This window comes from Anthonomus grandis, chromosome 9 (assembly GCF_022605725.1).
Source record: "Anthonomus grandis grandis chromosome 9, icAntGran1.3, whole genome shotgun sequence".
Classification (NCBI taxonomy): Eukaryota; Metazoa; Arthropoda; class Insecta; order Coleoptera; family Curculionidae; genus Anthonomus; species Anthonomus grandis.
This window is the reverse complement of record NC_065554.1, coordinates 9,675,240-9,732,156: the sequence shown is the minus strand read 5'-3', so window position 1 is coordinate 9,732,156 and position 56,917 is coordinate 9,675,240. Positions and strand designations below refer to the sequence as shown.

Genomic DNA, 56,917 nt, shown 5'->3' with positions numbered 1-56,917 from the left:
TATTGAAAGATCTTCTCCATTTTGCTTAACACGTTTCGCTTAAAGAATTAAGCATCACACACACACACACGCGCGTTATCATTGTGTAGCTAGTAGATAGTATGTGTGTGTGATGATCTTTGACCATTTAGGTCTGATGATGCTTAAGTCTTTAAGCAAAACATGTTACCTATAATTTATTAATTAGTATATAGTTTCTTAGACGGAGGCGTTTCTCCATCTTGTCGTAAAAACATACTGTTTATGGTTGAAACATTTTCATGGGTTATACCACAGATATAAGAATTTTTTTTTTCAATATACCTGTTATACTCACCTGCTTCTATGACTCTAAGCTCGGTACTTAATCGTACTTAAAACTGGAAATTAATCAATATATAATCAGTCAACTCAATATGCTCGATTTTTTGTCTCTAAAGCTATTTTTGTAAAAACCGAGAATCACAATAATGTTTATCCAATATGTCCAATATTTTCTTCAGATACTGATACCTAGAGGCTATTGACCTCCATAGCTTAACTTGGACTTGGTTACCCTATTTGGTCTGCTATTTTCTTTTTTAATAGGAAGTGCCCTGTATATCAAAAACAAAATAGTTTTGGACATAAGTTTATCGAAAATTTTATTTAAAATTTTTTTTTTTAATCATACTTTTTTTTGTCTACTAGAATGCCTCTCTTGGATATTTACGTAATAAATAATAAATCAATAATAAGTACTTATAAACACGTGATATAATTCGTCTAAGAATGATGTACTTTGGTTTCATTAAAGTACCTTAAAAACAACATGCTATCTTATTGTTTCTTTATTATTTAACTTATCTTACTACTTAAGATAATGAAAATTTTAAAAATTAAAGTAAGTAATAATTGATAATTTTACGTTAGAAAAAACATACAATATGAAGCTGTTCTATCTAGTGCCTTTCTGGCTTTTTCCATTTTGTTTTACTGTGAGTAGATTTTTTGTACCTTTACATACGCTAAACTCTGATCTCACTAAATGGTATTCCGAGTTAAAATAGTCAATTTTCAGCTTAATGCAGACTTACAGGTAAAAATCAGTCAAGGTACTTTAGAAGGGAGATTACTATTTAATGCTGATAACAAAAGTTTTCGCGCTTTTCAAGGAATTCCATACGCCCAACCGCCTCTTGGATTATTGAGATTTCAGGTAAGACAAAAATAAGAAAGAATTAGGACAATATAAATCATGTTCAACAATCCACAGTGTATATAAATAGTTGCCTTATTAGAGACACATATATGGTATTGCAGCATGTTGTAGAGTCGGTGGAAGAGCAAATAACCACTATCTTCTCTGGGAAAGAAACCAAAAGTGGGTTCTCTACTGAAGGAAACTCTCGTTTCAAGCTTGAGGCGCCATAGGTAGAGAGTAGATTTAATAGCCATTGATCATCAATATAATATAAGAACGAAGCATCTCTCCTACATTGGTACCAAGTCAGAGAAAATAATTACAGCAAGAAGGTTTTATTACTTAGGTCCTCGCATCTATGTTCCAAAACAGCACTCAAATCCATGAACGTTTATAGACTTTGCCAGAGAAAATTAAAAAAAAAGATGTTTACTAAAAATCTTTCTGAAACTCAGGCCGCTATTAATACTAAAAATCGTAATTTCTAAACAGCTAGTTAAGGGAGTGCTATCCAAAATGGGATAGTTAAGAGCTTTGCCCCGAAACTCACTAACTATGCTATTGATTTTTCGGGTTTACACCGTTTTTTACCTGCAACTGAAACCATTTACTCCTCTTTATGTTTAATTACAGTTACTCGTCAATGGTTTTATGATTAATATAGAAAAATTAATATTTAAATAAAAAAAAATTTAGGTATAGGTTACTATACAAGTATCTATAAGTAACTATCTAGTTTTGCCTACCTGTGTAAAGAAAATTTTATTTTAAGGTAAATTTTTGTACTAAACTTAAAAAGAGAACAAATTAAGTCCTAAATTAATAGTGAAAATAAATTAACATTTTAATTTCGAGAAAAATCGTCCGAGTACGATTCATCATTATTTGGCGCAAGCTTGACAAGCCCAATTTCGATATTCCTGGTACATATCCCAATGGTCTCCGTAATTTTTCTCCCCTTCTGAACTGCTGTCTCTTTTTTTTTGGGTAGTACCACTTATTATTTTTTATTCCTTACTACTCTTGGATTTTCTTCCAAGTTTATTTTAATTCTTTTAAGTTGGGTTTCTTAATAGGTTTCTTTTCTATAGATGTTTCGAGTTCTTCTTTATAAGGTGTTTCACCTATTTTTCCGCTTCTTTTATCATTAGTAATGCCAATGATAAAAAAATTTCCTTTCTGCGTGAGAAGAAGCTATTATTTGTTCAGGTGAAATTTCGTGATAGGGAGATTAGAGACAGAGGGCTCGTATTATTTTCTTCGACCGCATTAAATAAAAAATTGTTTACTGGAATAGCTTCGGTTTCTGCTAGTTCACACATCCAGTTGTCAAAGATTTCTGAATTAAAACGTTGAATGCCTGTTTTTCTAAACCTATTTAGAGCTATTTGAATGCTAGCAGCTCTCATTTAATACATTCTTCCTTCGAGAACCTCTTCTAGAGCTTTATTTTTAGCGTAAATTTTTCATTTTAAGATGCCATTTAGTTTTTCATTTATAGTAAACCTAAAACAAGACAACAAACTTTGTAATTAAAAAAACTCACCTAACTGTTAAAGACAGAATATACCCTTTGTTTCTTTTTAGCAGTCAGTGACTTTTGTAAAAGGCATCTGGAAATAGGTACAGGCCAATAAAAGAAGAATAATTAAATTAGGTCTTATTTAAATCCTATAAGTGTAACAAAAATCGCCACTAACCTTGTCCATATAAAATTTAATATAATAAAGCATAGCCTTAAGCATTCCTATGATTAACTCCTATCCACTGATAGCACGTTTGTTAAAATTGGTCCAGCCTTCTGGTCTCTAGCGAAGAATATACATTATACAGGATGAGTAAGTAAAATAGGTAAGACACTGTATTTTTCTTAAGAATGCAAGGGGGCTGCGTATCGGATAGTATCACGAGGTAGTAACCAGCATTGGACATCTCTTTACTCCTCAATCCCCAATCGTTGGATAACCAACTACAAACTTTATAAATAATCTAGATAATCAACAGAACGTTTAACAAATTGTAAGCGCCAGTAGTGCCATTGCAATATAAGCAATATACAGGAGCCAGCAAACGTCGACCAATTGCAAAAAAAATGCAGCCTCAAATTATATTTATTAAAACAAAGTACAAAAAGGATTCTAAGCAGGGTTAATGTAAGTGTTCAAATTGATGCTCATTTTCATCAATGTATGTACAACAACGTTTCTCAATGGAGAGACAGGTCCGTCGAAACATGTCAAGCTGTGCGCAAAGAATTTAAAATTCTACTTTAATTACATTTCGGAGGTCGGAAAGCTAGACCAAAAAAAATCATAAGGGATCAAGTCACATGACCGTCTGGGCCACTCACCAAATCCTCATCTGTCTATCTGTCATTCTCCAAAATGAACATTAAGGTACTTTCGCACACATAACGCGTAGTGTGGCGAACATCCTGCATGAAATGTCAGATATTCGCGAGTGTTGGAGCGTTGTCCGTTTGTCCACGTAAATCTTCGAGCAATTCCAGATAACTTTGGCCTGTCAAGTGACTCTCAAAGAAGTACGGACCCACGAGACCTCCAGCATGGATACCTGCTCACACACACACACTCCAGGAAGTCTTAATTTTGTTGCATGAAGACGTGAGTATTTTGGTCGTCATTGACCGTACTGTTCAGCTTGAAGGTTACTTCATTCGAATACAAAATGTATCCTGTATGACTGTATCCAAGGTGCCGCTCGCAAAATTCCAGTCTTCGATCGAAATCATGCTCGTGAAGTGCGTGGAGGAAAAGCAGACGGCAAACTGGATTGTGCATGCGTTACAGCATTTGTCATAAAGAATGATCGGATATTTTAAGTTTTCCCGATAGCCACATTGCAGATTAGTTCGACTGCTCAACTAATGCCAGCGCTACTGTTTCACTATTTTCGTTAGTTGTTACAAATACCGTTCGTCCCTAACGCGGCGCTTCGGAAATAGAGCCGGTTTTTAAACATTTCTGGTACGTCTTCCATGCTATTGTACGATGTAGTAACGGCGATTTCGGAATTTGTTGTTTAAATTCGGTAAATATAGTTTCGTAATCCGCGTTCGTATGCAGATACGAGGTAACAAAAAAAACTATTTTTTGAAGCGTGAACTTGTATCGGTTCATTCATTCTGAAAACGGGTCTACTCGACGAGCACGTATTGTCATATTGATGACACAGACACAACCACAGAACACAAATATATAAAGAAGTGGTGGTTGCATACAAACTGATCGAAAATCTTGACAAATCTGCGAGCGTCCTCTCGCTTGGCAACGGAAACTATTGTAACTAACTTGAGAGTTTGACGTACCTAATTGGACCAATCAAAATGGTAGAAAGACGTGGCCATATTAGGGCGGAAAAATTCAAATTTAATAAAAAACTCATAATTTTATTATTTAGTCGCAATATCCAAAGCAAACAGCTAATCAAAAAGGTTACATTTTGATTTGGTGTCGGCATCAGATATTGATCTGGATAAAATAAAGCTCTTCAACTTTATTTTAGATATTTAAATTAGTAAATGTACTGCAATAATCAGTTAACAATAGTGTTCAACAAATCCCCAATTTCAAGACGGAAATAAAACAATGTTTTTCTTTAATATTTTTATTTGATTTTCCTGAAAAATAATTACCTATATATATATATATATATATATATATATTATTAGCACATAATATTGTTAGCACTGAACTATGCCAACCCAAATAGATTAGAAAATATTGTAAAGATTTTTGTGTTATTTTCCTACCATACATGCAAAAACATTACCATTAGGTTCACAATATCCTGACTTCTGCAGTGCAGACTCTAGTCTTTAACATTGTGACATGAAAAAAAGTAACATTTTATAAAGTATATAGTTCAGCTAGCAGACAATTAAGGTAATGTTTTTGGATAATACTTAAGACTAACGACATCACTACTAACATCCATGTACTAAACCTACACCAGTTAAAAGAATACATAATTTATAGTACTGAAAATAATTTAAAAACAAAACATGCCAGACCCAGACATAAAAAGCAAAAAAATATATACATAAAATATAACTACACCTGAATTAAATATTCGATAAAAATTTATAATAACGTTCTTTGTAAGAAAAAATCTAAATTTTACTGCTGAATGGATTATCTTTGTCTAATATTTATTTATTTCTGTTTCCTAAAGAAAAATTAAATATATTTTAAAAACTAATTAAAAATTCTATAAGAGAGTATTATCTAAAAAAAACAATATACTATCTGCAATACAAAACAAACTCGTTGAAAATAAAACCAATTTATAGTATAGCATATATCACATAGATCATATATATTGGTTGGTCTCTCATAATACTAGCAACATAACTTGGAACTATAATATTAAAAAAAATTAATTTAAAGACAAATGACTACAGAAAATAAAAAAAAACAAGCTATAACAAAAATATTCACTCTGATCCATTCTGGGTGCTCAGTTCTCTTAGTCTATATACCTCTGTCTCGTCTCACAGAACGTGAACACAGGAAGTGGTATGATACGAGCATGAAATAAAATAAAAAAATAGGCAGTTCAAAACTTATATAGCTCCAAATCTAAATAAAATTTAAGAATGTTATTGATTTAAAATAGCATCCTTAAAATAATTCCAACCCACGCTTCCAGCATACATTGAAATTGAAAACAAACTCAAATGATTTGACAAATGAAATCAGTCAATGTCAACAACGTCACTTCTGTTATCTCCTGTCAATTTTGCCAAGAAAGATGGCCGACCTACGATTCCGATTTTCACAATACAAGCTTCATCATGTTTTTCAATAATTTTCGACATAATTCGTAAAATACTGATTGGTCTGAGATCCTTTAGTTCTAGGGGATTTGACACTTTTGAAATTGGTTTGATTATGGCTCTTTTCCAAATTGTAGGATATCTGTCATTAACAATACATTAATTTAAAATATTTAACAGCGGATTTAAGCAAAAAGGCAAACACAACTTTACATCTTTCATTGATATACCATCCGTACCGGTTGCGTTAGACTTTAAGTTAAAAATAATTTTTCTTAAGATATCAGATTGTAAGTTAGGAATGCTAAAGATCTCATTAGTAAATCTACTATTTTTGTAAAAATTTAGTAGCTCTAATGATGTAGAGTCAGCCATATTGGAGTGGCTCAACAAGAAATCATGAATGAGGGAAGCATTATTTATATTTTCTGGCAGTTCAAATAGATGGTTTTTATCACGTGTAAGTTTTAGCTTGCCAGCAGTTACCCAAAATTCTTTTCCTCTTTGATGCGCTACTTGCTTAAAGAATGCTATTTTTTCTCTGTTTCTTAGTTGCCTGTAATACTGTAAGTGTATTTTACGCTTTAATTTAAGGTATTTTTGTAAGTTTGTTTATTTTGTTTACATTATGTTTTTAAGTCTGATGATGAATCTTAGGAGCGAAATGCGTGTCACTACTTTGATTTTTAAAATATTATGTTGGAGACTGGGACTTTGTGTCTTTTGATTTATTTACGTCAAGGTCTCTTTGAGAATATGGACGACCTCTTTCAATTAATATGAGAGACAAAATCAAAATGATTGAGTAAAGAAAGATATGGGTTTATAGTATTATTTTTTTAAAGAATGTTTGATTAAAACCTAATAAAACAACGGATTGTGCTTCCAATTTATTATCCGTTAAAAAATTTTCTAAATTTTCTAGAAAAAGTTGCTTGTTTGAGTCAGGCGGTCTATATAGGCACATAATATTAGAAAATTTATTATTCGTTTTTAAAATAATAATGGTAATGGCGAATTTTGATTCTTTAAGTAGATAATGTTTAATGTCATATATGAGGTTTGACTTTATAAATATTACTACACCTTCTATTTTGTTATATTTAGCATTGTTACAAAACATTAAGTATCCGTCAATATGATATACATTGTTATGCTTTCTTAATGATTCTCCCAACGTAATATATTTGTAATCTGCCAATGTAATATATTTATTTTAGCTAAAAAAAAAGAATCCTAAAAAGGAGCAAAATATTAGCAAAAAATAGTTTGATTGATGAGTAAAATGCAAAACTGATATATTTTGTAGGTGAGGTGTCATTTTAAATGGGATCATTTAAAAACAAAGTTGAGCCATCTTCAAGAAACCAAATACTCCGCATATACCATACTATATTAAAAAAGCTTAAAGCCTTTGCACTTACATTTTTTTAACAGCCTCTAATAAAACGTCCACCCAACATATTTGCTCATCTTCTCTCAAGATGAATGAACGATAATCCGCTTCTTTTTTAGCCACCACAAGCCTATAAACAATGGAGCGGAATTCTAAATGCAACTAAGGACTCCAATCTATGTTACTCTATAACTGGTGATGATCCAAATGAGAGCGAAGACTGTTTGTATCTTAACGTTTATACTCCCGTCTTATATAACGTAAGTCGAATTATTTATTTTCTCACATTTTGGGTAAACATGATTTTTGATTTTCTCCGCTTCTGTTAGGATGACAATTCAAAGCTGCCTGTATTATTATGGATTCATGGAGGTGGCTATACTGATGGAAATTCTTTATATAGCAATTTTGGCCCAGATTTTTTAATTAACAAGGATATAGTTATTGTTACAATAAATTACAGGTACTATAGTTTTTATCCTAGAAAAGCACTCTAAAGTTGTTTTAGGTTGGGACCTTTTGGCTTCCTATCTACAGGAGATACCATAATATCAGGAAATGCAGGACATAAGGATCAGGCTGCCGCAATCAAGTGGACCTTTGAAAACATCCAGGCGTTTGGAGGAAACCCCCAAGCAATAACGATTTCTGGACAAAGTGCCGGTGGGTCTTCTGTGGGATATCAATTGCTTTATAAGAAAAACGAAGGTAAATAGTACTTTTAAAGTCATTTTAAGTTAATTCAGAGATATTCTTTCGTAATTTAGGTTTGTTTAGAGGAGCTATCTTAGAAAGCGGAAGTCCTCTAAGCCCGTGGAGTTATCAAGATTCAACAATTGCTAGAAGTTATGCTTTTGATCTAGCAAAACAAATTAATGAGAGCATTGACTTGTCCAATAGCTCTAGTCTTTTGAAAGAATTTTTGTTATCCGTTGATGGAAAGGCCATTAATAGTGCTTCCGCCCAGATCCAACAAGTAGAAAGTTTCTTTCTTAAATATTAAAAGCTCATTGACAATAAATTTTTAGCGTCCTCTGCCTGTTATAGAACCCAATACTGAAGATGCTTTTTTGACCCAGAGCCAATATAGTTTATTAGAGAATGGAGATTTTATAAAGGTACCCCTAATTATGGGTACTACTTCCGAAGAAGACCTTAGCCAGGGTAAAGGTTAGTGTTATACTCTATAATTTGTAAACGTTAATCCTCTTTTGAAATTATTTTATTTTGAAAATTGACAAATGATGGTCATATTATATCTTCTATAAAGACCCTTTATTCGGGTACTTAAATACTTAAAAAACACGTTTAGGTGATAAAGTTAATATTAATTATATTACACAACCAATATTATAAAATCCCTTGGTTTAGATGGGCAATAATTGAAGTAGGTGGAAAATTTCTTTATACCCATCAGCATATTTAGGTATACCGAGAATTATTTTCATTTCATGTGAAGGAAACTAGGGATACATATTCTGTGAAATACATACAGATTGGCGAATGGGCCTTATGCACATATAAAGTTCATAACAGGCGAGATGTCGCAACGCCGCCGTCACGAGAGTAGGCTGGTGTTCGAGGTTCGAGCTCGATTATTTTAAATTTTATTTTAGTAAACGTTGGTGGTGACTGTTTTTTTTTGCGGCAAAATTTTGAAAAATATTCCGCAGCTTTGATATAATATTTTTCTAATGCAGGAGATGCATGTGTGAAACCCGCATAGATTCGTAATTACAATTTTTTTATGTGGTGCATTGAGTATTGAAAATTAAAGCGTTATTCTTAATAAAATAGAAAGTACTACACCTTAAAAAAAACAGAAAATAAAACTCTAAATAATAAACCCAACGAATAATTCATTAAATAAAAGCCTCAAAAAAATCTCCTTCTTTAGCTAAACAAAAGATTAGCCTATCATAAAAGCTGTTTCTTACTTCCAAAATAGTTTGAGGTTAAATGAAATTGGCAGATTTGCAGAAATTCGTTGGCCTACTACTATGATGTTTATAAATAGTCTCCTTAAATAAACCCACAAATAATTCATTTAGTAACAAATCGGGAGACCTTGCATGCCATTTAATATTACCAGTCCCACTAATAAGGCGGTTGGAAAAAGTATTTGTTAAAAATTCTTTTACTCTAACCGCATTATGAGCAGGACAATCATCTTGTTAAAAACAAACTGATTCCAGGTCTATATCAGGGAGGAGTTGAACGGCAGGAAAAACTTGGTTTTGTAGCAATTCAAGGTATTTTTCGGCGTTCAAATTACCATAAATGAAAAATGGCCCAATAATGTGGCCGCCCAAAATACCAGCCCAAACATTGGTACTGAGTTCTAAACTAAAAACTTCTGTGCTCGTTTTCCTGAAACCAGTAACGAACAATGAAAGGATTGTGTTTACCATATAATGGAAAAAAGGACTCCATACTTTGAATAAATCCCTTTACTGAGATTTTTGAATTGCCTCCATAAAACCATTTAATCGACTGAACTTTTTCTTATGCAATCACACAGCAAAATAAGATCTGATGATTGTGCCATGCCGAAAATAGCTAATCGAATGATCCGCGGCGCCACTTATCAACCAGAAAGAATGTATAGTCTTCTATTCGCCAATCTGTATACATATCAAATATTTGAACTCTTAATTTCTACCCTTCATTTCTATGTATCATGTAGTTGGCTCTTTTTGCTTTTTTTTATTAGTTCATAGACAAGTAGATCTGATGATTCCTAGTACAGGCAAAACACGTGTAATCGCTTGACCTTATATTGCAATATATTTGAGACCTGTGACTTGGAGTCTAAATTATTACTATTTAACATACAAATTTGTTTGGAAAATTAAATGTTCCATCAGATACATTACAAATGTTTGACCAACATCTTGTACTAATTATTTTAGGGCAATTATAAGTAGAATTACTCCATATTGTCTTTTTTGTTAATTCTCCCAGAGGGAATGAACCAACTGTTAGTTAACCAGGGTATAGTTCAATTAGCTCATCCTCAAAAATGATTGGAATATTGTTTAGATCAGTAAAAGCTTGTTTTAACTTGAAATTCAAACTAGGTAATCGGCATCATTATATGACATATCCAGCTCAGCAACGCAGCTTTCTTAGCAAAAAAACTGTAATCGTGATATATGCCTACTTGAACGGTTTCAGAGCGAAACTATATTTTTATACAAGCAAGAATACCTGGTTTTTCTTATTGATGATGAATCTGACAGTCCATTAAAGCTGCTTTCCTCGTGAGATTCAGAAAGCCTAGATCTATTTAGACTGGCTAAGTTTCCGCAAATATATTGAGATTTTCAGGAAACTACAATACGATGTGTTTAAAACAGTTTTTTTACATAAATAAATGTAAATAAATTAATAAAGATTTTTTTTGAATAACTACCATTAGTTAAACGTACACTAACCTAAATTTATCATTAAATCGTTATAGTGCCCTAAAGAAGTCAATATATTTGGGGCGATACGTTGGCCAAATGGATCTAGCCTTTTATTTATTGATCCCTAAGCCCGGTGAAGTAAAAAATATCGGATCATTAAAACAAAACACTAGAATAATTATAATTTTAGATTTACACAACTTAAAGAGAAAACTTCAAAGCTATGAAGATAACCCTGAAAAGTTTATTCCTAATGATTTCACCGTGATCGAAGGAGTATCAAAATCATTTATTGGGGAACAGGTGAAAGATTTGTACTTTAAAAATGTAACGGATGAGGATATTAAAATGGGTCATCTGATAAAGGTTGAGTATATTATAAATAATTAGATGATTTTAATACATCTTATAGATAAACTGTTTTTATTACAGTTTCTAAGCCATACAACTTATGCATCCCCAGTAGTTAAACATGCAGACTTGGCATCTAACTATACCAAGGTGTACTTTTACATATTTTCCTATGATGGACTCATGGGAAACGTAAATATTACGGTTAAAGGTGAGTCATTAGGTTATGTTAAAGTATAAGTTTAATCAATCAGATTCATTAAACTATTTTTAGGTTTGTGTAAAATATGTGTGTTAATTTATGAATATTAATTAAATATCATATAATGCTTTCATTTATAACAAACCACCCTTAATAACTTCTTAAAAAAAGATTCGATCGGTTGACGTACCAGCGAATAGTCAGCTAAAATGTCCGGTATCAAATGGCTATCATATAGTGTGATACATCATTTTAAAGGGCGTACAATTTACCATCAAACGGTGTATAAAAAATGTAAGTTTATAGACTTATAAATAGTAAGGGTATAAAAACTTGTTTAAAAAATAAACAGTTTAATTAGTTCACAGAATTTAGTTTATTAAGGGCTCAAAATGTGCTTCGTTATTCCTGAGATAATAATAAATTCTGTTTTGAGATTCCTCACGAACATTGGCAACTGTTGGTTCGCTACATTCGCGAGTAATTAGATTCCTTAAATCATTAAGACATCGAGTGAGGTTTTCTAAACTTTGCTTTTAAAATAGGTACCTCCAAAAGAAAAAATCTAATGGTGTTAAGTCTTCTACCAAGCCTGCTAATCCATATACCTAGAAACTGTTCATTAAGCTACTCTCGAACTGTCAAAGCGTAGTGCGGAGAAGCTCCATCTTGATGGAAATACAAAATATTTTCGTTTAGTTCTTAACACCATTTTCATCCACTTATTTTTTGATTTAAGATTGAATGATTAAAGGATATTATGTATTTTGTAAGGGAAATATTTTGCAGTTAAATTTTCTCAAAAAAAAAATGGCCCGATGATTTCGTTACCATTAATTCCTGCCCGTACAATAATTTTTTTCAGAATACTGAGTTTGATCCTTTTGAAATAGGTGTGGATTTTCATTATCCCAGTATCCACAGTTACGCCGGTTTACCAGTCCATTTAAAAAGAAAGTTGACTCGTCACTGAAGCAGGTGTTCTAAAAAATTCGTAGTATATTGTAGCATTGGTTATTTTCTGGCAAATAATATATACATATTTAAAAAAAAGTATTTGAACTCAATGAATTGTTTATCACCATACATTTTTACTGGTAAATCGCTTCAACTTGCATCAATTTTTTTGGCGAAGTGAGATTGAAAATGGTTTGCGATTTAAAATAATGTGTGACACTATGAGGCAACCATTTGACCTACCAAAGTTTAAGATGATAAAATGTCATTTATTGCCACACATTTTTGCGTACTTTTCAAGACAATTTACAAGACATTTTAATGCTGCTTACAGTGATGTGCCACACGATGGGGGTTTCCTAACTTAACGTGTTTTTTTTAAGTGGTTCGTTTTAAAATGAAAGCACTATGTATGTTTGGTATACAATTAGAGTAAATCATATTTTCTTATAGTTTAACTCTCTTAGGCGAATTGCTGATAATACAGTTTTTATACTGATTTGTATGGAAATTATGTAACTGCGAACAGCATGATAGAGTGCATTTATAGATTACAATAGTAAGATATATTTTATGCTAGAATATAACATTAAAAGAGACATTCTAATTTGCAATCTTTTAAAAGATTCAAAAACAACATCTGATTGGTGGGATATATTTTTCACATTCAAAAAATAAGTGATTAAGGTTGCATATAATATTGGAAGTTAACCATCAATTTAGTGGTAATACTTTTATCTTATTAAGATGAGGTGGATAACCGTCACTTCCAAATTTTATTCTAATTATAGTAGTCATAAATCCCTTGGCTACATTTAGGTATTTATGCCAGTAATATGAAGGTATCTTAGGTTCCAACAGATAATATTTTACAAACAATATTCCAAATATCATTCTATTTAGTAAATAATACATGTTTTATTATTGCCGTCACATCACTAAATCTAAGTGTGTCTAGTATAGGAGTTCCATTGCTAATTCTATCTTATGAGCCTTAATTTAAAAAAAATGTTTTTTTCTATCAGATTTATTTGACGAATAAGTTTTTTAATTTCTTATATGAATGAATCAACTTTATACGACCATAAGCAATATATTTTCTCAATAGATTGCGGCACAGATATGATATGATGAATATGCACTGGAGTCTGACAAAATAACTAAACTCTTGTCATTGCCTTCTGCAGTTTTTAAAGCATCCGTATAAATATGCAAGCATTTATAAGTAATTACTTCTGACTTAAGAATGTTTCTATTATGTTAAATTATCTGTAAGGTCAGGATATTTTGTCAATTTTTTTTGTAGATATGCAAAACAGTCAAAAGATGAAAAATCAAATTGAGTTAGAGTATCTAATATGGGATCAAATTTAGGCCTCTTTCACATTTGGAAATAATATGATTAATGTGTTCCTTCCAATTAAGCTTTTTATCTAAGGCTATTTCCAAGTTTTTCACTTGGTTGCAATAAAGTATTCGAAAATCATTGTTGGGTTAAATATATGCAATATCTGGTGTATTAGGATATACATATGCGATTTTTCGACTAATATCTCAGAACCATTAGGAATTGACCAGTCAGTTACTTTCAAAGTAATGCTTATGCTATGTGGACACTGTTCATATTATTTATTGACACTGTAGATACAAATATCATAAGCACACTGGACAATGCTATACGTAAATCAGCAGTTTATAAATTAAATAGAATATAATAAACGAATATTTTTCAGTGAGGATTCAAAATTAAAACTCAAACTTAGTTTTAATCTTCTCCCGAAGATGCTAAAATCGTTAGCGAAATACGTGTCGAGAATAAAATAAAGAATTTTGGTTGGTGGTAAAATTGTTTTGTGATTTGAGTGTCACAACAAAGATTCCAACCATAGAACCTTTAATTAATGAGCATTTTTTCAGATTTATTTTGCCGACTTATTGTAAATTGTACAGAGTTTTGTCACAGACTACAGCATGCTTTGTAAAATTTTAAATTTCTTTTTATAAAAAGTTTAACATTAGACGTGATTTACGGTGAATTTTCATTCTTGATTTTTTGCTTATGAGGGAGCATGTTTAATAATTAGAGCATTATTTATTAATGAAATTTGATGCAACTATTTGAGATATTTAATTTATCATTGACATTGACAATCATCCTGCTCAAACGTCTCTCCTATAACGTTGTAAACTAAATCTCTGAAAAATATAAGATTTTTAGGCGGTTTATCTGAAGCGAGCTTTATCTGTGTAAATGAAACAATGATCAAAAACCGTGTGAATTAGAACTAGTATCACAACTTTGAGGAGTTTTGATACTAGTTCCAGTTCTAGTTAAGGAGTGTCTATGATTTTATTTTTTTTTAATTTATTTTATTTATAATGCCATCAACAGGGAAAAGGTACAAATACAATTCTAATAGTAAGTATCAAAAATTTAAGTAGAAGTAATTATTATTGAAAGCAAGTCATATAACACAGCCAAAACGACCCAATCATAGCAAAAAAAATATAAATAATTAATGCAAAGTATGCCTCAAAAGCCTGTCATTAACAAGTTTGGTGAATCCATCCGACCTAGTTAAATTCAGTTGTAAGTCACTTGCATAAGTATTAAAAAAGTTGCACATTTTATAGATTGATGAAGCCCTAAAAATGTTTGTCCTGGGAAAGTCCAAGTTAAAAGTCTTTCTTTGTCTAGTACAAACAAAGAATGAAAGCATTGAAATTATTTCTGGAGAATTAATTTTATTGGTTAAAATATTGTACATAAACATATACAAGACAAATCTTGGTGTGACGATTTTCCAAAGAAAGCCTATTAAACTCCTGCAATAATAATAAGTAATTATAGCCTTGATTCGGATAAGAACCATGAAAAGCATAATTAACCATTAAAACATTTTTGAAAAACATTGAGACAAATGCTCTGACACGTTTATTTTCTATCAGAAAAATTTACAAAAATTTATAGTTTTTCTAGGTACTTTTTCTCACTAGTTACACATTTTTTTTACCTTTTTAAAAGTTTTTTAATGCTGGTATCGAAGAATTTCTTGGGCAACTCGAATAGCCATGTGCGTACAAACTCCTCTACCTCGTCATCGATGTTGAATTTTTGACCTCTGAGGGTTTCTTTCTGTGATCCAAATATATGGTAGTCGCTACTCACTAGGTCTGTAAAGGGCGTGTTTCAGTACCTCTCACCAAACTCGGGCTGTATGAGGGCGCGTAATCCTGGAGAAGAATCGGACTTCGTGCTGGAAAGCTCCTTCGTTTTGAGCAATAAGTGAATTTCACGTGTGTTTTCAGATGGTTAGTATGCAGAGGAGTAGAATAGTATGCAACATTAGGTTTGTTCCAAGCGACCAGATATGCACCTTTCATTGAATCATCCTGAAATCGCCTGGATCAGTTTTATACACATGCGGGGCGAAGTTTGTACGGTTTCGTATCGATATGAGAAATTAACATGCTTGGAACGCATTTGTAAAGTTAGTGTAACCTCACCCTAGTTTTGCCGGTCTCTTTGTTATCTTGGATTGTTTAGTTGATTATATTTCCCACCGTGATTTTATCTTAACATTAAATTTAATTAACTTAGTACACACACACAGTAACACTTAAAAGTAAAGGATTTAAATTTTACAAACAAATGTTTTCATAAATAACCTTTTTAAACAGAACAGCTGGTCGATTGATACCTGTCAAGCACCTACTGCGGCAAGTCAGTCATACAAGTTACAAACGGTTCCTTCGCTCCGAGATGTATCAAAATGTCCGCTCAGAAATTGGTTTCTGCTTGATTCGCATTCGCTTTGATCGCATTCAGGATCGTTCAGTAAACGGTCATAAGTCTCTTGGAACGCATTATAACTATTGCGCAAACGCGTGACAGTACGATGACCGGTTTTGTGGTCGCTTGGAACGAACCTATTAATGAAGTTGTGCGCAGCGAATATTGTCTGGTGGGTTTGATGGTTTGCGGTCGACGGTCACGAGGCTCATTCTCGACGGTTTCGCGGCCATCCTGAAATGTTTTGGCCCAGTTAAACACATCAGCCTTACTCAGGCACGTTCTACCGAACTGATTTTGCAAAAATAAGATAAATTTCGGTATTTTAAACGCCTTCCCACATTGAAAAACGAATGACAATACGTTGCGTAACAGCGGTCGGCAGTTGACGTTCACTCATGGTCTATACCATGATTTATGAAAACTATGCCACAGGTTCCCAAGAAACCCAGCTATCACATACTCGAGCCACTAACTTCAAAACATACATGCGCGCCATCTACAGCATTTGTCTTCATCATATTTGAACTGCCCTCGTATTTTAGGAATTTACGTTGCACACGTTCAATAGTTTTAGTCCATATTTCATCTTGTGGAGACCATATCATGCCACCATACTCCCGCACTGGCAACACCAGACTGTCAGACAATTCTAGACAACACTGAACGCTAAAATCCTTAGTGGATCTGACAATAAATCCCATTTTTTATATGCCTTATTAACCAATTTAATGATGTTATCTGTAAATGCCAGTTTACAGTCTACTATAACACCGAAGTCTTTTTCATGCTTACAGTCCTCTAATTGTGCACCATTAATACTGCAAGTATATTTGATTACATTCATATTAAGAGTAAAAGACACAGCAACACTTGTTTCCATTTAAACTAAAATGACACAATTACACCAACTCTTTCTAAATCTATGATAATCCTCCATTGAACTTATTTCCATGTACATTTTAAAGGCATCAGCAAAATATAAGGTCTTTCAATTATCTACAGAACTTAACATGGCATTTATAGCAATTAAAAAAGAGGACCCAAATTGGAGGCTTGAGGCACCCAAGTGGTGCTAGTATAAACATTATATTATTATATTATTTAAATATTTGTCATACTACTTTTATAAAGAGAATTTACTATCTGGCTATGCCTTACTTTATCAAAAGCCTGAATCTCAGCTAATATAAAAGCTACGATCTCGCGGATGGTCTCGTTGAATTCAGAATGGCGAAACTAAGACAAAACCGTTGGAATTTTCCCGATAGTGGCCACAGAAGCCGAGGTATCGACCTTCAAAGTTTGGGATTGTTCATTTTTCGGGTAAACCCCCCCGTATCAAATTTTTTCACCAAAAATTGATTTGAATTGAAAACATTGTGTACATACTGGAAAAAATGTTGTTAAGTTAGTTAATGTTAATTTTTTTAGTAAAAACCCATGTTTACATTAAAATAGTCGATAAAATAATATAATTTCAAAAACTAAACACGGAGTTTAAAATAGGTCGATAGTTTATCACTTCATTCCTGTCTCCTTTCTTTAATATTGGAATCATCTTACTTGTACGCCAAGCCTTAAGATAGATTGAAATTTGTAAGCCGAGTTTAATAATGTGCAAAAAAGGCTTTACTAAGAAATAACCTGTTTTCTTTCAACTTTTTAATTGCATTTTAAATCTCCATTTCAATGAAAGCTCTATAACAAAAGTAGTTCTTGGAGCATACCTCATTCTAAGTCAGAGGTATGTCAATTGAGAACACAGGACAAAAATACTGAGTAAACAAATCTGGAATATTTTTAGCGCCATTCCTAAGGATTGTTATACGATTGTTTAAGTCCGGATGTAAGACTAGAAAAACTTGGGGTAAACTGAGAACATACTTCGTTCAGCTTCAGTTTTATATTCTATGTATAAAAAACTGAAGATTATCATTTTATATCAAACTCTTCATTAAGAGTTTAGTGAAAATTACTTACAGATTAATTGATATCAAAACATTGGCAGATGCTATTCCAATTTCTTCTTTGAAATAACATATACATTTTTCCAAAATTATCTTTTTTAAAACTAAATTTTACATTATTTATTATTTTACATTCCTGTAACTTTTTATTCATATTTACCTCAATTATAATATAATCGATAATATGGGATGGAACTGATCCACAGGCAACAATAGGTCATCATCAGATATCACCAAAGAGGATTTAAATGCAAATGGGGACTTATTATAACTAGATCTAACAGAACATTAAAAACATTATACACTTCATTAATCTGCAAAAAAATTAAGTAAGTTCCAAGAAATGTTTAAAATCGCATATAGGCCCATTACGACATTTAGCAGGAAGTTTCTAAAATTAAAATCTCCTAAACGTAAACATGCACCATGTAAATGGTTGGTTTCAACACAATTATAAAATCTGTGATAAACCTCAACACCACATTCAGGTATAAAGTAGATAACGTACAAGAGTTCTCTTTGGTCAAGCCACAGTATAAAGAACAAGACAGTAGGTTCACTCTCTTGCGGCCGTTTGAAGTAGGGACTTCTAAACAGTGCCGACTTTTTTTACGCGGTCGTAAATCATTATTTAGTTTCGACGGCAATCCTTGACGATACGGGGGGTGTTTGAAACATTTTTAATAAGGAATATTTTCGTACATCGCGGCGAGCAGCGTGTAATATATGGAATTTTTTGAAATTAAAGGCACTTTGTATTATTGTTAAAATGAAATTGAAAGAATATTATTAAGTATCTCTTTTGAACAAATAACTGTAAGAAAAACACTTGGTGGATAGCTTTAAAATTAAGTTTATTAGAATGTACACAATTAAATCTTAGCTTTACGTTTCTTTCATGCTCTTTTCTTAACTGACCAAGAAACTATCTACCTAATATTACATACACTTAATTAATAATAACTTCGTTAATATACCCATTTTTTAAATATTTAATAAAATTTACATAATAATGTGATAACAACACTCAGCATATGGAACTCGGTAACAGTGAAATATAAAAAGGCAGTTAAATAAAAAAAAACTTATTAAATGCCTAATTATTTGCTTTTTAAATAGGGGATGAAAGAACAAACCACTAAAATTCAAATAAAACGAAAATAGGTGTTTTACAACCAAGAATTCATACAAATATGCAAAATAAATATAGTTTTACATTGGGGATTATAGTACACATCAATATTTTGAAACTTAAACCCTTAAAAACCACCCTTAATGACGAAAAAAATGCATATAAGTGGCTAAAATTTATATCATTCAAATGATTGCAATGCAACTAATAATAAATCGGATAGCTTTCACTATTAAAAACCACCACTAATAACAGAATATTACCAAAAATTTTGCATTTTTTTAGATTAAAATCACGATTTAAAAAAAATATGTACTCTAAATCGCACTCGACACTTTTTGAATTTTTTTGTAGGATCTCAATTTTCCGAGATATTTAAGAAATACTGAAGAAAAGCGTGTATTTTTTGCTGTAAACTAATCCATTTTTATTAGAAAAAAATGTATATCCCCTTTTACTCCTGCAGCCATCTACGCAACATATCGCCGGCATTTTTAAAGTACAAAATTTCCGCACAACGCTATTATAGTTCTAATATTGAAGACGCCCCTGTATAACGAGTCGCCACCGGGCAGCAAAAAAGAGTAGCATCAGAAAGCGAGTGAGAAAGGCAACATTTTGGGCGGCGCTTAGAGTGATCCTTCTATTCTAGTTTATGTTCGGTGGTCAAGCCTAATTTTTACACGCAAAGCCTCAAGATCTTTATCAAGTATATCACATTGCACTGTAGTATAATAACTGTAATACTTGTTTCGATCTCTGTCCTTTTCCTATATATTATTTTTTTTACAATAAATTTCTGGGTATAGACAGAACAGTTTAACCACGCCTCAGTGATGCAAATACATTACGAACTAAATGCAATTTTAGTACTTCTAACTTTCTTTTTAAACCCCTGTAATTCTGATAGTAAACTTGTAATTTGAAAAGTTAGTACGGAAAGTCTTTTCTCCACAAATAAAACGCTAATCCTCTAATTTCAGGAGTTATGCATTTCGGCAAGTGTTCCTGCAAACAATTGATTGTTTGTTATTGTTTAGAATTTGTGTATGTGTTAAGTAACCTAAGTCTGATGATGAACGGCAAGAACACTTGCCGAAATGGATAACTCCTGAAATTAGAGGATTAGCGTTTTATTTGTGGAGAAAAGTCTTCCCCTACTAACTTTTCAATTTTATATTGACTTCACTTCAGAATGGACTTCTTCCTTAAACTTGTAATTGTTTAAGTTTCATCTGTTATGCCGTTTAGGTTCTGAAAATTTAGAGATTTACTTATTGACTTTACAATGTTTTAATGATTATCGGCAGATATGTACATCTTTATTGCAAATTACGATATTCTCTGCCAATTTAATAACGTTATATTCTGCGGTTTGATACTATTTGCATTAATAGGTAGATTATTACTTGTGTTTTTACATATTTTCAAAAGTACCACTGTTTTACGCTTTCTATTATTAAGGAGTTCTCGTCTAATAATATCATATAGGGTCTTAGAGGTATAATTATTTCCTCTCTTTATACCTTTCCTATCACAGATGTTAACATTTAGTAAAAATTCTCAGCAAACCTATTTACATGATCTAAAAAATTATATAACTTTTCGTTGTATTTTATTATTGGTTGACTTGCTCCAGTAGCAGATAAAACCATAATGTTTGTATGAAGACATTCTTTAGTTTTTTGATTAATATATTTCAGTTTTGGATAATTACCACTAAAAAAGTCACTACCACAACATCCTTAGCTGTTAAGTCCTTGGTTAGTGCAGTAAGGTTCTCCAGTACCTGCTCCTGCTTAGCATTTGGTTTTACAAATGACATTACATTGAATTGTTCACTAATAGCTCTCCTGGGCAATGATTTATTCAAACCCAAGACTGTCTGATCCTCCAGTACAAGAATTTTCTGCTTATTTACTTTGTGAGGTATAGCTTCATATGTGACAAAAAAGCAAAATGGTATTAGAGAATTCCCGTCAAAGGCATTTTCAATTTTGTTAAGGGAGTTATTCTTACTTTGTTGTTCTAAAACTTTAACTGATATAATCATCTGATTGATCATACCTTTTCCTGCAATTTAATGTTTTTCTCGGCGTATTTCACATTTTCTTTTTTCCAGAATATTTTCTGTGTTAACTAAACTATTATTTAGAAGAGACAATTCAATAATTTTATTATATAATTCTTGTATAGTAGTATTACACAGATTACAATTATATTAACATCACAACTAAACCACACATATATTAAATGTAAAATTAATTTTAACTTTATATACAGAAAATGCACGATTATTAGTTGGACTATATTCAATACGTATCCATCCAACTCCGTTCGCGACTATTTGTGCTTGATATGATAAAATCTAATAAACCAACTCTCTATCTTATTATCAACTCTCTATTATTAGCAGAATTAGGCATAAGAACGTACTGTTCCAAATTATAAGCTTCAAGTAATTTCACAAGATAATTTTTTTCTGTGCTTCGATTAAGAACGTTTATATTATAGACACCAAAGAAGTAAAATTAGGCCACTATACATCCCATCTAAAATAACACGTATACTAATATCTTTAAGAAAAACTTTAAAATTGTTTATTTTAGGCGCTGACAAAGTTGAGCATGCAGAAGATCCTAAATATCTATTTTTGAAATATGACGATAGTTATTCCAACACCGATTTATCTCGTTTTCCGAAAGAAGATATCTTAACACATTATAGATTAATAGAGCTGTGGACTAATTTCGTTAAATATTTGTAAGTTAAATTTCGTATTGATTAAGGTTGAAATTCATAACTGATTCATATTCGTAGAGAGCCAACTCCTATTAAGTCAGAATTGCTGCAAAATATTACTTGGCCTGTATATACAAGTGAGATATGCCAGTATCTAGATATTGGAGAGAATTTAGAAGTAAACAAGAATCCGCATAATCCATACTATAAGACATGGGTGCAATTTTATGATAAGTGGGCAAAAAAACCTTTAATTACATTTTAGCAAGTCATTTTATTATCTTAGTTGTATTATCAGCTTATTTACATACCTACATGACATCAGGAAACAGAGTAGAGAATCAAAATAAACTGATCTTAATAAATGTAGGCTATTCTTATTAAACTTTGAAATATATTTTTTCCAGCAAATTATAACTCTATACCCTTCATTTTGTGCTAGACAGGTAAAACTGAAATAAAAATTATAAAAACAATATTTTTTATTTCTTTTTATTTTTGCAAAAACAAATTAAATTCTGTACATCACAAACCTTACCTACGAAAACCTTCACTAATATATACCATAGCACTATTATGTCTCACTTGTGGTATTTTTATCAGTTCGTGATGCCTTTAAGGCATTAAATGTATTTGCATTCCTTAGAATACATAAATTCATGAAAGTGATGCCTAGCATTAAGGATTTTGCAAGAATTTCCTTCTGCACTGGACTCTGCTGTTGAAAAAAATCGGCCATTCCGGGAACAAACTCTACGGGTACACAAGGTAATTTATGTGGGTCTACGTTTTTTTGTACTATTGATTTTACAAGTGGAATTGCAGATACTCTCTCAGAACCAATCAAAGTTCCAAATAATCTTTAAAAAAAATTGAAAATTAATTAAATATTTGAAAAAAATATTTTGGTAAGAGTACCTGGCAGTCATTTTGTTTTTTAAGTAAAAGACCTTATTTTCAATAGTAGGTGGATTGTTTATCAAATTGCTTTCTGGATTATGAATACTGCTAGAATTTAACAAAGCCATAAGCATGGACAAAAGTTCTAGATGTTGACTATGGGATGATACCATCAATGGCTTTGTTTTACTCTGAGGGCTCAAAGAGTTAGATTTCTCAAATATATATACGTCACTAGGAGGAGTTTTTTTTAATAGACTTACAGCCTAGAAAAGGTTTGTCAAAAGACATCATCACTAAAAAATCAAATATCTTACCAAATTAAAAGTATCTACAGGCCACATTTTATCAGGCAATGAGCTAAATTGTTCACAATTCCAGTGTGTTACCTTACTGGATCTGTCTAGCCTAACCCACCCAATACCAATAGACTCAAGATGTATCGCTACAGCTGACTGTAATGACTAAAATTTTTAATTTTTTAATGAGTTGATAGTCTGTAAATTAAAAATACTTACACTGATTAGATTTGGCTTCAATTCTGGCCTAATTAAATGTTTTTCATTCCCGGATCCATGTGACTTTCGTTTCGATTGGGTTACTTTAATAGATCCCATGCTTTTATAAAACTCTAACAACAATTGCACATCAAACCCATCAACTTCTAAAGGATCACTCAATGTTTTAAAAGGACCTCTTTCTTTTTTCCAATCAATTAGGTTTTTTATATTAACATTTGATATTTTGTATCTAAAAAATAATACGCCTTATTTGGTCTTTAGGCAAAAGAAAATGTTTACAAGGTCAATTTCAGGACTTTTAAGACAGCTATCTTACGAAATAGATTAGATGCAGAAATCTAGTTTTACCTTAAATTTAGGATTAGTATTTTTCAAGTATAAAAATTACAAATTTCTAGTTATGTGAGACAGATTTTAGGTACCGTCAACAATAATATGATATTGTAACGATATTGGTAACCTCGTCGATGCCACCTGTCCTACGTCATTCAGGAACGACACAATCGGGTACACCGCACGACATCTCTGGAGAGGCATCGAAGGTTAGCGAATCTTCCGGACAGTTTTTGCCGAGTATACAAGGAGCCGCGTCGCTACTGGGAAGTCAGTTGTCAGTTCAGTGTAGTATAGTTCTGAATATTGGTGCGATGTTAATTAACAGGCATACATAGCAGTAAATATATACGGTGAAAATAAATATTTCTAGTAGTCGTACATGATCGTGTTTAATACACTTAATACTACAAGTGTGTAAATAAATTAGTTGACTACGTTTATGTATTGATTGTTTTAATTCACACCTAACGAACAATAAAAATGCTAAAATACTTTACTAGAAGGATTCAAATATTTTTTAATTCTGATTAATTTATATTTTAAATTAGAACTACACTGAAACGAAATTTCAACTATGATAAAGGCCTATGTTTAAAGAGATGGCACCATGGTACAATTGACCCAAACATTATCTTTACAAAGCCTCAAATTATTAGTATATTCAGTATGCAATTCAGTAATGCACTGTGTATTTGAATGATGAGGATTATAATTAAATGAGATTAACTTTCCCAGTATTTTTTTTAATCTAAGAAGGATTTGATATTTTTTCTGTCCTGACTTATTATGATGTCAAGTAGTTTGTAAGTTCATAAAAATTGTGATTATCTGAAAAAGGCAGGTTTTGTTTTGGAAAAGTTACATCAGAGTAAAGAAGTGTCAATAGCGTAGAAAAGTAAATTCTCTCTAGTTTATGATCCTGATTATCCAGGTCATAACATAGCTTTAACAAATTCGTATTATAAAATTTGTTATAATAATTTTTTTTTTTTAATTTAATAATAAGATGGCCAATTAAATTTCCTTTTTAACTTAATTCGTGACCATTATAACCATTTTCCAACCCTAATTCCTTAATCTTATACTTCTTAATAGTCCTATGGTTGAAACATAGGACTATAACAACCATAGCATTATCAAGATGGCTTCACAGTCGGCGAAACAGAACTTATATTTTAAAGTCAGTACTTACTAAAATTAGATTAATGCAGATGTTTGGTTTCTAAAATCTTGCAAACGCCTTTCAGTCTTTCGAAAGTTTATTGATGTATCTTTTAAAAGTAAATCTCATTTTGCCAAAAAGACTGTTTTTGCTAAGCAAAAATGGTTAGATTTGAATGGTTAGAAATACTAATATAGTAAAGGTATCATTTTAGAGTTAGAAGCATACACACTTTTTAAAAAACTTACTTTTAGACAAACTGATTTAGAGTATCAAGCATGGAGTGATTTTCAAAAAACATGTTTGAGGTTATTAACGACAAATAAGCAAATTTTCTTTATTAAACAAAAAACGTTGGTGACTAAACTAAACTAAAAAAGTTGGCGAGTTAAAAGAATAAACTACAAAAAGAAAAACAAATTAATATCGTTGAAAATCAGTCCTCTGTCTTTTAACGAGAAAGAACTTGCAAGCCCTTAACTTTGCACCAGTTTGAAACTGCAAAAGAAACCTGGAGGAGATTATAGTGCTGAATCAACAATTTAGTACTGCAGAGTCTTCAAAAGGTTTTTGCTAGAAAAACGATTTGCAACCAAATTGCAAGAAATCTTACCAAATCAAAAACACATCAAGTTCTAACATTGTTAAACCAATAAGAGAAAAAGATTGTTTCTATTTAAAAGCTGACAGGGAAAACAAGGCTGTTATTTCAGACAAAGCAGAATATTTTAAATGACTTGATGATCTTATTAAAAATGGCCCATATAAAAATATTTCTAAAAATCCTTTAACAAAAATTATTTCGCAAGTTAAGACAGCATTAAATGATTGCAAAAACCTTGTTTCCTCCTCAGATAAATGTATATTACAATTTTCGAACCGAACAATTCCAAAATTATATTGTTTACTAACATTCATAAACCTGTCAATAAAATGAGACCATTATAGTCTTAGTTTTACCTTAAATTTAGAATTAGTATTTTTCAAGTATAAAAATTAGCAGAGCTCTTCACCGTTTTGAGTTAAATGCAAAAAATACGTTCCAATACTTTCCAAGAGTTAAATAATAATAATAATAATAATAATAATAATAATAGATCAGTTTATTTACAATATTAAAAAAATATTACAAAATGATTAATTTCAATTTATCAGTAAATAAACAATAATCACAGAAGTAGTAGTATACTACTTGTACGTGATAACTTATATTAAACCTATACTATATAACAATAATATATAATAATAATAATAAAACGTAGATAAAAATAACAATTTGTTCCCGGACTTAGATCGTAGCTACAGGTAATTTAGACTTTGACGAGTTCAGTATTAAATGTCTTTTTTTTAGGATTTGAGTCATATCTGTATATGTCTTGTTCAGTGTTTTTTGTAATAATTCAATTTCCGAGATCTCCAATTTCTTAGTTTAGTAATCCTATGTATTATTTATTAAATCTTTCTCTGCTCATCTGATGTATCCAATCTCTAACATACATTTAAAATTTTTATTATTTAATTTATCTCTAATATTTTGGGGAACAAAATTGAAGATTTGTAAAATGTAAGGCTTACTGTATCGCTGACCAATAGTTTTTCTACTTCGGGGTACTAATGCATTCTGATTCTGAGCTCGAGTTGCATAGGAATGAACTACATTTTCAACAGAGATATCTCCTTTATGTAGGTTCATTAGCAATTTCTGCACATATAATTGCCGCAAATCAAATATGTCAGTTGATAGGATGGTAATCAGAGTACTTAGATTCTACAAGCACTCGTTGTTGCCGATCTTGCAGATAGGAAGCAAACCAAGAAGATGAAACTCCCCGAAATCCATAATGATGAAGCTTCCGCAGCAGAATCCTGTGGCAGATAATCTGTGATTTCTTTTTATTTCTCTGTTTTCTTTCTCTTAGTTGTAAGGCCTATCCCATGTTTTTATCAATTTTGTTCTCAAATTTTATCATTGTATTCTGTCAATAAATAAGAATATAATAAGTTCAATCAATAATAAGTTTGTTCTTTAGTATTTATGTATGTACTGTAATGTTAGTATTTATGATTTTATTAATTTTTGTTTATGTTTTAGTATTTAACTTCTCATTTGATTTATGGTAGTAATGACAAAAGACTTCTGTATTAGATTTAGTAATTAAAGAACCCATTAAATATGCTGACATATAACCTGATGTTGTTATATGTCAGGACATTGAATTGTGGGTCTTGTTTGTACCTTTTTTTTTTAAATTAATATTACTATGTAATAAAATCATCGATGCACCAGACAAATTTTTTTCAGCTCCGCCTCATTCATTTAAAAATTTGGCAACCCTAAGTTATTGAAATATTTATTTACCACTTTAAGATATAGTTTGAAACTAAAATTCTGAGTCTTGTCGTCTTTGGGTATCTCTGATTTTGCAATATTTTAAAATTTGAGTAGAAAGACTACTTTGGAAAGAATAGATTAAGAGAAAAAAAAATTGTGGATTATTCAGATATGATGCTAAAAAATAATATTTAATTCCTTTAAAATATGTTAAAATAGGGGTCTACTCTAGTCTTTTTGATGATCGAAACTGTTTGCTACTGATATTTACATTGTCAAACTTTTGACATATGAATTCCCAGTTGCCAAATTTTGTATATTTTCTATAATTCCTTCCCCAAAGCTCGTAAGTAATAAGAGTCTAAACTCTAACATCTAAAACACTTTTTATAGGACTAATTTCCTATATATGAGAAAAGACATCTAAATCTGTCTGCCAAAATGAAAGCAAAAATGTTTTCACATTATAATAGTGAATGGGTTTCACTATTTGTACACAAGCTAATACCCATCCCTGAAAAATTCATACATTATGCAGAGGTTTATAATAGCCTCCATATTTTCTAACATTTTGAGATTCTATTCTTTACAAGCCCTCTATTATTGGTGTCTGGTATGTTTTTCACAGGAAAATAATGGACTTAAATACAAGCAAAGGTAAAAACAGTTTTTTTTAAATATTATATTTATAATTTTTCAATATTATAAAAATTTCCTCTTTTTAGTCATTTTTTCATGCTTATTTTTATTAAAATTAAATAATATTTCCGAAACTAGAATAAAATGCATAATTAAAAAAAAAACTGACAGTTGAAATCTGAACCCAGGCTGCCCAGCTGTTAGTTCACTATCATCACCATTAAGCCATAAGGTACTAACAGCAAATTTTTGAAAATGAGTTTATATCGTACATTCATAGGTACACATTGTCATGATTTTTTTCTTTTTTTATTATTTTATTAAAGAAAATATTATTCATCCTCCATTTTTTTTTACTTTAGTCCAAAGAAGATTAGCTTACTATTCCACATTCAAAAATATTAAAAATTGGAGATACCTACCTAAAGTTGACTAGAATCCTGACACAAGTTGCTAAACTGCAAAATTACTCATTTAAATACTTAGTGAAATAAATAAATACAAATGTATATATAAAATGAAAGTATGCAATGAAGCATAAATCTAAGTCATAATTGGACATTGGCACCAAATTTGTTTTTTTGGTATTATTGTGTCATCTGATAACCAAATACCATGTTTATTTACAAAAAAAATCTCGAGCGTTAGAAATCTATAGTTAAGGATATATTTTAAATTAAACTAAGCGCCAAAAGGTTTATAAAACTAGTTGAATTTTGCAACGACAAAATGCCACGAAATTGGCTTAGTAATGCAAAGAGTAGTTAAGTTCGGTCACGTGATCTGGCACCTACAAATAGGTAATATACCTATCACATGATATTTGTCAAATTTGGTCATTTTTCTCGCAGATGCATTTACTGAATTTACTGAGTGATTTAATTCAAATTAAAAAAAAATGCTGAAACGAACTGCTATTATACTAAATCGCGCACATGAAATAAATTTAGAGGTAAGTAGATACCAAACTATCTAGTGCTACTATGAAATGGGGCAGTAGGGTGAATTAGCCAGTAGTCGGACAAACCCCAGTGGTCGGACAAAACGAATTTATCGTGAAATAACTTTGAAATGTTATTTAATGTTACGCCAATGAGTTAAAAATTCAGGACAAAGACAAACCCCAGTGGTCGGACAAAACGAATTTATCGTGAAATAACTTTGAAATGTTATTTAATGTTACGCCAATGAGTTAAAAATTCAGGTCTGCCAATCCTTACCTTTAGTTCTAGAAATTTTTATATTCTTAAGTTGTCTCCCTGAAAGAAAAAAAAGCGCGCTAAAGTGACCACCAGTTTGTGCTCCCCAGTTTTTGTGCGTGAAAGATAAAAAAATAAGGCAGTTTTAAGGTAGGTTTAAAAACTTAATAACTAACTTATGAGGTTCTTTAGCTCCATGTATATAAAAATGGGCTAAATATGCCATATATATGACGAAAAATGTCGGACGCGTGTCTGACCACTGGAAAGTGAAGCTTTTTTGTTTTTGTCTTTTTCTCGCTTACTGCTACATAAATAAGCTCCTTCTATTTCTAATATATATTGTAAGGAAAAGTTTTAGATGGTATTCAGTGGTCGGACAGCAAAAACAAAATACAGACGCAAATTAATGAGAATTAAATCTGTCCGACCACTGGTCAGTATCAAATTTAATATGTTTCAAAAGTCGGACACTATTCTTTTTTCGACGCCTCTTTGAAGACTTTAAGCCGTTTTTTTTATGTTTTTCTTTGGTTTTCAGACATGAAACCAAAACCAAAGGGAAAATTTCATCAATACGATGAAGACGCACTAGAACAAGCGGTCAATGCAGTTAGAAACGGGGGAAAATTGCGCGAAACGTGTAGGCAGTACGGGGTCCCCAAGTCAACAGAAAAATGTAGAGCACAAATAACTGAAGAATACATTAGATCTTGGTTTCAAGATCTAAAATCTTTTTTAATTAAGTCTAACGCTGCAGACATTTTGGAAGATCCAAGTCGGATGCTGAACGGCGATGAAAGTGGGTTCTGCCTGTGTCCAAAGAGTGGGAAAGTATTGGAAGTGTGAGAGGACGTGATCTCAATATTGTTAAAACCGGAAGCAGCAAGGAAAATTTAACGGTATTAATTACTTTTACAGCCGATGGTAGACTTTGTCCCCCACTCGTCATATTTCCATATGTAAAACCACCAAAAAGTATAGTAAACGGTATGTCTCCTCATTGGGTCCTCGGCAAATCAGATAGCGGGTGGATGAGGTCGGAGGTATTTTTTGAGTATGTGGCTAACGACCTAAATAAATGGTTAGAGAACGAAGGGATTCAGAGACCGGTATTATTTTTAGTAGACGGACATAAATCCCATATGTCTGTGGAACTTAGTAGATTTTGCAATGAAAATGGAATAATATTGTATGCTTTGCCGCCAAATGCAACGCACTTACTACAGCCTGCGGACGTCGCGGTTTTTAAACCTATAAAGGATTATTGGAGGGAAGAGGTAAGAAAATGGCAGGCTGAAAATGAAAATCGTGTGATTACAAAGACTGAGTTTTGTCCCATATTTGAAAAAGCCCTTCAGAATCCTAATATGTCAAATAATATGAAACAAAATACTCCCATAGAACTGACATTAGAACCAAATGTTTGTTCTTATGAAAATATAGAAAAGAAAAATATCTTAGAAATACTGGATGATTATGAATTTAAAGATTTAATGCCGAGTATTGTATTTGAAGATGTTGATATTTCAGAATCAGATATTTTTACTAATGGAAGAAATGACCAAGAAATAAAGGAAGCACATGAGACCAATCTAAAAGAAAATAAATTGGAAGACACCTCAGAGAACATCAAAACTAATGAAGATGAAGAAAATAAAAATCCAAATAAGAAAATAAAGTTTCAAAAAAAAAAATCAAACCTGATGCAACAGAACAAGCTAACCCTGTAAAAGGACTTATGGAAATAAATCACAATCTGATTGAGAAAAAAATCACTTCATCCACAATAAATGACAAATGTCCAGAGGAGAAAAAAAATAATCAGGATGACAAAGAGGAAAACTGCACACCTTTGAAAAATGAAAAAAATGAAACATTAAATTCAGTTGTAGTGGCTAAGTCGGCTAGCTAGAGCAGCTCTTCATTTGAAAAACATCTTGCATATCCACAACCTATTAGCAAAACAAATAAGAAACGTCAACGGGAGAAAATACCCTCCGCAATTTCTTCTGGAGCCTGGAGAGAGTATTATGAAGGAAAATTAAAGGAAAAAGAGGAGAAAGAGAATGCGAAAAAGAAAAGGAAAATAGCAACCCTACAAAACAAAGTAAAACAAAAAATAACAGTGCAGGTAACCAAGATAAAGATAAGGTAGAAGAGTCATCTACCGTACATAAAAAAAAGCAAACATGTGGAGAATGCGAAGACGAACTTGATAGTGATACCGAAATCGAAGGTGAAAAGAATGTTGGCTGTGATTTATGTAGTCGCTGGTATCACTTGGAGTGCACAAAGTTGTCAGGACTCTCCTATGATGAAGTCTCTAACTTGGATTTTGTCTGTAAACTATGTGATGGTGACTAAAACACGTACGTTAGTGAAGTACTTAGTTTTTAGTTTCATGATTTTAGACACTAGTTACCAAAGAATACCTATAACGCTTTTTTTGCTCAAGTTTTTTTTATTTGTTGTTTTGATTGATACTACATGGAAAAAATTTTTGTTTTTTTACCCCAATAAAATATTTTTATTTTATTTAATAGCCTTTTATATAATTACCCATGATTTAAATTTTTTATTAATAAAACAAACAAAAATAAGTAGGTTTTAAAACTGCAACATTAAATTTGCACTTAAATTCTAGTAAATCTTTAATAATACGGGACTGTAAAGAATCAGCCAATAAAAAGGTGTCCAACTAGTGGCAACTACCCGGCCGACCATTGGCAAAGACTGTCAAACTACTAACAAAACAGCATTTTTTTTACTTAAGTAAATACCAAAAATACTAAGTAAATTTATGGACAAAACTGATATATTTAACTTTATCCCAAATAACCAAATTATTCATGCCAAAAGACTTTGGTTTTATCAAACCTATCAATATTTTTTTATTCATGATTTAAATTTAGTTTTCTCTAAATTGTCCGACCACTGGCTCATTGACCCTAATAGAATTTTTTAGGTAATCGTTAGTTGTTACAAAGAAACTCTAGTTTTATTCGAATTGTAATTGTATTTCAAGGTATGATATACCTATGCAGTTGTAATTTGCTTAGCTTATTATGTTAGTAAATAAAGTGGTTGAGTTTTACTGTAATTTTGTTGTTTCTTTGAGTTTAAAATAAAAAGTGCTTTTACAGGATTTTCTAAAAGATCTGTAAGGGTTTTAAATAGTCACTTTTCATTCATTCATAAATAGCCACAAGTCGGTGTTTCTAACAAAATTTTCAGCTGTTCATAGACTACCTTAATGAAAATAGGGCTGTCAGTCAAAATATATAGTCTAAAAAGAATATGTCTTTGCAATATTCTGATCTGGTACTGCTGGTGATTGGTGGTTCGTGAGTAATTGTGATTTTCAGTGGAAACAATAGAAATTCTCAGATAACAATACGTTTTTTTCTGTGCGTCTATGAGAATCAATACCTGAACATTCTTGGTATTTATTTTGCCGCTCTGCTTAAGCCAACGAGTTTGAAGAATTGGATTTGTTGATTTTTAATAATAATTTCCAAGTCACCGTGTTTTCGGATTTGGAGTTTTTGGGAGCCTGTTAAATTGCTATTTTGATCTATATCATGGCTTGCGGAAGGTGTGGTGCAAGTCTAACAGATAGAGAGGTAAAATATAAGATTGTTTGCGACTTCTGTAATGTCGTGCATTGCTTATCATGTTCAAAATTTACTACATCAGAGGCTCAGGTCACTCAAATGAAGACTAGAGTCATGTGTTTTGTGTGTTCTGTGTGCAAACCCAGCTTGCGGATAACCAGCACGGATAACAGCTCCCCAACAAATGCTGCTATTTTTCTGGAAGCTCAAATGAAATCCTTTCAAAACACAATCACCAACCAAATTTCTTGTGGTTTTCATGATGCTAATATTGCATTCCAGGAGGGACTTATGAGATTGGTCGAGAAAGGAATCGGAGGAAAGGGCGTTTCCGCCTCAAACAGTGATTCTGAAATGTTAAAACTACTACAAGCAAAAAATGAAGCGCTAGAGGCCAGGTTGACAACACTGGAAGAGGATTTAAACATGCTCAAGGATCTTATTCCATCAAAGTCATTCTGCCCCCAACTAATATAACTAATATAACTTCTCTAACATCTTTGTCTCCAGACAATAAATACTGTGTCCTTGCCGATAGAAACAGAAACAGTAGCCCATACCTACGCAAAAAGGGTTGATCCAATCAGATCAAGGCCTAGTAGCTCTTCAATGGCTGGCGCCAATTCTGAAGCAAAATCACAGAATAGGTTGACACCACAATCAATCCACCGAACTAACCCTGGCAAACAGTCATCATTGGGACTTCTTCTGAAGCTTCTTCACTATCTGCAGCTGATAGACGTCAGTGGTTGTATTTGGGCAGATGCAATCCGGACACTACTGAGCAGCAGATTCTAAAATACCTTGAGAAGCAACTAAACATCTCAGATGTTAAATGTGCCATATTGGATAAGAATGAGGATGTTGTATCCTTTAGGATAGGGGTAAAAGAGTCCCTACTGAAGGGACTACTTGACCCGAACCTCTGGCCAGCCGGCATAGCGGTCAAGGAATTTCGTCCCAGGCGCACTCAGGGCCGAGGGTCGAATTTTCAGTTAGACCCAACACTGTCTCAGCGCCCACAGTAGATGATGTATCGTTCTTTTATCAGAACGTGAGGGGCTTAAAAACTAAACTAAAGGGATTTCTCTGTGCTGCCCAAGCAGAAGACTACCACATTCTTGCCCTAACTGAAACTTGGCTGGATCCTACAGTCAACGACGGTGAATTCCTTAGCTCCAACTACTGTGTGTATAGAACGGACCGCAACACTAGTAACAGTTCAAAAAGTAGAGGCGGGGGTGTGCTCCTAGCAGTGAGCAACACCCTAAAATCCCATCGTTTGCCAACTGTTGATAATTCACTTGAAGAAATCTGGATCTCTGTGCGTCTTGGTGATGGCGAGGATTATTGCATTGGCTGCATTTATGTTCCTCCATCCATGGATCTATCTGTGTATGCAGCGCATTGTGCCTCTGTTACCAAAGCTTGCGAGAGCTTTAATAATGTTCTTATTGTTGGTGACTTTAACCTTTCTAATATTTCATGGTTACCTAGTGATGATCATTATGGCTTAACACCAAATAATGTTACATCTGATAAAGAAAATCTTTTATGTGACACATTCACTTTTCTAGGTTTAATGCAGCTCAATGCAGTGGTTAATGATCATGGAACAATTCTTGACCTTTGCTTTACAACTTTTCATTCCACTTTAACAACTAAATCTAATGGTTTAGTCGGGTCAGATCCTTACCATCCTGCTCTTGAGCTGCAACTACCCAATAGTAAGTCCAATTACCTGGAACTACCTATAACATATTTTTACAACTTTAATCAAGCAGATTTTGTGTCTATAAATAACTACTTTTCTACATACAACTGGATGTCTATAATTGTTAACGATAACTTAAATACCACTGTTGCAAACTTCTATTCTGTTGTTTATGATTGTTTGAATCTGTTTGTGCCAATAAAAAAACACTCTCCCAAGAAACATTATCCACCATGGTTTTCTAGAGAACTAAAAAGTCTAGTTATTCAGAAAAAATAGCACATAGAAGGTACAGACAGTCAGGATCAAATACTGATTACTTAAGTTTTGGTGTTCTGCGCTCAGAATGCCGTTCATTATCTAGTGAATGCTACAGACAGAGAGAGCCGAAAATGCAATAGAGAACGATAGCAAGACCTTTTGGAAATTTGTAAGACTTCAGTCCAATCAAAGCGATTCTACCGTTCCAGATGAGATGTTCCTTCATAATCTCAGGGCCGATACTGGTATTTCTATTGCAAATCTCTTTGCCACTCACTTTTTATCTGTATTTAACAAGAATACTAACCCTTCTAATGCCTCTGACGGTCTCGATACCTCATGTAAATTTAACCATATCAACCATGTGTTCCTTAGTGCTACTACAATTGAAACAGCATTAGCTAAACTGGACAGCATAAAGGGGGCGGGTCCCGATGGAATTCCAAACAGGCTTTTGAAAGAATGCAGCCATTCCCTTTTCCTTCCACTTTTTCATATTTTCAATTTGTCCCTAACTTCTGGAACTTTTCCAGAGAACTGGAAGCTATCTCATGTATGTCCTATTTATAAATCTGGGAATAAGAGTGACATAACTAACTATCGTCCTATTAGTATCCTCTCTGCAATTCCTAAGCTGTTCGAGCACTGTGTAGAGGTGGTTCTATCTGGCACATTTCAGGAAATAATTGGAGATCAACAGCATGGATTCACCAGAGGTTTGTTTTTAGCAACTATATCTTCAAATCTTTTGCCGACGGTAATGAAACACATGCGATATACACGGACTTTAGTAAAGCCTTCGATAGGGTCAACCATAATATTCTTATCTCTCATATTTCAGATCTTGGCATCAGCGGATCTCTTTTACTTTGGATCAAGTCTTATCTGATGGATAGAGAGCAGCGTGTTAAATGTGGTGGTTTTTTGTCGAACCCATTTTTGACAACTTCAGGGGTCCCTCAGGGCTCCCATTTGGGACCATTGTTATTCAGTCTCTTTATCAATCACCTCGGCTCCCTACTGGAGTCTGAGTTTTTGCTCTTCGCTGATGATTTGAAAATTTTTTGGCGGATTTCCTCTCATTTCCCTGGTGTAAGTCGAATGAAATGTCATTGAATGTTAAGAAATGTGGGTTTATGAGGTTTATTCGTTTAAGAGTCTCCCCTCCTTGTCAATATGTTATTGATGGTATCCCCTTGAAGGAGCTTGACTCAGTCAAGGATTTGGGTGTCTTTCTGGACCCGAGTCTTACTTTCTCCCACCACTTCGAAAATACTGTAAATTGAGCTAATAAACTGCTTGGTTTTATCAAAAGATCTTGCAAAGACTTTACTAATGTGTCAGCATTGAAGACACTATATATTTGCCTGGTGAGATCTCTTCTCGAATTCTCCAATATTGTTTGGTCACCTCATTTTCTGATTCACATTGAGAGGCTTGAAAATATCCAGCACAAGTTTATCAGGTTTGCCAGATATACTCTTATGAAGTCAGGCCTGGATCTTACCTGTTCAGAGACCATGTCCTACCTGAGCATAAACTCCTTATCAAGTAGAAGGCAGTTCTTTGATGTTTGCTTTGCGTTTAAGGTTCTGAATGGTATTGTTAGAAGTCCAGAATGTCTGTGCCTTTTCTCTTTGCATGTATCTTCTTACGCAACACGAGGTCAGGTGCTTCTCCATATTCCCTTTTGCAGAACATCCTATCTACTAAACAGTCCTATAAATAGAATAGCTTCTACAGTGAATAGATTTGCAAAAGATCTTGATTTTTTCAGTACATCTTTAAATAAATTTAAGTCGTCAGCTAGGGCAACTATCTTGGGATAGTGCCCTACTCCCACTCTTTGGATTAGGTTTAGCACAGTATTGTTTATTAGTATTATAGTTTTTACTTAAGACTACTGTTAATTATTAATAAGTACTTGAAATGTTATATATGTTGATAAATAAATAAATAAAATAAATAAATAAATAAAAAAAAAAAGAAAATACATGGCATTGCATTAATGCGCTATGCAACAAGTTTGGCATGTGGTTCAATTTTGCAAAATAAAAAACCTGATAATAAGTAAAAAAGCATAAGCAGACTAGGTGAAATTTTTTATCATAACTTCTAAAATTTATTATTTTTTGCTAAAAGCTTACATAGTGTAATTTGAAATAGTGTCTTGGATATAACTTGCAAAAATTAGATCTGTATTAGAATTTATCGATTTTTAAGGGTATTCAAAACTTAATTGTGTTTTCTCACAATTGTTATTCTGGCGCTTGGTTGCATTATGCATAACTACGTTCAATTAATATTCTACCTACTTAGAAAGATCATCTGGAGAGGATTTATTCATTGTGTCCAATATTTTCTGACCAGTCCCTTCTGAAAACTGTATTTTATAATCTGCAAGGGTAGCAGAGATGGTGTTCGTTTTTCTGGTTTGAGAACATAACTTTCTTACCTATAATATAATTATTAATTAATAAAATATTTGTGCAAATTTATACCTATGCTATTTACAAAAGGTAGGAATCTACATTCGTTGCCCAATAAACTAATGCCACTCATTATAAATATGAATAAATAAATAACATTTACAAAATAGAGGAAATTTTGAATAGCAAAAATAAACAATAACAAAGCTCACATGTTTTAGATTTGAGACAATGTTGTCAACTGTCAATTGTCGGAGCATCCTTAGGCATCTATTACACAGGGCGAGATTACTGCCAGTCGCCGGCGAATTTACTTGCTGCTATAAAAGTCGCCCAATGTAAAATATCGCGGCTGCTAGTAAACTCGCGGCTCGCTTTTTCCCAGCGAGTAAAGTTGAACACTGGCCTACTTTTCTCGCTACTCGCTCGCGATTCCTCTCTCTGGCGTGTGAAAACGCTATGTGTAACTTAAAACAGGACTAGTACTAGTTGGATAAAATGGCGGATATAGTGCGTGCAGGAATTGTTGTTGTGAGCCTTTTAATTCGGAAAAAACTTCAAGAAAAGTTAAACCATGAAAAAAAGAAAAGCAAGACGGGTATGGATCAGGGATTGGATTTCAAAACAAGACACATATGGGGCTTCTAATATTTTATTGAAACAATTAAAGGATGAAGATCCTGTGCCGTACAGGAATGTTTTGAGAATGAGCAATGAACAGTTTAATAATTTATTACAAATGGTTGACGAAACAATCCGCAAAAAAAAATACAAAAATGAGGATGGCGATACCAACTGCTTCAAAACTAGAAATAACTCTGCGCTTTTTGGCAACTGGTGCTTCGTTTAAATCACTAGAATATTTATTCCGAGTGCCTGAATGTACAATGTCACTGTTTGTACCCGAAGTACTTGCAGCAATTTGTCAGGTTCTAAAGCCATATATAAAGGTAATAATAACTTAATAATCAATTTATTTTTCACACACTGTGTATGAAACAAGTTACTTATTTATAAAAAATATTATTTATTCATTAAGAATTAAAATTGTGCTGAAAATGTATTTATAAGCGCTTAATAAGGAACATCGTGACCATATCCGTTATCTTCGTTATTTTGGGTTTGGGTATGTGTTTCATATGTGGTTGAGGCAGGGCTGGGATCACTTGGGGAGGATGACGATGAAGAAGTTTGCAGTTGAAGGGGTTCTCCGTAGTAAGTATTTATTTGGTTATTGTTTTCTAAACAGATCAGCTTTACACGTGCAATAGAATTCTGGATTTCTTGCTGCAATTAAATAGCCTGACGTTGCGGCAATTGATGTAGCTCTGCAGCTACATACTTCCCAAAGTCGTCCTACAGTTTTACCTGTGATACATTTTCAGCAATTCTATTTAACTGACCGACTGCATCAGTAATTTTTGGATCTTAGGTTTAGGAGGTCCCATCGCCTGTGCGAGTTTTACATTTTGTTCATTGGGCGATGTATCGGGTTCTTCATCATCAGGCTGTTCAATTTGAGAGTTTGAGACTTCCTCAGATATATTCTGTGTACTGAGTTTAAAAAAAATAGAATAAATCTATAAAAAATGTGTTTACCTTTTGGGTGATTCTACCAATACTGAGTAATTTTACATTTTATTACATATAATCATTATTATCTAGATAAATATATTTATATTTTTCATAATATATTATAACCTACTTGCTTTTGTATTGTAGGATATTTTTATTTAAAAAAAAATTACATCAAGTTTTCTTTGCTAAGAATGCTATTAAAATATCAATCCCGTATGTGTCACTAAGAGCTAATTTTATTTTCAATTAGACTTTATTCGTTTAATTACAATAAAATCTTACTGCTTTTCTTAAAAACGACTTACACTTCTTTAAAAGAGAATATTATTATATCCATCAATATCTAAAACAAAACAAAAATGATATACGTTTTAAATTTGTCACGTATAGACGTCATCATTCCCGTGTACATTTGTATATTCACGATTTAAACCTTAAATATATTTGCGCAAGTCCTTGAAACAAAACGTATATATTGCGGCGTTAGTCGGGGAGCCGGCAGTATCAAATTAGTTGCTCTAGTGGTCACATCCCTTTTTTTTTTAAATTTTGAACTTTTCTTTTTGTGTTGTAACGTGTTGTGTCGTCATTACCATAGTAAGTAAATATAGGACAAAATCTGATATTTTTAAAAATAATTTGCATTAATTACAATGATTTATTTTGCTTAAATATATTTTTTATAATTATTTTAACCTTTTTAAAACCAAGTTTGCTACAGGAATGATGAAAATAGAAAAAAGTACATTAAATAATATTTTAAATAGACCTCTTTTTTAATTAACTGTTTTTACTTACTTTCAGGCACGACAACGAAACCAAAATAAAAAATCACGCGAAGAAATATTACGAGAAAAAAGAGAACGAGAAAAAGAAACGCCGCAGAAGGATACGTGAAGATCCAGTAAAACAGGAAGAACAAAGAGAAAAAGAGAGGCAAAAATATATAAAGCAAAAGGAAAACAAGGTGAAGAAATCAATTAGTGAATTAACACCCAGAAAAAAGCGACAGCAACGCAAGAAATAGAAAGAAAACTCAAAAAAGTATCGTTTAAGAAAAAACAACCAACTAGAAGAACTTGCCAGGATTCAAGAAAACACCCCCACCCCCTTCCGGTCTCGTCAGAAGATGAAAGTGACCATGAATATTTAGAAAACAGACGAAAAGAGGTGGGACGAATACTTGCGAATAGGAACAAAGTGAAATGATATAGGGAAAACAAAAAGAAAGAAAAGATTATGCAACAACTCAAGACCAAGCCACACCTTGTATATCTGTATATATTGTAGATTTTTAAGAATAGTTGTATAACAAACTAGTTTTTTTCCCAACTTTTTTGAGGACAGTACTGCATACAAGTTGTTAAATCAACTTAGGCATGACCCCTCTATTGTAAAACAGTATGTGTATATAATGTTTGAATAAATTGAGAATAAATTGAAATTGAAATTTCTCATTCCCCTGTTGTATTCGTCATTCCCGTGGCAGTATAATTTATAAAAAACGCAAAAAACATGAAAAAACTCAAAATGTAATTGATTCATTAATAGGAAACTTTTAAAAAAGCTAATAGCTAGCTTTATAATTTATTAGTTTACTTAAATAAAAAAAAAACTTAAGTCCAAAATTCTCAGAGGAAATTACTCAGTATTGGTATAATCACCCTTTTGCTTGATTTAAGAAGTAAACAAATTTTCTAAAATATATAATATTTTTCTTCCAGATGCCTACAACAAGTAATGAATGGAAAAAAATACAAAGCAATTTTCTTCTTCGTTGGAATTTCCCGAGATGTTGTGGAGCGATTGATGGCAAGCACGTTCTGATTAAAAAACGTCCCAGGTCTGGGTCAGTGTACTTTAATTACAAAAAAACCTATAGTATAGTATAGTTATTTGCAATGGTGGACGCAGATTATTGCTTTACTTACATTGATATTGGAGCAAACGGCCGAGCTAGTGACACTGCAATATTTAGAGATAGTACTTTAAACATCGCTATGGAAAATAACACTCTTAATATGCCTACAAAACTAGAAATACCCCTGCGCTCGCCTGCCTGAAAATTCGGTCATTGTGGGGGACGATGCCTTTCCATTAAGAACAAATTTAATGAAGCCGTACAGTAAGTCACAGCTTAATAATATTGAAAGGATATTCAACTACCGACTCTCTCGAGCAAGACGAGTATCAGAAAATGCATTTGATATTCTTGTGTGGCGCTTCAGAATATTTATAAGACCAATTCAATTAAAAGAAGCAACAATTGACAATGTTATTTTGGCAGCATGTAGTCTCCACAACTGGCTGAGAAAAAGCAGCCCCGATACTTATTTTCCTGAAAATGCTGTGGATAGAGAGGATCTGAACACGGGAAATATTACTTTTGGACAATGGAGAAACCACGTGGATAATCTGTCATCGGTTAGTCATTTGGGAAGTAATAATTACAAAAATTCCGCAAAGGAAGTAAGACGCACGTACGCCAAGTATTTTATGGAAGAAAATCCTTTACCGTGGCAATGGAAAAAAGTGGGATTGGAATTAACTTGAATAATATTTTTTTATATTTTTAAGTAAATACAATTTATTTTCCAACGTAATTTTGCCCAAAACGTATGATTACTTATGTAAAGATAAAAAATATCTAGATCTAAAATCTACTCACCAAGTTTGAATTACTATGCCTTGTTGACAAAACTTCTGCGAAAAAATGGGCAGCCTCAAACCATGTTAACTTTGGGGTGTAAATGTCTTCTGTTCCATAGCCACTTTTTTTGCTTCGTTCTATTTTGGCCAGTTCTTGACGAAACACACCTTTCAAATGTTTAATTTTGTTTTTCAATTGTTTTCCATCCACTCCTTTTAGAAGCCCTTTATCATCTAATTGTTCACACATGTTCTAATAATACGTCTTTCAGTTTAATATTTAGATAATCTTTGTGTTTAATACTCCTTAATACTGGAATGTATTAATAAATTTTTAAAAACTCTATAATTTGATTACTATTTCATTTAACAGACATTTTGAATTTTCGAACGAAAAATACAAAACAAACAACTTCCAAAATTCAATACCCTGCGAGTAAAGCGATTTAAATAGCCCTGTGTAGTTTGCGCGCGCTGAGCGTGTTCTAACTCGCTCATTCGCTTTAAATTTTACTCGCCGGCGACTTGCTAGTAATCTCGCCCTGTGTAATAGATGCTTAAAGCATCGAAGTCTTTTTAAAAAACAATGAGTTGTCCCAAAATGACGTAAAATGGATTTTAACTTTCGAATTGAAATTAAGTAGGTGGTCTCAACTCGAAAATCTATTAACTAGGTATAAGTCTTCTGATTATTGTGAGCTTAATAAACCATTCTCTTCATCTCTAGAGAACTTTCATGACTTCATTAACCAAAATTAAGATTTCTTAAAACAGGCGTTAAATTTATTGGAAAGTTCTGATTCACACAACTTAGAAGATGAAAAAGATAGTGACATTTGTAATCGAGTCTCTGTCTAATACTTTTAATAGACCAAAAAACTTTACTTATTTTAAAGCGAAAACGTTATTGCCCATCAACTATAGTAATGTCTTTTATGTTATATATTATATCCCCTTGCGCATATGATTCGCTTAAAGATTATTTCAATCTACCCACCAAGGGGTACCTACAGTATCTTTCTTCTAGCTTTGATGTGTCACCAAATTTTGACTTAAATAAAACTAATGCACAACTAATTATTTAAACATTGTATCCACTTCTTTAGCAGCGACTAAGAAAGTTGTTAATTTATTAATTGATGAAATTTATATAACTAAAAGACTAGACTTTAGAGGAAAAAGTCTAATAATGTATTTATATAATTATTAATGGCGCCTATACATATTTCAAATAATAAGTCAATCACATAAATAAAATATTCTCATTTGTAAATAAAGCAAAATCAGTATTGAACGTCCATCTCGGCAGAGCCGCGCTTTCAAAGCGTATAAGGATCCACCAAAACGGATCCGAATCTCCCACGTGGTGCGACGTTGCCAACTGTTATTTTGCGGCTTGAGTAAAGTCGGCTGGGATAATTGAGAGAACAAAAGCTTCAGTGAGTTTTCTCCTAGTTTTAAAGTTTTTGCAGAACTAAACTTAAGATGCTCTCTTAAGCTCGCTACAGACGATGCGCAGTTCGCGATTTGTTATGCGAGATTCGTTAATTCGCGCATCGTGTGTAGAGGTTTGGTTCGTTGAAAAAATCGACTGGTGAACCGAGTTCGCTCGTTTCGCAGTGGTTTGATCTTGAGAGCGGTGAATCGACAAAATCAAAGGCTACGAATCACCACAAACTTCTGATTCTTTCAAATTCAGAGGCCGGTACAGGCGATGCGCGTTAATTCGTCTGCACAAGGCCATTATTATTGTGTATTAAGGGTTATGTGTAAATATTTAAATATAGTATGAAGAACATATTGTAGTTTTATGAAATCGAACAACGACGTCATTTGTGGGACCCGAAAGGCATAGACAAGAAAAATGAATATAAAAAAAGTGATGCCTTTAAGTCGTTGGGAGAAATGTTTGGAATGACTCCCGAAGAAATCATAAAAAAGTATGGTCATTTATTGCAAAGTTATAGAAACTGTTGTCGGAAAGTAAAGAATAGTTCAAAGCTAGGAGCCGGAACAAGCAATGTTTACAAACCAAACTGGTTTGCTTATAAAGCGTACATATATGTGAATAAAAACTTTATTTTTTCATGGCTACTCCCTTCTAAAATTATAATTTCTATATCATTATTGGTAGTTGGCCTGCCACGAAATTTTGCCGTTTGTAACGAAGTATTCAGAAAATTCGTCGCGAATTTTCTTCACGTTTGAGTATGTTCTTCTGTCCCTTCTTTGTAGTTAAAAAAGTGATGATTGTGGTTGTATTTCATTCCTCAAAGAACCATTAAAAATTGTACCATTTTCTTCTCTATTAAATGTACCCGGAGGTGCGTACATGTCATATCGCGAGTTTCTGCTTCTTAGAAAATTATGAAGCAATACAGAAGTATCAATCCATGATCAATCGAGCTGTATCTTGATTTAATAAAATGGGTTTTCGTAAAACTCGAATATAATTTAAGTTGAAATTAAAAAAGAAATGTATTTTAATGTTCTGTAAACAATTCAATTTTACACTTTGTCATTGAATTCTTCTGAAGGGATTACTGACGAATTTAGGTACCTGTAGGTTATATACATATATACATATATATTTTAAATAGGCGTGTAAATGATTTTAGTCATAAAATGCATTGAAAACTTTATGATGAAAAATTTTCCATGATTACTTGATTAAAAACTAAAACTGCCAACGCATTCATCGCACCCTATTTTAAAATTAAGACAATTGATTTTTTCTACGAGTTTAAAATAAAAAGTAGCAAATAGAGTATCATTATTTTTAGAATATCATTTTCTATCGAAATACGTTATACGTAATACGTAATACGTACCAAGTGTCTCTTCCTGTTAAACCGGAAGCGATGGAAACCAACAGAATATGTCAAAAGATCCTCTTATCACTATTCTATCGATATACCAAATTTCATTTGTTTATCTTGAAAACTAAAAAAGGTATTAAGTGTTTCCTTTTTTCTATATCACCCGCTCTAATTCGCTACTCTCCGTGTTTTCGGTACATATCCAATTGCTATGCTGGCTTGGAAAATATCCTCCAGTTCCGGAATCCAGTATCTTTGGAATTATTCCTTCTGGCCCACCTGTCGGGTTTGTCCAATTGTATGGACAGAACTCACTCACACCCATTTGATAGTGCTGTCCGTCACTATTTGTCCAGCCAACCACAATCAAGTTTCTGATAGTCCTCGATCAGATCCTTAACCGCATCGCCCTCTTCTGGGAAGTGAGTCATCAATAGTCCTAAATAAAAAAAATTAAATATTATAACCTATTTAAATTAACATATCTATCTGTAGTTATGTTCGCTTTTATTTAAGAGCCACTATACAGAACAGCGTGAAGAATTGCAGTTATTAGTTTTTACTCTCGGAAAGTTATAGGTATTTTATTTGCAGACATGCTATCAATTTTGCAATGACAACAGCTGGTCTGTGCAAACTACGCGAATAAACGTCGAAAACATTTAACCAGCCATCTAATATGTCGTAACCACCATGTCATATTTATATTACTGACTCTTCCATGTATTTGGAGTGGAAACTGTCGGGCTGAAGCTGTTGATTAGGTGCCTCTTTTTATATTAAAAATAGCAATAGAAAAAGAAAAAAAGAAAAAACGCGAAGAAAAAAAACCACAACGAAAACGGGGAATCTGAATTTAGCACCGAGGCAAGTGTTGCTAAATGTTTGTACTGTGATGACTTTTATTCATCTTTCTCGACCTGTCGACCTTAAGTGCGCCGTTTTGCCCACCTTTTCCTTGTATTTTCACTTAAAAAGTGTACGACAGCTTGTATTTCTCAATGTGCACATTTTTGCCAGTAATATTACAGGTGTAAAGCCAAGAAACTTAAAATTTCGAATGGATTAGTAAAGCCGATTCCTAATTGATAAAGTACCATTAACAGTAATATATGTAAGAATCCATAATATATTTATTTATTTACAATAAACCACCTTACAGGTAAGGAACCCAATTATAAGTAGATAAATAAATACTAAAAATTGTACAGAAGAACTACGTTATACATGAGATTATAGATACGTTATACACAAAATTAAGTTTTTCGAGTAAATCTGGGCAATCTACCTTACCATTGACTAATTTAAACAAAAATACTAGTTGAGCAGAACTTCTAAGTTTCATAAGTGAGTCATAATTAAATCTTGCCAGAAGTTCGTCATTGCAACAACCTTGTAGAGGATACACGCATAAATATAAATGATAAATTATAGTCACTTAATGCTGTTATTATATATTTGTTAGTAAATTAACTATGTACATGAATGTTTTTGTTGATCTTGTTTTTTTGGAGGAATCCAAGCATGCACTTTTTGTTTGGTAGTGGAATATGGCATAAACTGTCCTGGAGTGCCGGATTGATTCTCGCAATCCTCCAGATTATGCAGCATCCATTTATAGTTGGGCCTGCTACAATCTTTATCTGGAGTCAAGTCCGTTTTATAATGCAACCAACCATACCACTCGGGAGCTACTTGACTACCATCGTATTCTAAACAAATATAAGGAGCATATTCGACCTAAAAATTGCCAGCTTCATAACTTAGTCTATCCGCCAAATAAACGATTACTGACCCAACGACTTCTTCCTATAAAGTATCTCCTATTTTCAAAATATTTGTTCCCAAATTTGTCTTCTCCCATGTACGTGCCTGCCTTAAATGAGTCCATTCTATAAAATTTATATAAGCTTGCACGCAGGCCCCCATGTTCTTTTACGGTTTGAAAGAACCGTGGGACACAACCCAAATTAAAAAACTCTACAATTCCCATTGTAATCGCCTTGCAAGAAATGACAAAACTATGACATTTTAATCAATGTAATATTTGGTTTACCATGTTGCTTAGAAATATGTTCTGTAATATAATAAGACCATATGTTGAGATGGTCGAAAAATTGCTACCGCATCTGGCGTGTCTGAAAATACTGTTCGTAAAATTTTAAAATTACATAAATACCATGACTACAATATCAAACTAGTACATAAGCTAAATGAAGATGATTTTGATCGTCGTGTACAATTTTATGAGTATTTTAGTGATAGGTTCTCACTATACATAGAAGTCGGCTGCCGATACATCTTGTAACATTATCTGTTACCAAACTGACTATATGTTAGTTACAGGAGGTTCAGAAACTGCTCTAATTTAGTTAAAAGTTAAAACTTCTCCTGAGGCGGAGATTAAATCAGATCATATACCTCTAGTAAGAGTTATAAGATTGATGCTGAAGTTAAGAAGAAAGTGATTTCTCAATATGACATGAAAGCTTTACAACAATCTCTAATAGAACAAAAATCAAGCGAATATGTAAACGCAAAGGTAAAAAAATTAAGGAAGGTGAATGGCATGCAGGAGATTAACGAATTAGCGAACTCACCAAGATATTGGATTCAACAAAAAAAGAATTTTTAAAACAACACAAGGAAACTTTAAAACTTGGAACAGGAAAAAACACATAAAAGTAATAAAGAAGAGTACAAAAAGATCTAGAAAAAATCCAGACACAGAAAAAAAAGATTCCAATCCAAAAAAAAGAAGCAGCAGGGAGATGCGCAAAAATAGAAATGCTGCAAGCTAAACTCGAAAGCATTAACCGACAGAAAAAAAAATAAAAGAGGTAACTAGATCCTTTAAAAAGCGAAAAATTATAAAGCTCTTAGACAAAAAAGGGAAAAAATTCGAGGTAGGAATGCCTATAAAACAAATGAAAAACAAAAAAGGAGTGGGACTAGACAACATAGAGGCTACATTTCTGAAGATGTTGGATCATTAAGGAATAAATCTTCAACAGAATTCATAGCCCTGGAAATATCCCCAAAAAATGGCTGCGATCACAATTTATAGTGTTGGTCAAAAAAGTGGTGGAGTTTCCCCGGTAGTCTTTTGCGATTTGTCAAAAGCATTTGATTTTGTTAGTCATGAGGCTCTGTTGCGGAAGCTCCAACTGCCTGCTCCAAGGTTTCAGGGGCATAGCGCAAGCTTGGTTTTTCTCCTACTTAAAAGATCGCCGTCAGCGAGTGTTTATTGGTTCTGTTTGATCGAGGTATGACTCAGAAAATTGGAGAGTACCACAGGGATCTGTCTTAAGTCCAGTGCTTTTTATTCTCTACGTTAATGATCTAGCAAACCTTGACATTAAGGGGAAATTTACTGTATTTGTTGACGACACCACGATTTTATGGCACAGCTTAGACAGCAAGTCTCTGCACTCTTCTCTGTAAATAGATTTAATTAAAGATCTGGTTTAATTCGAATTTTCTGTCGTTAAATGCAGACAAAACTAAGGATACAAGCTTTAAAGGCTTCTTGGAGAGAGTATCTCCTGGGGGCATTACCATCAAGCAACACAGCACCAGCAGGTTCTTTGGATTGACCATAGATAACAATCTTGCTTTTGGAGAGCATATTGTTGGTCTTGCTAAAGCGATATCGTCAGGCTGTTTTGCAGTAAGGTTGACAGCTGAGGAACTTGGTATATCGGTTGGTAGATCTGTTTATTTTGCTTTGATTGAGTCGCGTATTAGGTATGCGTATATGGTATTTGTTTCTGAGGCAATGCTAGCCTTTATCTTATTCAGTTAATCCTAATTCTGCAAAAACGGGCTCTCCGGTACATTTCCAGGGTAAAAACCCAGAGAATCTTGTAGAACACTCTCTTGTTGATCAAATTCATGGCAGAAAATCCATAGGCACGTGACACATCAAGTAAACAACTTGCATTTGCCTACCCCTACATCTACCTTTACGCAGAAATCAATCATCTATGAAGGCATAAAGGTATTTAATTACCTACCAGGTAACATTAAAGAGGCAATTTCAATTAATATATTAATATATATAGTGACTGCGTACACTCTTAGTGAGGAAGGCATATTATTATGGCATTTATAGGCATATATTATTCTTTATTGCAAATAAATAACCTAACTTTTCATTTTAATTATATGTTATTATGTGTATGTATTAATTTTTATTATTTTTGCATTTTAATGTGTGACGTTGATTTTGCGGACAAAAATTGTATTAATCATATTTATATGTTTTCTTATTTTGTACATTTGTTTGTGGAGTGCTGTCTGTTTTATTATTTATCGGTAAAATAGATATTTTTAATTGCTTTGTAAACAGCAATTTATCGTTTTAACCAAATAAAGCACATTTTGACTTTGACTTTTGACTTACCTGGATGGTGTAGCTGGGGACTAAAACAGTGGCTACAAAAATGTGCAGTGGTATTTATGGATTAAGAAATCCTTCTTCTAAGGTAGCTTTAAATGTTGCTAAAATTGCTTACTTCGCATTACGTCATTCTATTATATCATATGCTGCTATTATCTGGGGGCACTCTGCGGGATTATGACGGGTGTTCTTGCTAATACTGCATACCAACATGATTATAAAAATTATTTTATTATTCTCTAAGTTCTCACATTTCCATTTACAGGGTGTTTCAGAACTATGGGATCAAACTTTTAGAGGTTGTTCAGTGCAACAGTAGAATCCATTTGAGTATGGGAAACCATGTCCGGAAATGCGTCACTACGCCACTACCGCCCTAAGACGCGTTAAAATTTATAAAAAACATTAAAAAAAATATTAAATAACTAAAAAGGATCTGCTGCATTTATTTTTACCTTTTGTACATGATACCATAACAACAATTGTTTAAAATCAACGGTTATTAATGTCCATTCTCAATGTCATGTTTAAAAATTTTATAGCTTACAATTTGTAAACATTTATTGCTAATGGAAAAGTTTACCAATCAAGAATTGGCGGATATGCATTTGGCATACGGTGCAACAAACTGCAATGCACGAGCAGCATCGCGGTTGTATCATGAACGTTATCCCGAACGACAGCATCCTGGATGCAAAGAGTTTATTGCGGTTCATCGGCGGCTCGCTAAGACAGGCATGTTTAAGACCAAGATGCATGATACTGGTGTTGCTCGAACCGTAAGAACGGTCGAATTTGAAGAAGAGGTGCTTCAGCGAGTTGCCGATGAACCATCAAATGGCACACGTGACGTCGCTAAGAATATGAATACGAGTAACGCTTCTGTCTGGCGGGTACTACACGAGCAACAACTCCATCCTTACCACTTCCAGAAAGTTCAAAGTATGACTGCAGCCGATTGTCATCCTAGAGTTCAATTTTGACGATGGCTTCTGGATCACATCATTGCACAACCAAATTTTTTATTTATTTATTTATTTATTTCATATACTTTACAGAAGTTTACTAAGTAAACGGTCCTATTACAAAATACATTCCAAATTATTAAAAATAATAATAATAAAGATAATAATACTAATATACTAATAATAATAATAATAATAATAATAATAATAATAATAATAACACACTAATAATAATAATAAAGATAACAAATGTTTTAAAAATAATTCAAAATAATACTTAATACTAACTTAATCTGACCAGCACTAACTATAAAATTATATCTAACCGACATTTGAGTTCAGCACAACTTGTATTAAAAATATCAATGCTTTCTTGAATTCTGTTATAAGTTTCACACAAATTAAATAATGGTGAACTCAAATGTCTATTATTAAGAGCTACATCCGACATATAAAATGTCTTACATCTTCTAGTAAGATACGCTGGAGCATTCACACTCAACCTTGAAAGAAATGTAGGATCATCTATTTGCCCATTTATTGTTTTATATAGATAAATAACTGCAAATTTTTGCCTCCTCTTATCTAATGATTGGAGGGCATATCTTTCGCGTAATGTCGTGGTTGACACCTCACGGTCATATACCCCCCTTTCTCTAAAATAGATATAGCGGAGCATTTTATTTTGCACCCGCTCCAACGTATATTTGTAACAGTTATAATATGGCGACCACACTATACATGCATAATCCAACAAACTACGTACAAATGAGACATACAACTGCTTGAGACAGGAAACACTCACGAAATCCTTAGTACTTCTGGCAATAAATCCATATATTTTGCATGCCCGGTTTGCCACTTCGTTTACATGTAGATTAAAAGTCAATCTTTTATCAAATAACACACCCAAATCTTTAATCTTTTCTACTCTAGTCAATAGACTATCTTGTATTTTATAAGGAAATAATATATCTCTTTGTTTTCTATTATAAGACATAACTACACACTTATTGACATTAAAATATAATCTAGTTTCTATTGACCATTGTACAACATTATTTAAATCGTCTTGTAGCATTCTACAGTCATCTATGTTATTTATTTGATAATATAATTTGAGATCATCAGCAAACAGCGAGCATGTAGCATGAGTTACTACTTGCGTCAGAGAGTTAATAAAAAGAAGAAAAAAATAATAGTCCCAAATTGGAGCCTTGTGGTATGCCAGAAGTAGGTCGCGAACTATGTCCCCCAATCACAACTATATGTCTACGGTTATACAAATAGGACTCAATAAAATGCACCAAATTATTATGAAAACCATATTCTCTATCTATCCAATAATATTTTAAATGATATCTTATCAAAAGCTTTTTCAAAATCTGTGTATACAATATCCCTTTGACCTCTCTGATTCAGCACATCAGATATAGTTTGAGTGACACTTAATAAGTTGCTTACAGTTGATTTAGCTTTTAAAAATCCGTGTTGAAATATTGATATTTTACGATATGTTTTGTGGACCGATCAGTGGCGGATCTGGAGGGTTTTGGTAGGTGAGGCGAACCTCAAAAATTAACTATAATATATTTTCAAGTTATATAATATAAAAACAATGGACTGTAACAGGTATTATAAAACGACCAAAAATTTGATACACCCACATTTAAATTATTTAAATATTTTTAACTCCTTTTTGCAGAATAAGGCTATAAGCAACCGCGATTTTTTAGATTATTTATTTCCAACAAAACTTTCATTAAAAATTTGTTAGTTTTTGGAAAAAAAAAGTTGTACTACTTACCTTGATTTAAGTTGAAATAAAGCATTTTAAAGAATTAAAGTTTCGAACAATACAACGTTTATAACAGTTATTTATTATTGTAATGTATTTAATACACGCGAAAACAAACAAAAAATTTACCTCTATACCAGACCTAAATAACACATTTTAAAAGAAAAATAAGCTAACAAATTAAACTTTATAAACTAACTCAAGGGCTCGATTTTTAGTTACTAAAAAAGTTTTTATAATTTTTTCATAAAAGTCCTCTTCGTCTGTTTTGGAACTAGTCATATCATTAATAAGCGACTTTTCGATTGACAAGAGTGCAAGGTCAGATAACCGGTCTTGATTCATAGTATTACGAAGGTAAGTCTTTATTCTCTTAAGGCACGAAAAATGTCTTTCCACACTTGCACTTGCAATAGGTAAAGTTAATATGAGCATAATAAGTTTAGTTGTATACGGAAAAACATCTTTTAGGTCGTTTGTGAGAATATTAAATATTTGTTGTGGACTACAGCTTGAAAACTGTTCATCGCCAAATATTATTTTCAGTTCAGTTTTTAACGCAAGTCTTTCCTTTTCAAAAATTTTGTAATTTTTAACTAGGTTTGCCAACAAATCTTCAGGAAATATCTTTCTAAATTTTATAAAGTTATTGCATTCAATTAGCGCTAAAAATTGTATGTCTGTAAAGTTCTTAAATCTTTCTGTTAATTGTACAACTATTGTATCAAGAATTTCAAAATCAAGACCTTTCATATTTTCGTCAGACTTTTCTTTAAGATTATATGAAAAACTGATGGTTTGTTTGGCATTATTAACTAAATTAGCTGATTTTGTTTTTAAATTATAAAAAATATCATCCGTTCTTAATTCGCCTAATTGCGTAATACATGTATCAACATATTTTTTGCATAGGACAACATCAAATGTTTTTTTTGTAAAATGTCATAAAGAAAATCTGTTTTTAAGAAAATTTCGCTAAACACATTTAAAAGAAATACAAATTCAAATTTTAAAAAAGATTTTAGAAATCCTTTAGCACTATTAATAGAGACCACACCTGAAGATCGATCATTCATAATACTTATTTTCAAACACGGAGATAAAGTTGAGGTATTCATTTGTTAGTAGCAAAACAATCTTGGATCTGGATGCCCATCTGGTTTCGCAAAAGGACGGGATTCGTTTACCAATCAGGTTGTCTGCAACCACTGTTCGTTTGGCCGACTGATGAAAGAAATTAGGGATTCCAGATAAAGTAGCAAAAAATATTCGACATTCCTTAATAGATTTGCATCCGTCTTGAAGTACCAAATTTAGTTTATGGGCTGAACAGTGAATAAAAGTTGCTTCAGGAGCATCATTTTTAATTTTCATTTGCAAACCGTTAATGTGACCAGCCATGACACTTGCTCCATCATAGCACTGTGCCACGAGCTTTTCTCTGTAATTAAATGGAGATAAAACGCTGGCAACTAATGTGTATAAGGCTTCTGAAGTTCGGTCATCACTCACATCATAAAAACCCAAAAATCGTTCATAAATATTCAGAGATTTTTTCTCTACATATCTTAGTGACACTGCACACTGAGATTTTTCAGTAATGTCGGTGGTATCATCTACAATAACGGCAAAAAACTCCGTGTCTTTAAGTTGCTGATTAATCTTTTCTTTAATTACTTCACTGATGCAAAAAATTAAATCATTTTGAATGGTTTTAGAACAAAATGATTTTCCAAGCTTTTTAATATGATTTCGTAGTTCTTTATTATATTTTATTTTGGAATTAAAAACTTCAATAAAGTTTCCCCTATTTTCCGAACCTTCAGCCTCTCGATGACCACGAAATGACAGTTCTTGTTTTGCTAGGAGTATAGTGGTATCAATTAGGTTACTAAGTAACATTCTGTTTTTTCTAACTTTCTCATTGTATATGTTTTTACAATGTGAGACATTTTCCTGTAGTAAATCTTTTATTGTTGATATGTTTTTTTCTAGTCTTTTTAAATTCATAAATGATGTTAAATGATTGCCTGATTCCGCATGCTTTTTTGCTGACCGTTGCAAATTTTTAAGGTCATAGTATCCTTCTTTGACCCAGACAGACTTTACATGTGAAAGAAGAACACATGGCCAACAAAATAATTTTTGAGCATATAAACTCCCACACAACCAAAGATGGGTATTGTACCAAGATGATTGAAAGGAACGAAAATACTTTGAGCCTGAAACGTAATTAGTACTCTTGTGGTTGATCGACCTATATTTTTACAATGTTTAAGATTTTTTTAAAAATGGTTTAAGGAAAATTTTAAATAAATAAATATAATATAATCATCATTTTCTAATATTTAGGTCGATCAACATTTAAAAGAGGATGAATAATGAAGAGAGGTATAGTCAGCCCAATTTTATATATTTAGTCATTTAAAAAAATTATAATAAAACATTATTTGGCATAAGTAGGTTTACTTTAAATCGGTTGAGTATATGTGGTTTGGAACTTCATGTATGGCAGGAAACAAGAATAAAATTGTATATGTATAAATATTAAAATAGATTAAATTTTATAACAATATATTATTTTATTCTTAAAAATAATTAGTATTATTAAATAAAAAATAATAATAACATAAATATTATATATTATGATTATTTTTTATATTACATTATTAGTAGAAGTTTACTACATACTAATATTTCAAAGATGAAATATAAAAAAAATATATTGCCATACATGAAATTTCAACTACTCCTTTCCAAATTATTATCATCGCCCTTTCTTTACCTTATCTTTTATCTTCTTTTAAATTGCATAAAGATGGCTGAGGTCTACCAATAGTAAAATTCTCTCTTTTTTCATTTTCCGTTCTTCTGGAAAACGGAATTTCCAGCAAACAAAGTAATGGGTCATATTCCGGGCCAAACATAGCCATAATTTTTGATAATTAATTACAAATGTTTTGTAAAGTCTAAATTACAAACACTTAATACTACAAACAGTACAAAAACAAATAATTCATTTATTTTTTCCTTATTTTTCTATTTTCTAGGCTGCTAATAACGTGCTGTTCTCCGCCCGCCACTTGACTGCCAGCGGGCTTTTCTAACTTTGAAATCGTTCCGTACCGGGTATCTTTCGGTTTTTCATGCGGCGACAGCGAAGATCGCCTCAATCGGACCATTCGGTGGCGATATTTTATGATTGCGCGGGCGGGTATAGCTCAAAGAGCACGTTCATAAAGTTAAATGTTGAGGCGACGGGAAGGTACCGCTGACCAATAGGTTTTACCGGATTTATATACTACTATTTTACCGAAATTAATTTTAAAAGGTTTTAAATATTAATGGATTTTCATTTTTTAAAGGAATGCTACTGTATAATATCGTATTTTTTTAAATATTTATGCAAGGTGAGGCGTCGCCTCCCTTGCCTCACCGGCAAATCCGCCACTGGGACCGATGAAGCCTCTTTCACAAGAGACGGTATTTTTAATAGTAGGAATAGCCATGTTTGGGACGAAGAAAATCCTTATGCAATTTTTCCAAGAAAACATCAGAATCGTTGGTCTGTCAACGTATGGGCAGGCATTGTTGATGATTATTTAATTGGGCCATACCTTCTACCGGAACGGTTAACAGGACCTATTTATCTGCGTTTCTTGGAGGAAGTTCTCCCAGAACTCCTTGAAAATGTTCCACTAAACGTTAGACACCAAATGTGGTTTCAGCATGATGGAGCGCCGGCTCACTTTGCTGTACAAGTACGCGAGTATTTGGCTCAGCGGTTTGGGCACCGTTGGATTGCCAGAGGTGGAGCAGTTTCTTGGCCTCCTAGGTCACCCGATTTAACGTCGCTCGATTGTTTCTTGTAGGGGACATGTGAAGTCTTTAGTCTACGAAAGTCCAGTAGAATCAGAGCTAGACTTAATTGGACGAATAACAGCAGCATTTGAAATCATTCAAAACGAGGATCAAATTTTTAGTGTAGTCCGCCGAAATCATGTGAGGCGTTTAAATCGGTGTATTGAGGTTGGAGGAAAACATTTTGAACAATTGTTGTGATAAATGCATCAGATCCTATTTAGGTAATTAATATTTTTTCTAAATTTAAACGCGTCTTAGGGCCGTAGTTGCGTAGTGACACATTTCCGGACATGGGCTCCTACACTCAAATGGATTCTACTGTTGCACTGAACAACCCCTAGAAGTTTGATCCCATAGTTCTGAAATACCCTGTATATTCATTTTTCAAAATGTAATATACAATACTCCAAAATAAAAGCAACTTTCCCACAAATTGGGCAGTTCCGGGCGAGGAAGCGAAGTGTACCCGTTACCATATCGAAGACTATGCTTTGCCAAAATGGACCGGAATTTCTGGCTGTTAAATTTTACAATAAGCTGCCAGGAAAATTCGTGAAATAAAAAAAATCAAGTTAATATACTCTTGGTCACTAAGGCTTATTACAGTACTGATGAGTTCTTGGAGGATCATTTAAGTATTTAATTTTAAAAACTATATTTTAAGGAGTGATTTGAGAAATACATAAATAAAAATAAATAAATATTAACATCCGTATTTAAAAAAAAAGTCAAATTGAATTTATTTATAATACAATTATAGAATACGCCGTGACATACGGCATATTGTATAAATGTATTTATACAATACTATAGCAGCACAAAATATTAACCTACGGAAATAGGTTATATTATTAGGAAATAATTTCTGTAGGTTAATATTTTGTGACCAACAGTGCGAATACAAAAAGGGTTTTTACGATTCGTATGAGTTGATCAGTCGTTTTATTGATACGAATCATACGAATACGACCCATCTCTACTATCAATGTCAGAGCTGAGCCATACTCAATTTTGATAATTATTTATTTTAATTTTCACAAAATTTGATTTTAGTTGTGGTACATTATTGTTCTAGTCTTTATTAGATATGATTTTTGAAAGATGGATGATAATAAACAATGTTGCATTGACTGTATATTATTGAATATTTAAGACATTGCGAGTTTAACCTAGAATAGTGATTTTGAATTATGTCTGAACACTATAAGGCCCTCATTCCTGATGAGTAAGTTATTATTTTACAAAATGATAGATATATATAAACTTTTCTTAAATAAATTAAAATAGTAACTGCTAGATAGTTTCTAAAACAAATAGGCATTCTAAAACATATTTATTAAGAAAACAAGATGTAGCAAAATTAAGTTTTTTTTAATTGGAAAAAAGTTTCAGTCACTGTTGTTTTCTATTTCATATTCTTGTTTTACAAGAATATCACTTGTCCCATACCATAGAGTTAAGAAAGTCATTATAAATGCTAATCCCTTACCATAATAGTGACCTATTGTGAAAGGTTTTGATTTCTCCAGGATGTAATGGGGGTTTCTCCTCTATATACCATGAATGGTAGCTAGTGTTCTCCAAGAACACCACCAAGTCAGCTAGAAGAAATGTTATCATTTCTCCAAAATAATCCTTGAAAACATCTGCATTCATATCCTTGATAATATCCTGTCTGGAACTACTAAAAACTTGGCAAATCTTCTTTTATAAAACCATGTGGAATTAAGAGTCTTTTCTTTTTTCCCAATGGCACTTTAATACCCGTTGCCAGACCTGTGTGCTTAGTAGGCACTGGCTATCTTTCTATCTTGCTAAT

At 32.5% G+C, this 56,917-nt stretch overlaps 2 protein-coding genes and 2 long non-coding RNA genes across 7 annotated transcripts in view; 2 read left to right on the top strand and 2 right to left on the bottom strand.

Annotated features, from left to right (window-relative positions):
- Nucleotides 1-803: 803 nt before the first annotated feature.
- Nucleotides 804-22,389, top strand: LOC126740239 (venom carboxylesterase-6-like). 2 transcript variants are annotated; one of them, XM_050446173.1, is made up of 11 exons: nucleotides 804-956; nucleotides 1,040-1,177; nucleotides 7,476-7,616; nucleotides 7,686-7,819; nucleotides 7,865-8,064; nucleotides 8,124-8,332; nucleotides 8,385-8,526; nucleotides 10,957-11,132; nucleotides 11,199-11,328; nucleotides 21,781-21,934; nucleotides 21,992-22,389. In XM_050446173.1, exons 1-11 carry the CDS (start codon nucleotides 906-908, stop codon nucleotides 22,176-22,178), a joined length of 1,662 nt encoding a protein of 553 aa, XP_050302130.1. In that variant the 5' UTR covers nucleotides 804-905; the 3' UTR covers nucleotides 22,179-22,389. The 2 variants fall into 2 exon arrangements, with proteins under 2 accessions (XP_050302130.1, XP_050302131.1); XM_050446174.1 differs by lacking the exons at nucleotides 804-956; nucleotides 1,040-1,177 and adding an exon at nucleotides 6,255-6,420.
- LOC126740242 (uncharacterized) lies at nucleotides 15,197-16,468 on the bottom strand. Its single transcript, XR_007661849.1, has 2 exons — nucleotides 15,784-16,468; nucleotides 15,197-15,669 (listed from the first exon to the last, which is right to left on the bottom strand). It is a non-coding gene; the product is annotated as an uncharacterized LOC126740242 (long non-coding RNA).
- LOC126740240 (transcription elongation factor, mitochondrial) lies at nucleotides 22,234-37,254 on the bottom strand. 3 transcript variants are annotated; one of them, XM_050446175.1, is made up of 7 exons: nucleotides 37,109-37,254; nucleotides 36,910-37,049; nucleotides 23,332-23,563; nucleotides 23,131-23,277; nucleotides 22,832-23,079; nucleotides 22,452-22,773; nucleotides 22,234-22,365 (listed from the first exon to the last, which is right to left on the bottom strand). In XM_050446175.1, exons 1-6 carry the CDS (start codon nucleotides 37,154-37,156, stop codon nucleotides 22,488-22,490), a joined length of 1,101 nt encoding a protein of 366 aa, XP_050302132.1. In that variant the 5' UTR covers nucleotides 37,157-37,254; the 3' UTR covers nucleotides 22,234-22,365; nucleotides 22,452-22,487. The 3 variants fall into 3 exon arrangements, with proteins under 3 accessions (XP_050302132.1, XP_050302134.1, XP_050302133.1); XM_050446177.1 differs by lacking the exon at nucleotides 22,234-22,365 and having other exon boundaries at nucleotides 22,390-22,666; nucleotides 22,725-22,773; XM_050446176.1 differs by lacking the exon at nucleotides 22,234-22,365 and having other exon boundaries at nucleotides 22,390-22,773.
- Nucleotides 37,255-56,072: 18,818 nt separating this feature from the next.
- The window catches only part of LOC126740781 (uncharacterized), a 6,858-nt gene continuing 6,013 nt past the window's right edge, over nucleotides 56,073-56,917 (top strand). Inside the window, exon 1 of the long non-coding RNA XR_007661998.1 lies at nucleotides 56,073-56,323. This is a non-coding gene — a long non-coding RNA (uncharacterized LOC126740781). The remainder of the gene's footprint in view (nucleotides 56,324-56,917) is intronic.

Coding starts and splice junctions, on each gene's coding strand:
- LOC126740239 (XM_050446173.1), top strand. CDS start 906: ATGAAGCTGTTCTATCTAGTGCCTTTCTGGCTTTTTCCATTTTGTTTT. Junction 1,178..7,475: donor TTGGATTATTGAGATTTCAG/GTAAGACAAAAA, acceptor CTTCTTTTTTAG/CCACCACAAGCCTATAAACA. Junction 8,333..8,384: donor CTTCCGCCCAGATCCAACAA/GTAGAAAGTTTC, acceptor ATAAATTTTTAG/CGTCCTCTGCCTGTTATAGA.
- LOC126740240 (XM_050446175.1), bottom strand. CDS start 37,156: ATGAGTGGCATTAGTTTATTGGGCAACGAATGTAGATTCCTACCTTTT. Junction 37,050..37,108: donor AATGTAGATTCCTACCTTTT/GTAAATAGCATA, acceptor ATTATATTATAG/GTAAGAAAGTTATGTTCTCA. Junction 23,564..36,909: donor TCTCCAGATGATCTTTCTAA/GTAGGTAGAATA, acceptor ATTATTTTTTAG/ATACAAAATATCAAATGTTA.